Consider the following 72,089-nt stretch of genomic DNA (forward strand, 5'->3'; position numbering starts at 1 on the left):
GGCACTGTCCAACTTCTGGTGCTTTACAGGGGGTGGACTGGCAGTTCTTTGGCTCCGTATCACACTGGCTGCCCTGGTGGCCGGTGCACTCCACATACCTCTAACACGCACCACTGGTACCAGACTTTTTTTGGCTGAGGTGCTAGTGCGGGACCTATGAATTGGAGGGGTGGGGGTGGTGGAACAGAGGTCAAGGTTGCTCAGGAAAAGTTTCTGACGAACACTGGGACGGGTAGCTGGAGGGGGCCTAGGAGTGGAGGAAGAGGAGGTGGTTGTAGGAGGTGTAACTTTAGATGATTTGGGTGCAGGTTCTGGAGGCTGTCGTGAGGTGGATGGATGTTGGGTGTGTGGGTGTCCGCGTTTGTGTACTTTGGGAGGGGGCGTCACAGACACACTGGGAGAGGACACAGGGGACGTGTAAATGGTAGTGGGGGTGGTGAGTGCAGGTGAGCGGGGTGTGGTGCTGGGTGTTCTGGTGCAAGTCCTAGTGGCTGTAGTGGTAGTGCATGCACGTGAGAGTGTAGACGACACTGGGAGGGAGGAGGGAGACGATGAGGAGGGGGACACAGTGGAGGCAGTGGATGCTGCTGTGTCTGTATGTGGGTGATGCTTGTGTGAGTGCCTGTGGGATGTGTGGTGCCTATGTTTGCCTGAGCTGCCCTGTGTGTTGAGGTGTGTGCAGGCTAGTCTGATGGTGTGCTTGGGATAGGCTGGGGTACAGGGGATTTGGTCTGGGTGGAGGAAGTTGGAGGGGGGAGGCTAGACACAAGGACAATGGCTGCCATCAGTGCTGAGGCCAGAGATTGCAGGGTTTGATGATGGGCAGCCTGACCAGAATGAATGCCCTCCAGGAATGCATTAGTGTGTTGCAACTCCCTTTCTACACCCTGGATGGCATTCACAATGGTAGACTGCCCAACAGTGAGTGACCTGAGGCGGTCAATGGCCTCCTCACTGAGGGCAGCAGGGGTGAGAGGGGCAGGGGCTGAGGAGCCTGGGGCGAAGGTGATGCCCACCCTCCTGGATGAACGGGTACGGAGCGAACGCTGAGGGGCTGCTGGGAGGGCAGTGCTGGTAGGGGGGGTGGCTGTTATACCTGTAGATGTGGGGGGCACAGATGGTGCCGCCACCACAAGGGAGCTCCCATTGGAGGACGAGTCCGTGTCGCTGTTTGCTGATCCGGTGACCGACGTGAAGCTCCCCTCGCCCTCTGTCCCACTGGTGTATTCTGTGTCAGTGGTGTGGCCCTCCATGGCCATGTGGGATGCAGCCCCCTCGTGCTCCGGTGCCACTGTACCTCCGCCTGATGATGCTGATGCACAAAAGAACAGGGAGACCACAAAAAGGGGTGGGGAAACAGAAGAAAGACAGGTTGAGTGCATGGCTTACGGCTACCATTGGCGGACACAGCAGCCCACTGCAGTACGCTGTGCTCTTGGCCTCTACAGATGCAGTTCCTGGGATATGGCCTACATGGCTATGAGTGTCATCTACCCACAGAGATGACACATGGGCATGTATACCTGTACTTGGCACTCTACAGAGGTGGGGTGGAGTGGCCCATGACCTGGATTACGGAGGGGCCTAGCCTACGGAACTCGCCCTGGCCTAGGGAAACCCACAGCCCTCCTCCCCCACCCAGATCCCTCCTCTGCGCGCAAAGTCATGAGAATGTGAGTGTACTCACCCCCTTGTGTCTGCTGTGATGCCCTCAAGCGCCCATCCAACTCAGGGTAGGCCACCACCATGCTCCGGAACATCAGGGGGGTCATGGTTCGACGGGCACCCCTCCCACGTTGGGAGGCCATCCCCAGCTGACCCTCCGCCGTCTTCTTGCTCCAGCGGCGAATGTCCTCCCATCTTTTACGGCAGTGGGTGCTCCGTCTCTGGTGGACCCCCAGGGTCCGGACATCCTTGGCGACGGCACGCCAAATATCCTTCTTCTGGTGGGCGCTGACCTACATGACATGTACAGGGGAAGAAGAGAAGTCATAAGCAACAGCACAGTCGAAGTGAGTGGTCCACATCCCTGCCCACATCCCTGCCCTTGCCATGTGGCACACTTCACACTTCTACATGCTCGCAGGACTCTGCCCCGTTCCTACTGACATCCAGTCCTCTCCACGCAGGCATAGCCCATACAACGTGATCCCTGTGTACTTACCTGTTGGTCTGGAGGACCGTAGAGTAGCGTGTACTGGGGGAGGACCCCGTCCACGAGCCTCTCCAACTCTTGTGCAGTGAAGGCAGGGGCCCTTTCCCCAGATGCACCAGTCATTGTCTCTTCCAGACCGAGGTCACAGCAGCACTTGCAGTGTAGGTCCTCTCCTGTCGAAGATCAGGTATCGAGTGATTGAACCGCTAGAAAATGGCGGTCACGTCCGCGGTGGTCACGTCCGCGCAGTGCACATCATCACCGCCGGTGCACTTCGTCATTGGCTCCTGGGACCCATAGGGTCCAATGTTAACCAATGCAGCATTGCGCCGCGGTCTTTGACCGCCTACCGCGACGGTGTACGCCAGCGCAGTTACCTCACATCCCATTGTCCCACTTTAGAGGTCAGGCAGCCGCCATTTAAGGGGCCCACATGGCTTAATTTACAACTGCGTCACACATACCTAGGCTTACACGCAACACACATACAGGAAGGACATTGTATTTAGTGTTGTGTTCTGTGTAGCTGTGGGTACATACCTCAGAATTTGTTGACTCTGTGGTGGCTGTTGTCCTTCCTAGGCACCGTAAGCTGGGGCATGTGAGGAGATGGAGGAATCCTCCGGTGTACCGACCGCTGGTGGACCGGTTGACCATGGAGGAGTGACATTTAATCATCACCTACAGGTTTGACCGTGCCACAATCCAGGAACTGTGTACCCAGATGGAGCCTGACCTGATCTCACCAATCCGCCATCCCACAGGAATCCCCCCTCAAGTGCAGGTGCTGTCAGTGCTCCATTTCCTAGCAAGTGGGTCATTTCAGACAACAGTGGCCATGGCATCAGGGATGTCCCAGCATATGTTTTCCAACGTGTTGTCCAGAGTGTTGTCTGCCCTGCTGAAACACGTGAGGAGCTACATCGTTTTCCCTCAGGTGGAGGATTTGGCTACAGAGAAAGGTGACTTCTATGCCCTGGGACATATCCCTAACATCATAGGTGCCATTGATGGGACCCATGTGGCTTTGGTCCCCCCCCCACAGGAGTGAACAGGTGTACAGGAACCGGAAGAGTTATCATTCGATGAATGTACAGATGGTATGTTTGGCAGACCAGTACATCTCGCAGGTAAATGCTATGTTCCCTGGCTCAGTGCATGACACCTACATCCTGCGGAATAGCAGCATCCCGTATGTGATGGGTCAACTCCAGAGGCACTGTGTGTGGCTATTAGTGGACTCTGGTTACCCCAACCTGTAGTGTGGTTAGTTTTACGTATCCTTTGCGCATTAGCTTCAGGCTTTAGGCCTTTGTGCACTTTGCCCTGAATGTATTTTATTCATTTGCTGACAGGTCAGAGCCTCTGTGCACTTTGCTCTAAATGCTTTTTATTAGGCTTCGTACTGTTATTTTTCAAATAGCCAGTTCTACGGTGTTGTTTTTTATTCATATCACACTGTTTTGCCTACTTCAGCACTGGAGTTCTCCATAACATATTCACTCTGTGCTTCAGTCAAGGATACAGTCTGGTACATTGCCGATAGATGTGATAGGAGTTTAGATTTGGCATTCCTGCGTAGGGACATTTTGTGATCACGATGACATGTTAGTTATAAAATCACTTCCTTGTCCCAATACACGCAAGAGGGAGATTCCGACCAGGGAACCACAACTAGACGCTGACTGCCTACTTGCAGATGCTGAACCAGATCACAGGCCTTTGCTCAGGTATGAGGGCTGATGTCTCCCCAGTGATTCGGAAAGGCAAGCTAGAAGCTTAACATGCTGTGCTCTAAATAGAACAAGCAGAGGGAGAGTAGAAACTGTTAGGCACTATGATAGCTTTGTTCTTATGTTTTACTCTCCTGGTGACTATTTCAATCCTACTGTGTTGTATTGTTCTGGTTATTGCGGCTCACGCATTATTATCTAAAATACAGTCGTTTTATTAAAACATTATATAAAACTTATACTGTCTTTGTCATTTGTATATAAGATCATATTGTAAATGAGAGAGTTGGTTTGGATCTGAGTGACCACGACTTCCCTGAGAAGTTCCAAAGATGTCATGCGCTCGGCTGCCCAATCATTTCTTCCCCGTGGGAGAAATGAGGCACTGCTAGTTAGCCGGAGCAAAAAACGGATTTAGGGTGACAGAGTTCTTTACACGTGGGTCAGACTCAGTCCCCCACACCGTTATCGATCCTGCTGCCTAGAAATCCAGTAGTCTCATTTAGGATAATGAGAGCCCACGCGACATGGCGCCGGCAACGATTGGTCTGGCTCTGATGTTTAGGTCCGACTGACTCTCTCGGTCTCATATATATTTTGACTCCTCGGTTCCGTAAGCGGAGACGTCCGTGGGGCTGAGGGTTTCCGCCACCACGGGATAGGTACATCCTATTACTTAGTGGTTGGTTGTTCAAGCTTGAACTTTGAAAGGAAAAAAACCCATTATTGGTGTGCCTTCTCTACCCAGGTGCTGTTCTTCTCTAGATGGCGAATCCGGTAGTGGTGCAAGTAGCGCTTAATATGCGACACCCGCTCACAGGACATCTGATAGCACATGGACTGACAGTCCAGGGGGGTCCGGTCACTTTTGTGGTGGACGCCCATGCAGCCTATAGAACAGAACTTTTTTATTCTTGGGTCGTATTTCCGGCAGTTGATGGGGGTACAAATACTTTTCACAAATACACTGTTGCGAATGTCCCTGGACAGTACAGGGCTTACGCATACTTAGAGATACCTTTATCTTATCAAGAACACCATAATTGGCTAGATGGCGCCCTCCCACACACAGTAGCACAAGTGAGGTTAGGTCCACTGAGTAATGATGGTCCGACCTGGCCTTTATTGGCTACTTACACACCATATCCTGCGGTTGCAAATTTGGCAGTGGCTGACGTGCGTCGTTTATATATAGACTTAGCGACTACATACAGATGACTGGTTCAGTTTGTAATGCAAGCATTAAATACTAATGCAGCGCGTGCTGCTCCGGCGCACCCACAAGCAGTGGTTCCGGGTATCAATCCGGCCACTGTACACTCAGTTATGGGTAAGATACCGGCTGAACGTGAGGAGACTCCATTTTGGCTGGCGCAAAAAATGAATACGCTGGAAGCAGTATTTCCCCATACGGGACCTCAGGATAAACATAGAATATTGACGATGTGTTTGCCGTATGGGATGGTTCCTCCGGTGGACCTTTGTAATACCTGGGGCACGGTGTTTGCCGCACTCTACACTACGGCACACGGTACACCGACATTAGCAAATTTACCGGAAGTGCTTAAACAAATTCAAGATGAATATGGGGCTGCCCCTGCCTTAGATTTGGGCATGCAGTTGATGGGCAATTTTGCCGCGGTTTCTTCTATTATTTTGAGTAATCTCAAGGGAGAGGCTGTAGCACTAGCAGTGCGAATGCGTCTTCGGGACGTTCCGCAGATTAATCAGTAGCGGGAACTTCCAAGAATAATAGCAGAAACATATTCCAGTATTGGTCGCGATAGCCTAGGGGCTAGACCACAAAAACCCCAATTACAGGGTAAAAATAATAAAGATAATGCTAAACAGCAGCAACCTGAGGGTACTAAAAAGCGCTGGGAAAAGAAACAGCAAACACCTAAGAAAGATGGGGGACAGTCTCCGCATCCGGAGACCCCACAGAATAGGTATAATCTCAGGAATAGGGATAATTTGAAGACGCCTGATAGATATCAGTATACTGGTACACGCCAATCTCGTTCCTTTCAGGACTCCTCAGAGAAGAGAAGGGAGAGAGGTGGGCGGTCAGAGCGGAGGACGGAGTATGTGAAACCGAGACAGGATTCACAACGCTCAACGGAGGTTTCTATTAAACAAGAAGAGAAACCGCTGAAACAAAAACAGCAATTTAAAAAGAAGAAGGTGGCAGCAGTCTCAGTTAGACATGCCGCTCAAGAAGAGAGTTCTCTTGACGAACAAGACATGGGCGTTAGCACTGTTAGACAGTGCGGCAGAGGTCACAATAGTTCGCCGGAGTCTTCTAGAGCATCTGGAGGTGAACTGATGACTTCATACAAGTCGAAACGGCGGATATGCGAGTCTCTGATCCTGATAGGGTTTATCAAGTGACTCTACGATTAGAAGGGGACATTGACCGCATTGTACACGCCATCTTTTGGGACCATGTGGTAAAATCATATGATGTTCTGCAGGCCAAACAAGATTGTTGAGGTTATTACACCTTCCTTCTCACCACTTGTTCCGAGAGAACTAGCGGAGTCCTATAATAAAACATGGGCTCTAGCACAGGCTCCCGCCCTATATAGAAATAACGTGGGGTGGGGTAGACAATCACCTTATCATGTAATTCCAATAAAGGGCGGACCTCAGCCACAGCCGCAGTATCCTATCAAATTTGAGGCAAGGGCATCGGTTAGGAAAATTCTTACACAATTGGAGTACCAGGGTGTAATTGAGCCCTGTGTCTCGCCGATGAATAATCCCTTATTTCCGGTTGCTAAACCGGACCATTCATATAGGATAGTGGTGGATCACAGACATTTGAATAGTCATACACGCACATATGCAATACAGAATTCCCATAGCGCAGCGCTTATGAATAATATAGTGCGTAAGAAATACAAAACAACATTAGATATCTCGAATGGATTTTTCTGCCAAAATATAGCGCCCGAAAGTCGGGACTATACCAGTTTCAGTGCGTTTGGCTCTCACATTTTTTTTGTCGTTTGCCTCAGGGGTATAAGAATAGCCCAGGACTGTTTTCGGCTCGTGTGACTGAAATGCTGCACGAGTTGGACCCTGAAGCATTATCATATGTTGATGACATATATCTGACAGACGATGAGATTCTGCAACATCTAAGGCGCGTATCGCGCATTGTTGTGGGGTTTGCTGATATTGGCTATAAGTTTAATTTTAAGAAATCAAAGATTGCCTTCCTCAGCGTCATCTTCCTGGGATATGAGCTGTCGAGTGAGGGCAAGAGCTTAGTGCCACATTTTTGGGAGAAATGTGCTTTATTGCAGCCTCCTAATACGGTTCGGAAGCTCCAGTCATTGTTGGGGTTTCTGAATTTTGGCAGAACTTACATTCCTGATTATGCTACGCGTATAAAACCCTTATACGAATTGATTCGCCAGAATTTTTCGAGTAGATTTTGGACGATTGAGCATACACACATACTACGAGAGTTACAGACTGATCTCTTAGCAGTTAAACACTTACACACACGGGACAATAAGACACATTTAGTCATCAGGATGATACCTGGGGCTGTTGGGTTTACGTATGTCACCTTTAATGAGGGTGAGACAGTCCCGATTGCATACAAGTCCCACTTGTATTCTGCTGCAGAACAAAGATTTGCACAGACTGAGAAAATACTCACTGCAGTACAGATGGCTGTGATTAAAGAAAGACCGCTTGCCCAGGGCCAACGCATCATTGTCGTTTCCCCGTTTCCGGCCTTAGAGGCAGTTACAAAGGCGAGTGTTCCAAATTCAAAAGCTTTACACCCGCAATGGATACAATGGGCTACGTCTTTGACGGCCACTGATGTAGATTACATATTTGACCCTAAACTGCAGACTCAAGAATTTCTTCAATATGAAATGGAGTACCCAGTCCCTGCTGGCACATTGCCTATTGACCAATATCAGGTGGTCATGTATATCGATGGCTCTGCGCAACCAGCGGTTGGGACTAAACAACAGTATTCTGCTGCATGTGCGGTGGTGAGCGGCACGATGGAGGGGGAAGTGTTCTGCCCCCGACATACTTTTACTAAAACCTTGGGAGATTGCACGGCACAGCTGGCTGAGCTCAAAGCTCTTTTGTTAGCGTTGGAGCACGCGGATCCGGCGATTTTAACCTTGCTGGTCTGTGACTCCTACTACTGTGTACAGTCTTTCAATGAATATCTACACTATTGGAAGTTGAATGGGTTCAGAGATTCTAAAGGCAACACCATCAAACACAAATTGTTGTGGGGTAAGGTTGCGGATCTGAAAGAGACGCTTCCTAAGGTCCATGTTGTGCATACACTTGGACACCAGCGCGTTGGAATACATGTTGCTGGGAATACTTTGGCTGATGAAGCCGCAAAGTCGGCAGTGGCTGTAGCCACTGTGGCCGCAGTGACTTGTTCGAGTTCCAAACCAGACACAGAGATTTCGGCTGCCATAAAAGCTACGGCTGATGGCACGCCATTTCCTAAAGGATTACCTTCTAAATATAGTTACTGCTTGAGTAGTGCGCTAAATGCTGTTGTTAATATTCCAGGCATTGGTGTACGTGAACTACCCAATAAAATTGAGAGACCTCGATTAATTTCTGCAGCACATGAGGGGGCGGCATCTGCACATGCTGGTGTGACTGCCACAATTTCACTTTTACAGGCTCGTTACCGGTGGCCTGGTCTCTATAAAGAGACAAAGCAGTATGTCCTTTGTTGTGACATTTGTCAACAAATTAAACCTTCGTCGGCTAGACGCCCGCAGCAGACGCCCCTTCTGATTTCAAATAAACCTTTACAGTGTGTGTACTTGGATTATTGTGGTCTGCTGACACCAGATAGTGCATACAAATATATATTGGTTGCTGTAGATTCGTGCTCCAGATTTGTGTGGGTATGGCCACAACGCTCGGCTGACGCTCGAATTGTTATTAAAGATTTGCGCATCTTTGTCGATACATTTGCAGTTGTGGCTTTTCATTCGGACCAGGGCCCTGCTTTTGCCTCTAAGGCATTCAGGGACACCATAGTTTTGTTGGGGGTCCAACTCCAATTCTCGTCTCCATTTCATCCCGAGGGAAATTCTGTCATGGAGCGTTTAAATCGTGATTTAAAGCAATACTTAACGGCCAGAGTTATAGGTACGGGTCGTGGTTGGCTAGCCCACCTGTATGGAGTACAGAGAGCACTTAATAACTTGCCTAGAAGGTCACTGGGGGGTCGTACTTCATATGAGTGCCTGTTTGGAACACAAATGTATGTTCCTGATCTAGATGGTCCTGGTGTGGAGGCGGCAGATACGCCCTTTGACATAAATGATCGTGTCACTGTTTTGCAGGATTTACAACAATTCCGTGAAGATAACTCTTCTGCAAGTGCTGCCTCCTCAGGAATTAAGGATGAGCCAGTAACACCTACTGGTTGGATACCCAGGATTGGGGATCTAGTGCGTGAAAAGGTCACAGTAAAGAAAGAATTTGGTCCTTCTTTTTGAGCACCTGTCCCGGTGTTAGGGGTAAGCGGCACGAGAACTGTGATTTTACCGCCGCTGCAAGGGGCCAAAGGAAATCGCTTTGTTTCCATTGATAATGTCAAGTTACAACATGTGGCCGATTCTGCACAGCAGACCAAGGGGGTCACCCAGTAGTTCCGGAATCCCTCTCACTACTGGGGAAGAAGTCCCGCTGCAGGTGATTTACACCGACGCTGTTTCCTCTCTGAGCTTGGGGAGGGTGGATGATGATCTTGCGATTGTTCCACAGACGACGATTAATATGGAATCTTTTGATCAAGTTGCTGTACGTTCTACTGATGTTTCTGAACATGTGATTTATAGCGTGCCTAGGCGAGAGCCTCCATCTGCTTCTTTGTTCACAATTGCACCTTTTGCAAGAACTGCCTCTGGCTGCTTCAACGACGCTGATAATGCAGTGTCCAGCTCCTCGTCCTCGATGTCTTCAGTCCGAGGTCCACGTAAGCTGCTGGGTTGGCTTAAACGCACATATTTTGTTTTTCATGGAACTATTTGGGGCTTTTTATGGCTGTAATGACTCTTTTTTTTATGGTTGGGATTTGTGGTTACTTTTTTTCTAGTAATACATGGTCATTTTCTTCCTGATCGATCTGACATTGAGCACGTGGAGACTGTGTTAAAACCACATTTTTCGTCTCATATGGTTCGAAGAGACTTGTCCAATGTAAACATTTCTGCAATACCGATTCCGGATGGGATTGTGTGGGATGAAGTAATGCTTGATATATATGGTCCCACTGAATTGATTCAAATACCGTATGTCCTCAAGTTATCAATGAATGATATTGTTATACCAGGCATTGTTTCTGATGATTGGGATGTGAAGACAGTAGATTCTATGCTAACAGATTTGCAATATTATACTGTCTATAACGATGAAGATGCTTACCAATTTAGAGATAATCATGGTGACATGTTTTGCTACAACTATTATGGACACAACTTTATTCATAAAGCTAGTAGCCCTAAGTCCATATTTAATTGTGTGCAATGGGAACATTGCTCGACTCCTCCACAAGGGAGTTCGAAAACGTATTATGATAAATTTGCATATTTTTCTGGGCATGATCAGCGAAATGCTAAGTCTTACTATTTTAAAGTTTCACCGTATTCTAATAAGCAAATGTTATTGACCGATACTAAATTACTATATTCAAATTTGTTTGTATCTCAACTTTCGGTCGAGGGGTATGAATACCGGTTTAAGACTGTTGACTTGAAAAGTGTTTGGGGTACGAAAAATTGGCAGATGCAAGGCAGGGATACATTATTTAGAGCATGTCTTATCCCTGTGCAGAAGATTTTCCTCAATGACACAGTACAACAGACTAGCTGTTTGGGCTTGGCGACAATTAGAGAGTTGAATTTGCCTAGTATACCTGTCCCTTCCAAATTAAACGACTGGCAGCACTATGTGAATGCTACTTTTGGTGAATTTACACATTGGGTCCAGAATGGTACGCTTAACACTTCATTGTTACATCCGGGCGGGTGGTTATTATGGCCTGTAGACACTAATAAGTGTCATCAACATTTTGTCACCTCTTCAGGGGGGTTCAGGACTAGTAGGGCAGACCCTCGTTACATTTCGCCAGAACATGCTGATATTATAACTACATACAGCGTGGGGAAGCTTTGTCAGCAATGGTTGAAGTCATCCACGCTGGATGCAGTTAAGTCACATCTCACGTTACTGTATAATGATACTGATTTACAAGATTTTTTGTCAGGTCCCAGGGTACCACGGAAGAAAAGATTTTTGTACAAAGTTTATAATGAGATTTGGAAGCTTTCACAACAGGAGGCTGCAGCCCGGTTGAGGCAGATTGATCAGGAAAATCTGCTGCAGACTTTGGGGGTTATTACAACTTTGGAGGAGGTGTTAATCCGTCCCAAAAGTGACTGTAAATTGACGGATATACCACTAGCCATATTACGAGTTCCATAGGATATAATGGACTCGTAATACGGCTGGTGGTATATCCGTCACTTTACCGTCACTTTTGGGACGGATTAACACCTCCTCCAAAGTTGCAATAACCCCCTTTGTCTGTTGTTGATAATAGCATGCATACCCTTTCTGACCGTGTTTACACGATTGACAGCATTGTTTCCTCTGCTTTTGACATTATTAAATCTGACATTTCTTCTTTATATCATGGGCAGAGTCAGACGTGGTTCATCATGCAGCTGGGTTGGACTCTTCAGACCTTGAAGGCAGGTCGCATTCCATGGCAGCACATTCGTGCCAGAGAGATCTTTGTCTCCTTTAATTTGACTCGTCAACAACAGCTGATGGCTAAAAAGGAAGCGACATATGTTATGTTGAATATTGAGAAATTGGAGAAACTGCCTTTCACAATGGCTGAGATTCCGTCAGCTGAGTGGTTGATTCATGGGGTTATTAATTTGCCTATCTCCACTCTGCAATTTACTTCTTGTTTGAAGCACATTCCGGTGGGTAGATATGAACTATTGGGAGACAGTTACATACACGAGGTGTGGGAGCTTCCCTTTCAATACAGATGTGTTAATGGTTTGAGGGAGGTTTTTCTTAGCGGTAGTGAATGCGAAGCTTCTGTCAGCCATTCCATGGTTTGTAAACAGCTGTCCTTGCATGGAGCGTGTAACGCTTTGATTGCTAACTTAGCTTGTTATCTGAAGGGAGTTCCAGTCCCGGTTATTAAAAACACTTTCCAGGTGCTTTCTAACGGCAGTTACATTGTTCTTAACAGCAAACGCTGCTGTGGCATGCGTGCCGGAATAGTTTACGTTGTCGTTGTCAACAAGGCCGTTACGTGCTGCGGGAATGTGTTGTTTCCCCCCACTCAAATTAGGGAGGTAGCAGACATCTGGCCTCATATTGCTACTTCCAAGGTTAATTTCGACAAGTTGAGTCGGCTAAAAGCTTTATTGTTTCAAAAGCATGTGGCCCTTACATCTGCTAGCGAGACCTACACACTTCAGGTGGCAAGGTCATCGGCGGAGATACAGTCCCTTTTGAATACTAACTTTCCAAGTCACTTCGGTGAACTTGTGGGACGTATATTTAATGTATCCAGCACTGCTGGTATTGCTAATTTTTTCAAAGCCGTTGGTGTTGGTTTTGCTCACACCTTCTCTTCCATATTCGGTTTGATACCTTCAGCTATACACTCTATTTTCGGAAGCATTTTTGGGGGTTTCCCGATTACTTTGGCTTTGTTGGCTGGAGTCTTGCTATTGTTGCTATTTTTTCGCAATGGCTGTCCCGCCACGACGAATTACTGTATTGCTGCTCCCGTCAGCGGAGCTGTGTCGTGAACGCATGATGCAGCATTTTGGAGCTACACTCCTGGGCCATTTGGAGTGTGACTGGTCTCTGTCATTCAGACCGGTTTTGGATTGTGTGCAACCCGTGTTTCAGTGCCTTTGGTGCTCGTTTGAACATGCACTGGCTTTCTGTCTCTCACTGCAGCGCCCTCCAGTGGTCGATCCTGATCTGTTGATGTTCCCGATTAGGGCTCATTCCCAGACTTGTGCACTACGATTGCGTTTGCTTCGTGAGGCTGTTTATGAGATTCCCTTCCTGGAGGAAGATGGTGTTGTCTCTTTCATAGGCCCTGCACGGGGTGCCGCCCTGAATGGTTTTGGGGCTTTGGAACACACCTGCTCCATGGCACTTTGTGGCGTGGATCTTCCGATATTTACATATATCGAAGTGGAGGAGCTCCTACGTTCAATTGCTTCTGTCTGACGATTGGATTTTTTTTCTCTCTCCTGCAAAATTGACACTATATTGAATTTGGCTTTATTGTCACATGTTTCCTAAATTTATGACTTTGTTGTCTTCTGACCTTGTCGAAATGTATGGTTTTACATATTGTTTATATTTGGGGCATACTTTTATATTATTGGAACCACTTGCTACCGACAAGGGGAGGGTGTAGTGTGGTTAGTTTTACGTATCCTTTGCGCATTAGCTTCAGGCTTTAGGCCTTTGTGCACTTTGCCCTGAATGTATTTTATTCATTTGCTGACAGCTTAGAGCCTCTGTGCACTTTTCTCTAAATGCTTTTTATTAGGCTTCGTACTGTTATTTTTCCAATAGCCAGTTCTACGGTGTTGTTTTTTATTCATATCACACTGTTTTGCCTACTTCCGCACTGGAGTTCTCCATAACATATTCACTCTGTGCTTCAGTCAAGGATACAGTCTGGTACATTGCCGATAGACGTGGTAGGAGTTTAGATTTGGCATTCCTGCGTAGGGACATTTTGTGATCACGATGACATGTTAGTTATAAAATCACTTCCTTGTCCCAATACATGCAAGAGGGAGATTCCAACCAGGGAACCACAACTAGACGCTGACTGCCTCGTTGCAGATGCTGAACCAGATCACAGGCCTTTGCTCAGGTATGAGGGCTGATGTCTCCCCAGTGATTCGGAAAGGCAAGCTAGAAGCTTAACATGCTGTGCTCTAAATAGAACAAGCAGAGGGAGAGTAGTAACTGTTAGGCACTATGATAGCTTTGTTCTTATGTTTTACTCTCCTGGTGACTATTTCAATCCTACTGTGTTGTATTGTTCTGGTTATTGCGGCTCACGCCTTATTATCTAAAATACAGTCGTTTTATTAAAACATTATATAAAACTTATACTGTCTTTGTCATTTGTATATGAGATCATATTGTAAATGAGAGAGTTGGTTTGGATCTGAGTGACCACGACTTCCCTGAGAAGTTCCAAAGATGTCATGCGCTCGGCTGCCCAATCATTTCTTCCCCGTGGGAGAAATGAGGCACTGCTAGTTAGCCGGAGCAAAAAACGGATTTAGGGTGACAGAGTTCCTTACACGTGGGTCAGACTCAGTCCCCCACACCTTTATCGATCCTGCTGCCTAGAAATCCAGTAGTCTCATTTAGGATAATGAGAGCCCACGCGACAAACCTATCATGGCTATTGACCCCAGTGAGGAATCCCAGGACCAGGGCAGGGGAACGCTACAATGAGGCCCATGGGCGGACTAGGAGGGTGATAGAACGCACCTTCGGCCTCCTTAAGGCCAGGTTCAGGTGCCTCCATATGACAGGTGGTTCCCTATTCTACTCACCAAGGAAGGTGTGCCAGATCATCATCGCCTGCTCAATGCTTCACAATCTTGCTTTGCGACGCCAGGTGCTTTTTATGCAGGAGGATGGTCCAGGTGACGGTGTTGTGGCAGCTGTGGAGCCTGTGGACAGTGATGAGGAGGAAGCAGAGGAAGAAGACATTGATAACAGGGACTCTGTCATACAGCAATATTTCCAGTGACACAAAGGTGAGAACAATTGTTTTACTATTACACTCACTTTCACACATCTACCTCTATCCTGTCTGTCAATTTGAAGTAGTATCTGCTAACTGAGTGATACATTTCCATTTACGGTTTCACAGGTGTGGTTACCAACGTGTGTCATCTGCTTTCATCCTTCATGGACTTGTGATGTGTGACATGGGTATGTTGACATTACTATTGAGAACGGATTTTGTCACTGTCATAGCTAATACACATTTTCAAAATCACAGGTTGACTCCAGATTGTATTGTGGTTCAAGGGTGTTTATTGAAGTGCTAATTATTGGAGGGGGTGGCAAAATGGTGATGGCTGATGGTGGAGGAATGTCCATGGCAGAGTCCAGTCTATTAGTCTCACAGGTGCATTGCTCATATGGGCATAGGAAGTGGAGCTTGGGCAGTTCCAATATGGACAGGGTTACAAAGTGGGACAGTGGGAGGACCATCAGGATGGTCTCATTTCCTGGCGGGGGTCTTGCCATCTTGCTCTGTCCTGTTCCTGGATCTCAGGGACCACTTGCGGGGTGGTTCTCCGTCTGCAGGGGATGGGGTGCTGGTGTGGTGGTCCTGTGGCGGGGCGTCCTGTCCACTAGCGCCGGCAGAGGTGGTGGGCAGTTCATCATCCATGCTAGTGTCAGGGGCCCCTTGGTGTGCCACGGTGTCCCTCATGGTCTTTTGTATGTCCTTCAGCACCCCTACGATGGTGCCCAGGACGGAGCTGATGGTTCTGAGCTCCTCCCTGAACCCCAAATACTGTTCATCCTGCATGCACTGGGTCTCCTGAAACTTGGCCAGGACCGTTGCCATCGTCTCCTGGGAGTGGTGGTATGCTCCCATGATGGAGGAGAGGGCCTCGTGGAGAGTGGGTTCCCTTGGCCTGTCCGCCCCCTGTCGCATGGCAGCCCTCCCAGTTCCCCTGTGTTCCTGTGCCTCCGTCCCCTGGACCGTGTGCCCACTACCATTGCCTCCAGGTCCCTGTTGTTGTTGGGGTGGTGGGTTATCCTGGGTTCCCTGTAGTGGTGGACACACAGCTGACTGACGTGACCTGGGTACGGAGGTATGGGCCTCCTGGGTGGGTGCTGTGCTGGTGTTACCAGAGGGTGGAAGGTCAGTGTTGGGCTGTGCCTGTGTGAGGGGAACCGACTGTCCCGAGGCCCACAATGGTCCGGGCTGGTCATCTGGATCCAGTTGGCCAGAGCTGCTGTCATCACTGTGGGCCTCTTCTGGGGGTGGAGTGGAGATGTCTGGACCCTCCTGTCTGGTGACGTTAGGTAGTGGTCCTGCAGGGGTATAAAAGCATGATTATTGCATCTGTGTGTGTCATGGTGTGCAATGGGTGGGTGTGCATGTACCCCAGTGCAAGCATTCCTGTGTGGGGGCTTGTGTGATGATGGTTCGGGGGTGTTATGGGTATGTGCAGTGGGCATGCTTTAGTGATGGATGTGCATGCTTAGTTGTGTCATGCAGGGCTTGGTGTTGGGATGGGTGGTTTGTGTTATAAGTACATTAGTGAAGAGATGGAGTGATAGGGGAGGGAGTGAGGGTGGGTGTGTGTGATAGCATGAAGGTAGGGTGGGGGATATGATAGTTAAGATTTGACTTACCAGTGTCCATTCCTCCACCGACTCCTCCGAGGCCCTCAGGATGCATAATGGTCAAGACCTGCTCCTCCCATGTTGTTAGTTGTGGGGGAGGAGGTGGGGGTCCGCCGCCAGTCCTCTGAATCGCGATGTTGTGCCTGGAGACCACTGAACGCACCTTCCCCCGTAGGTCGTTCCACCTCTTCCTGATGTCCTCCCGATTTTGTGGGTGCTGTCCCACTGCGTTTACCCTGTCTATGATTCTTCTCCATAGCTCCATCTTCCTGGCTATAGAGGTGTGCTGCACCTGTGATCCAAATAGCTGTGGCTCTACCCGTACGATTTCCTCCACCATGACCCTGAGCTCCTCCTCGGAAAACCTGGGGTGTCTTTGGCATTCCATGGGGTGGTGTAGGTGATGTGTGGGGTAGAGTATGTGGTGATGAGTGTGGTGATGTGTAGTGGTGTGTGGAATTTTGTGCGTGGATGTTGTGTGGGTGATGGTGTTTTGTGCCTCTGTGTGGTGTAGTTCTCTATTGCTGTGCTCTCTCTCTGTCGCCTTCGTCTCTGATTTTGGGTCGTAGGGGTTTGTGGGTGATGTGGGTGTGTGTTTTATATTGTGTTGGGTGTGTGGGAGTGTTGTTTGTATGTGTATCAGGTGTGTGTATTTCGAATAGTCCAATGTGGCGGTGTTTTGGAGATGTGTGTGTATTTTGAGCTCTGTGGTGTGTACCGCCAATGGAATACCGCGGTTGAAAGACCGCTGCATGGATTTGTGGGTTGTAATAGCATGGGCGTGTTTCTGTTGGCGTGACGGTGGAGGTTTTATTTTCGCCAGTTTATCACTGACCTTTGGTGAGGTGGACTTGTGTGGGTGTCTGAATTTCGGCGGATTCCGAGATGTGGGTCATAATAGCTGTGGCGGAATTCCGCGGCGGTGTATTGGCGGTCTTCTGCACGGCGGTAAGCGGCTTTTACCGCCAATGTTGTAATGACCCCCTTAGTGTGGGCCTTGACCCACACCAAGTTGCCAGGCTGTAGTCCGTGCTCTGGTGGTGTTCCTTTTTCAGGCAGGGCCTGCAGCACCTGACGGTGGAGATAACGCAATGTCTCTGTTATTTTTCTGCAATATTGGAGTAAAAGATCATCTGTTATTGCTAATGGGGCAACTGACATGTGGCCTGGTATATTCATGGGGTGCCCAAATATCACCTCATGGGGACTCAATTTTGTGACTCTGTCAGGGGTACTCCTCATAGCAAGTAGTGACAGCGGGAATGCATCAATCCAAGATAGTTCAGTTACTGCGCATATTTTCCCTATTTTGTTCTTTAGCACCCCATTTTTCCTTTCCACTACTCCCGCTGCGGGTGGACGGTATGCAAAATGCAACTTTTGTGTTATTCGTAACCCTTCGCAAAGGCCCTGAATAACCTGTGAAATGAATCCTGGTCCATTGTCTGAACTTAAAAGAATCGGCACCCCAAACCGCGGTATCAGCTCTTTGCCAACTATTTGTGCATCACAATTCTTGGTGAGGTATGCCTCATTCCATTTGCTGAACATGCAAACTATCACCAAAACATTTCTTATTTTGTATACTTGGGGCATCCATTTGAAGACTTTCAAAGGGTCCATGTGGTGGTGGGAAGTGGCCTGAAGCAGTTGGTGTACCCTTTCCTGTGTTGTATTATGCACAAACGGTGCATCTTTTACATCAATGTTCTGCACATTGCCGAAATTTGGTATTAAACCAACACTGTGGAAACAGTCGTATCATTCCATCCCTGCCCACATGTGAGGGGCTATGGAAAAGGCGTGCCATAGAGGAAAGTACCGTGGATGGTAGACATATTTTACCGTTGGGTCCCACACAGACACCCTTCACATTTTTCTGGCAACCACCCCTTTCCCAGTCTGCGAGTTTCAATTATTCAGCCTGCTGTTGAACACTTTTTGGATCAAAATGTGTGCTATCTTTCTTAGCTATTGTGGTAGGGGTGACTTGGACCATTTCGTATTCACACCCACTTAGTGCTATTCTCCGTGCTGCTTTGTCAACTAATACGTTTCCCATGGAAATGTAATCTTTCACAGAGGTGTGAGCTGTACATTTTACAATTGCAACTTTCTTGGGCAAGAATAGAGCTTGCATCAAGGCAACAATCAATGAGGCATGTTGTATGTGTTGGCCTGCTGAGGTGAGGAACCCCCTCATTGCCCACAGCTGACCAAAGTCATGTGTGACCCAAATGCATATTGGCTGTCAGTGTAAATATTTGTTGTCCTTCCTGCTGCCAGTTTGCATGCTCTGATAAGTGCTATCAATTCTGCTGCCTGGGCACTTTTAATTGCGGGTAGCCTTCCTCCTTCTAGTAAGCTCTTGGCTGTTCCCACTGCATAGTTGGCTTGGAGTGTCCCTGTGTGGTCCCTAACGCATGACCCATCAACAAACAAATCACCTTCGGCCTCTGGGATTGGGGTGTCTCTGAGGTCTGGCCTTACTTTGGTGTGTTTGTCGACTGCCATAATACAATCATGGAAGGAATTGTCTATGGAGGGCTCATCGTGATCATGTTCCGTAGGCAAAAGGCAGGAGGGATTCAATGTGGTGCATCTCTTAATCTTTATGTGCGGTGCCAGCAGTGTCAGCTCGTATCGTGAGAGGTAAGCGTTTGTCAAGTGCTGAGTCTTGGTTGTTGTTAGTAATGTGTCAACTGCATGTGGGACATGTAACACTAGGGTGTGGGCCAGAACAATATTCTCTGATTGTTTTACTGCTAAGGCGGCTGCTGCTACCACCCTGAGACATGGGGGAAGACCTGCTGCTACTGGGTCTAAGGTGGCCGAATAGTAAGCCACTGGGCGGTAGAAGGTGCCGTGTTTTTGTGCCAGAACCCTTAGGGAGCAGCCTCCTTTTTCATGGCAGAATAAGTGAAAGTCCTTGGTGTAGTCTAGGAGGCCTAATGCTGGTGCAGCGCACAACTCCCTTTTCAATTTCTGGAAAGCCTCCTCACAATTCTCGGGCTATGGTACTTTGTCTGGCACATCCTTGTGTGTTAAGTTCAAAAGTGCTCATGCAATCAGGGAGTAATTCGGTATCCAGTGTCTACAATAACCTGCCACCCCAAGGAAAGCCCTCACCTCCTTTTGTGTTTTTGGTCTTGGGTGCTGAGTTATTGTTGCTATCCTATCGGGCAGCAATCACCTGGATCCTGGGGACAACTCGTGTCCCAGGTATCTAACTGTAGATTGACAAAACTGCAACTTCTTTGGGGAGACCTTATGTCCTTTCCTCGCCGAGTGACATAGGAGGGCCACTGTGTCCTGGACACACGCTTCTTGTGATGGTGAGGCTAACAACAAATCATCAATGTAGTGTACCATGGTTGACCCCCCTGGGAGGTGCAACGATGCCAGATCTGTTCTTAGGGTGTCAGAGAATACTGAGGGGCTGTCACAGAATCCGTGAGGAAGATGTGTGAATGTGAGACGTTTCTGTTTGAATGTAAAAGAGAATAACCCCTGAGATTCACTATGAAGGGGCACTGAGAAAAAAGCATTACTGAGATCCAGGACGGTGAAGTGAGTGGCGGTACTGGGAGTGTTAGATAGAATGGTGGCTGGTTTGGGAACTACAGGGAATGATGGTATAACTGCTTTATTAAGCTCCCTAAGATCCTGAGTAAATCTAAACACTGGGGCCCCATTTGGCCCCTTCGTTGCCTTTTTCACAGGGAGAATAGGAGTATTGCAGGGACTGTTTCGTATCTCCCACAGTATTTCTTTTTCAGCAGGTCTTCTATTACTGGGGCTATACCCTCCTCTCCTTCTTTCGCTATTTTGTATTGTGGCACCTATGGTAGTTGGGCTCCAGGGCGCAGTGTCACTCGCACTGGGGGGTAATCTAATATTATTCCCACATCATTGGGCCCCTTTGCCCAATCTTCACTGGGAACTGAGTCTTTTAGTTCCTTTGGGAGACCCTGCTCTTGCGCCTTTCCTTCTGGATCACATCTCATGAATGCCTGTAGTGTTATACCATTCTCCTTGCTCTCCAAGAATATCCCTTCAGGTGAGCAACTGATGGTACATTGTAATTTGCATAGGGGTCCCTACCTAGCAAATTGACTGGGCAGTGTCTATCAAAGATAAATTGGTGGTTTACAGTGATAGGGCCTACCTTGAATTTCAGTGGTTGTGTGAGATATTAATTCACAGGTTGGCCTGTCAACCCTACAGCTGTTATCTGTGTTCTTGATAATGGTGCATTCGGTACATCAGATGCTTTCAGTATTGATCTTGTAGCTCTTGTGTCAACTAGGAATGGCACTGTTTTGCTTAATACTGTCCCATCCACATATGGGCCTTCTTGGTCAACTGACAGTACCGGGCCTGTGTAGTGCATCTCAGGGGGAGGCAGATATGGGAACCCGTGCCCCCCCTGGGGTGCCTGTGGTATATCTTGATATGTACCCCATCCCGCACAAGCCGGGTCATTGGCAGGGGCATCATATGCGTTATTGGTGTAAGGCAGGGGTGGTTGTTATGTCCCTTGTTGTCTCTGTTGACCCCTAGCCTTATGTCCTCTGGCTAAGAGGGGGCAATCTGCTTTCCAGTGTCCTTGTTGGTTACAGTGGAAATAGGTGGAACCTGGCGGGGCCGTAGGGGATGCTCGTTCACCTTGTCCCCTACCCCTGCCCCTTCCTCTCCCCCTGCCCTGGCTATTGCTGTAGAACCGTTCCTGAGACACCATTAACTTAACCTTATCCTTTTTAAACTTATCCTCATCTGCTTTTCGTATGTTTGTTTGATAGTCCGCGCAGTACCTTGCTGCTGCTAACACTTTGTCAATGGGTTCCTGTTGCCAGCATACAAAGGACGTCTGTAAATGAGTTTGGATGGATTGCTGTAGTCCATACACAAAATTTGTCGCAAACGCCGTCATCGCCTCCCCCAACGGGTTCTTCATTCCACTACTCTGCTGGCATACCTGGAGGAGGCTGTCATAATAACCTGTTTTGTGTGTATTATTTTCGACCAATCTACCTTTTCTTCTGGTACCTTATCTTGTATATACTTGATCACCTTTTGTCTTGCTGTCTCTACCTCACCTCCCGGTGCTCTTCTCTTTCCCCTTTCCGGTTCCTCTGTTGGCCACTCTACCACCTTCTTGCAATCTTCCCCTAAGTCTCTTGGTATTATTATACTAAATAACATGTTCAGATCCTTCCAAAGCATCCCTCCCATTGCTACTATCCTATTAATTTCTGTGTACCACTTGTGTGGTTCATCTCGTAATTTAGGGAAGTCTTTGGTAAAGGAAAACATATCAGTCCTATTCCAGGGTACATATACATATGTCGGTGAATGGCCTTCCTCCCCTATAGAGGGCGATGGTACTCCCCTCAGGGGTAGTATGTTTATGGGTTCTAAGTTTGTTTCTTTTTCTAAGTCCCTGAGGACCCTGGCTGAATTTAACCCTTCTAGCAACTCTTTCCATCTTTGTAGTCTCAGTATTGCGTACTCCAACTTTTTAGACAATTTATCGTTATCCCACGCTTGCAATTCTGCATCTGTAAAACTCAATTGGGAAGTATCCCAACTGTAATCTGGTGGCAGGGAACCCGTGCTGTTGGTGTGGTGTGCATATCTTTTGTGTACCTCTGGGGCTATGACCATCAGCTCAGCACGTGCTAAGGTCAGTAGTTCCTAACTGTGTGCCCCCGTGTTATCCTTTTCTACGTCTGAAAGATTTTTTCTTTTATCAATGAGATCTGCTAGGATAGCACAACACTGTTTACTGTCTGATCTCAGGAACTTCTTTTTCTGTGTGCCGGGGGAATTGGACAGCGTATTGGACAGCGTATTGTCCTTAGACTGTTTCTAAAAACATTGTCAGGATATTGATGTTGTGTTGCGCGTGGTGTGTAAAGACGCATATTTAACATATGACTTTGTGCAACTCCTGTATCCCTTGACTACTGTCCCAGGATGAATCTTTGAAATGCTGCCTCCAATGTGTTTTCAGCAAGGATGGCCCTTTGCCTTTCTTTGCCGCTCGTGTGAGTAATCCTTCACTATCCGTGCTCATTTTCCGAGCAATGTGGGCTGCTTCCTCTTTTATCTCTTGCAGCACTTGATAGTCTGTCACTGCTTCAAAGTCTATTTTAGCTACTTCCTCTTTTGCCAAACCCTATGCCAGCCCACAGGCTGCTGCCTTCTGAGCCGAGGATAGCTCAGGAGGTTGTGTCCCTGTTACTGAGTGCGCACTTTGCACTGTTCCCTCTGACCCCACTTTGTTATTTGCATACCCTAACCTTCCCATTAGTATGTCCTCCATAAGTGGGTTCTCTGTCTCTTCCTCTTTCATGCCCTGTACACTGTGTTCCTGTAATGGTGCACTTAACACAGGAAGACATGGGAGTGTTCCTACCACTTCAAGTGTTTTATCTCTCCACTCCACCCTTCTGTCTTTCAGCCTTTTCTGCGAATAAAATCCATCTTTCAAGTCCACCAACTCCTTATGCACTTGGTCTTTTACATCATTTGTTACTCTGAGTTCCCTTAGATTTAAGTCCCACGCGTAGAAGGTGTCCCATTCCAAATTTCTAATCTTTTAAAATCAACAGCTGCCTCAAGTATGACAACGTATTCAGGTCATATGTGCCATTCTTAGGAAACTGTAAGTCTGGTCTCTTGGTGGTCAGTCTGTGCCATTTGTCAAGGAACGTTAATGTGTGAAGGCCTTGTTTAACAGCTACTTGATATGCAGGTGAGTCCCTTGAGGGTGTTCGTTGGTGTGTATCCAGGTGGTCCTTACTAAGGGGGTTCCCCATGGCCAAATCGGCCCTGTCCCTTACAAGGCAACACAGACAATTCGGTCACACCAGGAAACACAAGGGTGTCGGCTGGCTATCCGTACCGCTCATACCCAAGGCATATAGGGAACAACAATGGGTTTCCTCACGCACTCAGATCACCACTGTCAACCGCGTTTGTTATTAGTGAAGCAGGTAGCTTGTCCTCAATCATACTACAATATAATCTGTCTTGTTCACAGTAAGCATGCACAAGCTGAAAAAAGATAGTGCCAAAGGTGCTGAGTGATGGCATCCACAGGCGTCTTTTTGTCTAGTAGAAGGTGACAGAAAAGTCAGGAGAGAAAGGTAAGAATCCCACACCCTTGCTATCCTGCCCAAAGGCAGGGGGCGGCTGTATGGGATTAGAACCCGTACCGTATCCACGGCGGGTAACACACAGGTGAGGCACAGGCAGTGAACAGTGCACGGAAACACACATAGGACAACATAACACAAAACAGGTACTTGCCCTGAGAGATGGCAGTGCCTCCTGATCCTTGCGCTGGTGCGTGTTAACTGCAGAATATGATGTACAGGAGGTCCCTAAGGCAGTTGTGGTCATTAGTCACTGTGGTGAGATTGTCACGTACTCCGTCTGGGTCCTGTATAATAACAGCTTATTTGTCAGTTTATACATATGTCAATACACCCTATATTGTATTTTATGTCACTCAAGTGAACCAGGAACCTACCCACCTATCTCGTTGTATCAGTGCATTCATCCTTCTTGATATAATAAAATTTATGAAATCAGCCAATTCAAACAACACTCTCCTGCACGCATCATTCACAACCAGCACACAACGTTCTGTCACATGTGATATGCAGAGAAACAATAACCCTATAAACAGCACACATCAAACATAGAGCCTCAATGTAACAAGGAACAGAGAAACATGGAAGAGCCTGGCACCACCTGCTGCTCTGCTAGAGTGGAGAACTACCACTCAACAACACCCGGGCACCACCTGCCCATAAAACTGGGGCGGACAACTACCACCCCCTCTGGCCAGAGTATTCCTCCCCAGCCCCTCCGGCTGGAGATGCCACCACCTTGCGCACCAACTCTTTCCCGTTGAAAGCAGTGACTACACAGCACCTCCCACTGCGTACCGAGACAACTCTACCAGCTGTCTAACACACGTAGCCGCACATGGTAACATAAACCTCAGCAGACATTTATAGCAAATACTGAAACATGAAAAAAGGTATGCACTTAGAACAAAAGGGGGAAGGAAGTGGTGCAGAAATGATAGTATTAACACAAAATTCCAGCAGGTGGCAAATAGCTGTAGGCCACCAACGGAGAGTCCGAACGAGGTACTGCAGAGGTGCCAGGAAGATGTGGGGAGGAACATCAGGATGACCCCGCAAACAAAGAAAAAAACTTACAAAGAAAGCAGGCTAAGAGGAATAGCATATAGTAAAAAGAATCCACAACTCCATGGATAAGCGAAGACTCCATCACATCCCCCCTGTTTTTCAAAAAAACCCTCTACCCCAAAACAAAAGAAACAAAGCAGACCGAGAGAGACCACCGAAGTGACAGATACTCACGACAGCCCCAGCTCCCCCATCCAAGAGGGGCCCGTCTAGCTCACAGAGTGCGTCACCCCCCCACATGAAGGCAGGAGCGGGGCCGTGGAGATCGCCAATCCTAACCGCTAATCCTCCACCAAGATGTTGAAGCCAAATCAGATATAGATCAGATCCAGACAATTCAGGATACAAACCAAAGACCAGCCCGCTCTTCTGTTAGATAAAGTTTGATAAGAAATACTTGTACACGGAGACTGAGTAGCCTAAGTCAAGCTCAAACAGTCTAAAAGAGGAAGTAATACATGATCTTTTATACAATTAAACTGAAAGCACAATAATATATTTCATTGGTTCTTGATACTAACACATGATCAAATTTGAAATAGAGCACACGTGATTTATCATTTATTCTTCATAACGCTCCATATAAGGGTTAAGATCATAGACAAGGAACTTGCACAATATGTCCTATGAATCTAATAGTGCGTGATACATCTATATTAAGAGAAATAGGAACAATAAGTGCATAAGTTAGTACTTTTTAGAGAGAGGATTGCTCAAGCTAGCATGCAGTTGTGTCTCATGATGGCTGTCAATTTAGCATGCCTTACAGTATAATGCGTTCCAAGAGAGATAAACACATCTCAAAGGCCTAGCTAATCTAGTATTGTACGGTGTTCAACAGAAGCAGGCCCAATTGTAATTGTGTATCACAGGGCCCACTAGGCCCAAGTTGGCACCAAGGGGAAATGTGATTCCACAATATCATTCCATCCACTGACTGCGGTAATGAAATATGTGACTCTGCTACCTATGGCTTGAGGCATTCATAGCCACTAGCCATTGCTGAATGATTTGAGGATTAAGGGTTATACATGAAAGATGGCAGCTACAGTGATTCATGATGAATAGTCTGTGAGTGGTATTGTATGGGTAATCTCTTGGGGGCCCTGGTTGGGAGGTATTCTACACTGGGAAGGGCCTCTATGTGCTGCATATGTGATTTGTGTGGCTCCATCCCTTCTATCCTGATGGTAGTCTCTGTCATTGTCTTTTTGCAGGTTGGAACACTCACTAGACTCTAGTGTGGGCCAGGATTTTGGACTGTCTGACATGTGTCCTGGGACATATCTGTTGTACTGTGTCTACCGCTGAGTATGCCTCCGTCTGCTGTCTATTACACTGCCTGATGGATGTAGGGGTTCATAGCCATATAACATTTGGCAATCATGATTTTTGTTGATCTTGTAATGAATACACATATACAGTAGCATACATTGTCCAAGAGGTGATGAGTTGGGTAATGGGTGTAGGAAAGTATCCTTTTTTTGGCATGTTACCCCCATTTTCTGCCTGATGTCAGTGTGCTTGACTTTTTTCACTGGGATCCTGCTAACCAGGACCCCAGTGATTATGCTCTCTCTCCTCTAAATATTGTCACTGCATACTGGTAACCCAGTATTTCACCCACAATTTGGCATAATGCTGCCCCCCTATAGGTCCCTAGTAAATGGTACCTAGGTACCCAGGGCATTAAGGTTCTAGGGGATCCCTATGCGCGGCAGCATTTCCTTTGCCACCTATAGGGAGCCCATGCAAAGGCTTCTACAGGACTGCCATTGAAGCCTGTGTGAAAAGGTGCATGCACCCTTCCACTGCCATTTACACTGCACGAGGTCACTTATAAGCCACTCCTATTGCAGCCCTCCCAGTCCTGAAGGCTGGGTGCAGAGTAACTGTGTGTGAGGTGCCCCCACGACCTCCAGGACGATTTTCCAAGACATTGTGAGTGCAGGGACACAATTTTACGTGTGCACTGGACATAGGTCACCACCTATGTCCAGCTTCACAATGGTAACTCAGAATATGTTTGGTATCAAACATGTTGGAATTATACCCCAAGGCTTTTGCAAGCATCGGTTCATTGATTCCACGCACTCTGGGGGCTCCTTAGAGGCCCCCCAGTATTGCCATTACAGCCTTCTGAGGTTTTCCAGGCAGCCCCAGCTGCTGCCACCTCACAGACCGGTTTCTACCCTCCTGTTTCTTGAGCAGCTCAAGCCCAGGAAGGCAGAACAAAGGATTTCCTTTGGGATAGGGGTGTTACACCCTCTCCCCTTGGAAATAGGTATTACAGACATAGGAGGGGTAGCCTCCCAGAGCCTCTGGAAATGCTTTGAAGGGCACAGATGGTGCCCTCCATGCATAATCCAGTCTACACTGGCTCAGGGACCCCCAGACCCTGCTCTGGTGTGAAACTGGACAAAGGAAAGGGGAGTGATCACCCCCCTATCCATCACCACCCCAGGGGTGGTGCTCAGAGCTCCTCCAGAGGGTCCCTGGGTTTTGCCATCTTGGATTCCAAGGTGGCAGGGAACTCTGGGAGCATCCGAGTGGCCAGTGCCAGCAGGTGAAATCAGAGCCCTCCCCTGATAGGTGCTTACCTGTGTAGATGACCAATCCCCCTTCAGGGCTATTTAGGGTCTCTCTCTTGGGTGGTTCTTCAGATTTGGATGCAAAATTCCAGCAGGAATCCTCTGCATCCTTTACTTCGCCTTTTTACAGAAGAAACTGCATTTGGACCCTCCAGGAGCTCTACAACTGAAACGAAAAAGCAAAGACGACTTCTGCAAGATTGTATCTTCAGCTCCTGCCAGCAACTGCAACTGTTTCCTATTCCTGCATCCTCAGAGTAGAGCCTGTCTTCAATCTGCACCAAAAGAATGAAGGAATCTCCCTTGAATTGAAGGAGTCACGTCCCTGATTCAGCAGGCACCCCTCTGCAGTGACGACCGATGGCTTGGGTCCCCTCTTCTGACAAAGTGTGTGGACCCAGCCTCATGGGTGGTAGACTGAAGTGGTCCTGATGGTCCTGACGTCCAACTGTCCAACTTTGGTGGAGGTAAGAGCCTACCTCCCCATGCAAGACAATACTCCCATGCACCACGTGTTTTGAAATTTCTACAGCTTGTTGACATCTTTCCACAAACTTCTTTGTGCCCTATGGAGCTCCGGCCCCCAGCATTCCTTTCTGCTACGCACAGCCTCCTGTGTGGTTCTCCGGCAGCGTGGGATCCCTTTGTGTAGTGCTGTGTGGGCCTCCTTTTGCACCTTGTTTGTCCCCATGCTGTGGGATTCCTGTGCATGCTGCCTGGTCTTCTGAGGGTTCTCTGAGTTGCCGAGAGGCCCCCTTGACTCCCCCTCCTAGGTAGAGCCCACCAGGTTCCTCCTGGTCCTGGGCAGCACCATTTTCCGCTAACCGGAATCTTTGCATGTGCCAAGGTTTGTTGGCGGAATCTAGCGACGCAAACCAGACTGCAATCATCCATCCAGCATGGGATATCTTCTGCACCAACCAGGTGCATGTGTCTTCTTGGGTGCAGTACTGACTGTTGTTCTTCACTGGTGGTTCTTCTTTTGCACCTTCATCCAGGTTAGAAGGGGCTCCTGTTCTCCCTGGACTCTTCAGTGCTTCTTGGACTTGGTCCCCTTCTTCCACATGTCTTCAGGTCCAGGAATCCATAGTTAGTATCTTGCAGACTCTTCTGGTTCGTGCATAATCTTCTTTCTCGTGTTCTTGTGTGCTCTAGGAAAGTTACTGTGATTTACTCCTGATTTCCTGGGCTCTGTGGTGGGTTCTATTACTTACCTTTAGTGTTTTTGAATACTCCCAGGGCCCCTCTACACACTACACTTGCCTAGGTGGAAAGCCAACTTTCGCATTCCTTTCTTAGTATATGGTTTGTGTTCCCCCTAGGCCCATCTCTAACTATTGTGATTTTCACTATATGCACTGTTTTCTAACTGTTTTACAACTATTTCTGCATCCTAGTGTATATAATTTGTGTATTACTTGCCTCCTAAGGGAGTATAGTCTCTATGGTATTTTTGACATTTGTGTCACCAAAATAAAGTACCTTTATATTTGTAACACTGAGTATTTTCTTTCATGTGTATGAGTACTGTGTGACTACATTGGAATTGCATGAGCTTTGCATGTCTCCTAGTTAGGCCTTGGTTGCTCATCCACTCTACCCCTAGAGAACCTAGCCTCTAGACAATGACTACATTTGACTTATAAGGGATAACTGGACCTTGTATAAAGTGTAAGTACCTTAGGTACCCACTACAAACCAGGCCAGCCTCCTACAATGGTACATGGCATCATCAGAGTAGGTGGTACAGCTGTAGATAGCTCAGGTACAGTGTCCAGTTGCCAATGGGGAGATGAAGTCATGTCATTGAACAGTCAACAGGGTGTCTCAGTGGCAAACAAGGGAGACAAATCAGGTGAGACTCACTTCCTGGCAGTGGCTGTGGTGTTGGCATCTGCTCCAGCTGGATGTCTGGGTGGACGTCCACGTTTGTGGGGGGGTTCTCAGCTACAGAGGTAGGGGTGTCTGAGGGCTGTGGTTCCCCTGGCTGGGTCCCATTCCACTAGCTACCACTGATGTGGATGGGTCTGATGTTATGTTGCTAGCGGAAGGGGCCTCTTGATGGGTGGAGGAAGTCTGCAGGGTGGTGTTGATATCCCTCAGCACCACTGCAACGGTGGTCATGGTGACACTGTGTGCCTGTCACTGCTGCATGACCTCCTGGTGGTATTGCCACTGCAGCTTTTGGTTTTCCCCCAACATGGTTATGATCTGGTCCATCCTGTCCTGGAAACTTTGGTATGATTCCAGGATTTGGTAGAAGGTTTCGTGGTCAGTCGAGTCCCTTGGGGGCCCCATCCTGTTGGCCCACAGCTTCCCTCCCAAGCCTCCTGCCCCCAGGTGCCTTTGCCCCTGGAACGGTGTGCCCACTCCCATTGTTAGAAGGACCTTCATTGTCTAGGGTATGAGGGGTCGACTCAGGTCCCTGTACTGTGGGGCACCCAATAGTTTTATCTGTCCATGGGCCACAGGTAGGAGGACTAAGGGTTGTCTGTGTTGTTGAAGCTAAAGGGTTGGGGGGATTGATGTGGGCAGGGTGAGTCAGGGAGTCGAAAACTGACCAGGTGTCCCATATGGGCCAGGAAGGTCGTCAGTGTCCATACATCCAGGCGTGTTGTTCTCACTGGGGCCTTCGGCCTGAGGTGGGCTGGCAGTCAATGATATCTGCTCCAGGGTGGCACTGGCAGGGGTAACAGTAGATGGAGTAAGAGAGTGAGTTACGTATTGAAGATGTGCCTGGTCAACTCTTTATCAAATGCATTCAGTGGCTTGGCATGATTCCCAGCAATGACAATGACAGATGGTGCACAGCATACCATTGGTGGTAGATAGTGGTCTGTGGCATGTGTACCATACTCCATTTAGGTTGGTGTCATTCAAGTTTAGTATCTCTAGCTGTGTGGATGGGTGATGGTACTGACTGATAGTTCACATGACTGCTCTGCACTGTTAGCCAGTGAATATTCAGGCTTGGTAGTTGTGAGTGGAAGATGGCTGGACATATCAGCATGGTGTCTGTGAGAAAGTAGCCTCTTTCAAGCCTTGTTACCCCCACCTGTGGCCTGTTTGTGAGTATATGTCAGGGTGTTTTCACTGTCTCACTGGGATCCTGCTAGCCAGGGCCCAGTGCTCATAGTGAAAACCCTATGTAGTCAGTACAGGGGTGTGGAATTTATTAAAATATCTACTTGTCCAGGGGACAGGTTGCTTCTCAAATCTACTTGTCCTGTAAAAAGATCTACTTGTCCCTTTGGTGCCATGTAGTGTGGCGACAAATTATGGCAGCAATTAATAGCCTCTCTGATTATGCCAGGGCTACTACCATAGTAGGGCTTGAATACTTGGAGTTTCAATCCCTACTGTAGCAATTTCCTTATTTTGCCACCTTTCTGCAGATCTGCATACTGGGGCTGGAGGAAGCAGTAAGCAATAGTTCCAGGGCTGGAATGCCTTTGAGTCTGCAAACCTACTAACCTGCATGTTTTAAGGATTTTTACCAGCTTCTCTCTAATATTTTCCCATAATAAGAAAGGTTGGACATTTACTCCTGACCATGGCAGAATTAGAACTTCTTCCAGGTTTAGGAAGAAAGTGGCTGGAGGGAAAATGAACTTGCAAATGCTCAATAGATTTTCACATGAGCAAATCTACACATCGTATTTACCCACGCTAAAATACAGTTCACAAATATTTTATAGGGGTACGACATATACCATGGGTGCACTTTTGTGACTTTCTTTAAGAATTTGGGGCCACAAGTAGGTAGGTTCAGATTTGTGACCTGCAAATTGTGAGTCGCAAATCCGAATGTAGGATGGTGTCCTTGACACCATCTGTGATTCGCAAGGGCTTCGCAAATGCCCACATCATGAATAATCATGAGGTGGGTCGCAATTTGCGACCCCCTCACGAATGGTGGCCTGCTGGAGACAGCAGACCACCATGTCTGTGACTGCTTTTCAATAAAGCAGTTTTTTTTTGTTTTTTTTTGTAATGCAGCCCGTTTTCCTTAAAGGAAAACGAGATGCATAACAAAAACGAAAAATGAAACGTTTTCGTTTAATTTTTTCAGAGCAGGCAATTTTTTACAATGACATTCACAATAGGAAAGGGGTCCCATGGGGATCCCTTCCCTTTTGCGAAAGTGTTAGCACCCATTTGAAATGGGTGCAAACTGCGATTGGTTTGCGCCCGCGTTCTCGGTCACAAAACAATCCTACATTGCACTGCGAGTTGCAATTAGGAAGGGAACACCCCTTACTAATTGCGAGTCGCAAACCCGTTTTGTGATTCGGTAACCAGGTTACTGAATCGCAAAACTGGGTTTGTGCATCGCAATGTGCTTTTTGCACGTCGCAAACAGCGAAAGTCGCTGTTTGCAACATGCAAAAAGCTACCTACATGTGGGTCTTGGTCCCAAATTAGGTCTGGTGTTAACGAAGACATTTTGTTTTTATTAAACTTCTATTTCTCTCTCTTTCGGCTGGCTTTACTGTGAGTGATCGCATTCTGCTCTTCCACAAGGCGCATATTGCCACACAAAGTAGTTTTGTTCAGTGTCAGGAACTACAGTGGCAATCAGTGACGTAACGAAACTGGAGGGTGCCCCTTTGCAAAGAACATGGAGGAGCCCCCTCTCCAGACTCACTCAGGGCAGGTGCTGTGCTGACGGGGCCCCCTGGAGGGCGGCTACGGGGCCTTTGTTATGCCGCTGGTGGCAACGTGTGCTTTAAGAGTTCAAAAACTTTTTGGGGGGGTTTTGCCAATGTTTGTTATAATGTTGAGGTTCCTGGTAGCTCCCACAACAATAAAGTGTTACAAAAGCCATGTCAAAACAAGACACGCATTGATGAAACTAAAAGACTTATAAAAATATGTCAGATCAGTTGGCTTTGTCAGTGTTTGTTTATTTTCATGCTTCCCATAATCGTGTTGAAAATGGTTACATTGATTTTCCATTAGAAATATTTTTGGGAAATACTAGCATGCATCAACACATTTTACTAAATGACACTTCATTTGCATATAATCAGAGAGCATTCTGGGAGCCTTATACTTAGCCTCTTAGCCTAAACTTTTCAAACATGTGTGTACACGTTTTTTTTTTTTTGTACTGGAACCAACGTCAGTAGTGAAGTGTGACCTTAAAACATTTATTTACAGCACGCACCCTAATAATGAAGGCTTTCAAATAATGAACCATAAATACAAGTTCGAACAGCATTATCTTTTGGAAACACATTACCTCAACTGCAGAGAGTTCAACTCTCTGTAAATAGGCAGCCAAAGGGTTTGTGCTGCAGGGGGTTGGGCCTACTTGTCCCAAGGACAAAGTAAACATAAAAACTTGTTGCCCTTGACCCCAAACAAGATGTCCCGGGCGTGGGCGATAGGAATTCCACATCCCTGCAGTATGTTTGTTATGTGTCACTGGGACCCTGCTAGCGAGCACCCCAGTGCTCATAAGTTTGTGGTCCCTGTGTGATGCCTAACTGTCTCACTGAGGCTCTGCTAACCAGAACCTCAGTGGTTATCCTCTCTCTGCTTTCCAAATTGTCACTACCAGGCTAGTGACCAATTTCACCAATTCACATTGGCATACTGGTACACCCATATAATTCCCTAGTATATGGTACTGAGGTACCCAGGGTATTGGGGTTCCAGGAGATCCCTATGGGCTGCAGCATTTCTTTTGCCACCCATAGGGAGGCCTGACAATTCTTGCACAGGCCTGCCAGTGCAGCCTGAGTGAAATAACGTCCACGTTATTTCACAGCCATTTACCACTGCACTTAAGTAACTTATAAGTCACCTATATGTCTAACCTTCACCTGGTGAAGGTTGGGTGCAAAGTTACTTAGTGTGAGGGCACCCTGGCACAAGCCAAGGTGCCCCCACATCGTTAAGGGCAAATTCCAAAGACTTTGTGAGTGCGGGGACACCATTACACGCGTGCACTATACATAGGTCACTACCTATGTATAGCATCACAATGGTAACTCCGAACATAGCCATGTAACATGTCTAAGATCATGGAATTGTCACCCCAATGCCATTTTGGCATTGGGGTGACAATTCCATCATCCCCCGGGTCTCTAGCACAGAACCCGGGTACTGCCAAACTGCCTTTCTGGGGTCTCCACTGCAGCTGCTGCTGCTGCCAACCCCTCAGACAGGTTTGTGCCCTCCTGGGGTCCAGGCAGCCCTGGCCCAGGAAGGCAGGACAAATGATTTCCTCTGAGAGAGGGTGTAACACCCTCTCCCTTTGGAAACAGGTGTGATGGCTGGGGAGAAGTAGCCTTCCCCAGCCTCTGAAAAATGCTTTGATGGGCACAGATGCTGCCCATCTCTGCATAAGCCAGTCTTCACCGGTTCAGGGATCCCCCAGCCCTGCTCTGGCGTGAAACTGGACAAAGGAAAGGGGAGTGACCACTCCCCTGACCTGCACCTCCCAGGGGAGGTGCCCAGAGCTCCTCCAGTGTGCCCCAGACCTCTGCCATCTTGGAAACAGAGGTGTTGCTGGCACACTGGACTGCTCTGAGTGGCCAGTGCCAGCAGGTGACGTCAGAGACTCCTTCTGATAGGCTCTTACCTCTCTTAGTAGCCAATCCTCCTTCCTAGGTAGCCAAACCTCCTTTTCTGGCTATTTGGGTCTCTGCTTTGGGGAATTCTTCAGATACCGAATGCAAGAGCTCACCAGAGTTCCTCTGCATCTCCCTCTTCACCTTCTGCCAAAGGATCGACCGCTGACTGCTCAGGAAGCCTGCAAAACCGCAACAAAGTAGCAAAGACGACTACTAGCAACCTTGTATCGCTCATCCTGCTGGCTTTCTCGACTGTTTCCAGGTCGTGCATGCTCTGGGGGTAGCCTGCCTCCTTTCTGCACCAGGAGCTCTGAAGAAATCTCCCGTGGGTCGACGGAATCTTCCCCCTGCAACCGCAGGCAACAAAAGACTGCATCACCGGTCCTATGGGTCCCCTCTCAGCACGACGAGCATGGTCCCTGGAACTCAGCAACTCTGTCCAAGTGACTCCCACAGTCCAGTGACACTTCAGTCCAAGTTTGGTGGAGGTAAGTCCTTGCTTCCCCACGCTAGACTGCATTGCTGGGTACCGCGTGATTTGCAGCTGCTCCGGCTCCTGTGCACTCTTCCAGGATTTCCTTCGTGCACAGCCAAGCCTGGGTCCCGACACTCTAACCTGCAGTGCACAACCTTCTGAGTTGTCTTCCGGCGTCGTGGGACTCCCTTTTGTGACTTCACGTGGACTCCGGTTCACTCCTCTTCTAAGTGCCTGTTCCGGTACTTCTGCAGGTGCTGCCTGCTTTTGTGAGGGCTCCCTGACTTGCTGAGCACCCCCTCTGTCTCCTCAACCAAGTGGCGACATCCTGGTCCCTCCTGGGCCACAGCAGAATCCAAAAACCCTAACTGCAACCCTTGCAGCTAGCAAGTCTTGTTTGCGGTCTTTCTGCGTGGGAACACCTCTGCAAGCTTCTTCACGATGTGGGACATCCATCCTCCAAAGGGGAAGATCCTAGTCCTCTTCGTTCTTGCAAAACACCAAGCTTCTTCCATCCGGTGGCAGCTTCCTTGCACCCTCAGCTGGCATTTCCTGGGCTCCTGCCCACTCTCGACACTGTCACGACTCTTGGACTTGGTCCCCTTGTCTTACAGGTACTCAGGTCCGGAAATCCACTGTTGTTGCATTGCTGGTGTTGGGTTTCCTTGCAGAATCCCCCTATCACGACTTCTGTGCTCTCTGGGGGTTGTAGGTGCACTTTACACCTACCTTACAGGGTCTTGGGGTGGGCTATGTTTCTAACCCTCACTGTTTTCTTACAGTCCCAGCGACCCTCTACAAGCTCACATATGTTTGGGGTCCATTCGTGGTTCGCATTCCACTTTTGGAGTATATGGTTTGTGTTGCCCCCATACCTATGTGCTCCTATTGCAATCTATTGTAACTTTACACTGCTTGCATTACTTCCTTTTGCTATTACTGCATAATTTTGGCATTGTGTACATATATCTTGTGTATATTTGGCATCCTCATACTGAGGGTACTCACTGAGATACGTTTGGCATATTGTCATAAAAATAAAGTATCTTTATTTTTAGTATATCTGTGTAATGTGTTTTCTTATGATATTGTGCATATGACACCAGTGGTATAGTAGGAGCTTTACATGTCTCCTAGTTCAGCCTAAGCTGCTTTGCCATAGCTACCTTCTATCAGCCTAAGCTGCTAGAAACACCTCTTCTACACTAATAAGGGGTAACTGGACCTGGCACAAGGTGTAAGTACCTCTGGTACCCACTACAAGCCAGGCCAGCCTCCTACAGTGTCCCAGTGGGAGGAGGGAATGGGTAGCATGGAAGGTTAATTTTCCTGTCTGTGCATGCTGTGTATGTGCATGAAGTCTGCCATCTTACATTCCATACCTTGGTGGCTCACTTTCAGGGTTGTGTGTCCTGATTAGTGGCCATTTGGATTAGTTTCAGTGATGTGGCTGTGTTTAGCCTAGTATGGCATTGTGTTGTGTCATTGCATTGCTGTCATAGCCATGAAGTGGTCCTCAATCGTACAATCTAGTTGGTATAGTTTGTATAATAGTCATACATGCAAGGGATGTGATGTGCACATTCCAGGTATTCATGTAGATGGGCTTGTACATTGTGGGAGTCGTAATGTCAGTATTTGCCAATGCTAACCACGCCTTTTCCATTAGCTGTGTGGGCAGTTGGGCTGGGTGGAGGTGTGGCATGCTGGAGAGGTGCATCAGGTGGAAAAGGGAGATATGGAGTGAGACATGCAGGACATTGGGGGGTATTTAGATGGGGAGGATGCATGCAGTACTCAACAATTGTGTGACATGGAAGTTGTGGTTACTTACCGGAGTCCAGTCTGCCAGGTATTCCAGTCAGGCCCTCAGGATGCAGTAGGTCCAAGACCTTCTCCTCCCAAGATGTGAACTGTGGGGAAGGAGGTGGAGGCCCATTGCCAGTCTTGCGCACAGCTATCTGGTGTGGTGAAGACAAGAAATGCACCTTCCCCATGAGGTCTTTCCACCTCTTCCTGATGTCCTCCCTTGTGGGTGGATGGCTGCCTACTGAGTTGATCCTGTCGACTATTCGCTGCCACCGCTCCATTTTCCTGGCAATCTAGGTTTGCTAGACCTGTGCTCCAAACAGTTGTGGCTCTAACCTGATGATTTCATTTACCATGAACCTCAACTCCTCATCTGTGAACCGTAGGTGCTTTGCGAGGACATGTTAGTGGTTGTGTTGGGGCGGGGCTTGTTGTGTGCATAAGGGTGCAGTGTAGTGTTGTGTGCTGGGTGAGATGTGTATCTGTGCCTATGGTGTAATGGTGCTATACGAGTGTATTTGCCTGCTCTCTCTGTATGTGTGAAGCAAATTTGTTGCAAAGGATTGTGGGTTGCGTGGGGGGTGTTCTATAGACAGTGAGTGTGTCTGGTGTGTGTATGTGTGTCAGGTGTGGGATATTCAAACTGTTCAATGTGCTGTTGTGTTCTGACAGTGGGGGTTTCTGAGCGCCAATGGTTTTCCACCATGAAAGAATCGCTGCAGTGATTTGTGGGTTGTAATCTGGTGGTTGGAATTGTGCTGGCGTGGCGGTGCTGGTGATGGAACCACCTCTTTCTCAACCTCCTCGGATGGTGGTTGTTTTCTAGCAGTCTTCAGAGTTTGACTCTCAATACGGCGGTCGGTTTACAGCCATCATGGTCGTCTTTTGGGAGCCGCCACGGCGGCGGTCTTCCAAAAAGACCACCAAAATAGTAATGAGGTCCTGTGTGTGTAATTTGAAACTGTCATTTCGGCCTGGCAAAATAAACCTTTAGCCAGGCCTAGATCTTCCTTTCTAAAACATGTATGTCACTTTAGTGTAGGCCCCACGTGGCCCAGAGGGCACGGTGCAGGATATTTAACCCCTCGGCTACTAAGCCTTTCTGTCTTTAATGCTAAGCCCTTGTTTGGCTATTTGGAGTAGTTTGTGCTTAACCATCCGTAACTTTTTTCTACTTAAGTATGCAAGCAAACTTTGCATCCTTTTTATCGAACATCATGGGGATTTCAAAACTGCCCAGAGTTTGTGGATTTACATGGAGGGGACATATAAAATAGCAGACAAAATAGCTACATTTTGGGTTTTTTATGAAAAAAGAGCTCTGCAAATAGTATATTTTTTCTAAAAACTGACATCAACAAATGGTTTGATAACTAAAGTCACCTTTTCCAAGTTTTCAAGAACATGCAGAGCTGAATAAAAACCCCACAGTTTTGGCATTTTTCGAAGAGGTAGCCAATTGTTCCTAATTTTTGTGCACTGAACATTCTTCCAGTTTGTGATGGAAACCACTAAAAACCCACAGGTGATTGCAGAGAGCTATAGATTTCTGAAAAAGTAGACAAAGTTCTGAATTCAGCAGGAGGTCATTTGTGTAGATCCCTCAATGGTTTTCCAAGGGGACTAACTTAAATAAAAAATATTGAAAATTAGTAGGTAAAAACGTCCATTTGTGACAATGTTTTCATTTGTAACGGCTGATTTACAAAAACTATATACCATTTGTCCACTAGGCCCTTGTGCTTTAGGGGATATATAAGGTTTGTGGGTTTTTAAGAAATCGAGGTATGCAGAGCCAATAACTAAGCTGCACTTGATTATAGGTTATTATTGTGCACTGGGGATTGAACAATTCATATGGTGAAATACAAAGAGCGAAAAATAGGTATTAGGGAAACCTATATATTTCCTAAATGGCTAACAGATATGGAGTTTAAGAGCAATGGTTATTTGCACATTTCTGAATTTGTGGGTACCCATACTAGCATGCAATTTAGAAGGCATTTCTCAAAAGGTTTCCATTCTTACACGTAGACTTAGCATTTGGAAGGCCCAAATGCAGGGAAATACAATTGGTAATAACAATTGTTCTATTATTCTGTGTCCCTCTAAGTCTCCTGATACAAATGGTACCACATTTGTGTGGGTAGGCCTAGTGCCCATAGTAAGAAAGGGCCTAAAACACAACAAGGAAACATCACATTGTTCAACTGAAAACTGACCCTTTTTTTGCAATGTGTGTAACTATAAATTTAGGGACCTAGCTCAGCAACTAGGGAAACCTAGCAAACCTGCACACTTTTTAAAACTAGACTCCGTGGGAATCTAGGGGGAGGTAACGTGCATTGCTCTCACTAGATTTTATTACCCAGAAGGCTTTGCAAATTTCAAACTTTGGCTAAAATCACCTTTTCCTCACATTTCTGTGAGGAAAAGTTCTGGAATCTGCAGGGAGCAACACAATTCCTACAATCTACTATTTCCAAAATCTCCCAATAAAAATGGTACATCACTTGTGTGCTTAGGGACAGAGATCATGACAGGAAAGGTGCCAAAACATAACATGGACACATCACAATTTCCCACTGGAAACTGACCTCTATTTTACAATGTTGCTAGCTGTGGATCTTTTGCTGTATCTCAACAGGTCCCTAGGGAAACCTAGTAAACCGTTATATTTTTGAAAACTAAGCACCCAGGGGAATCCAGGGAGGGGTGACTTGCATGCCTCTCACCAGATCTTCTTATCCAGAAGCCTTTGAAAACCTCAAACTGTGACTGAAAACAAATTTCCTCATACTTTTGTGGGGGAAACTTCTGGAATATCCGGTGAGCCACAAATTTCCTACCACACATCTATCCCCCAAGTCTCCTAATAAAAATTGTATCTCACTTGTGTGGTTAGGACTAGTGCTCGCAACTGACATGGATCAAATAAGGATCAACAAGTTCAATGAGATCCGCTCCTGTTGAGGGCCCTAACCCCATCCACACAAGTGGGGCAGCATTTTCATTAGGAGAAGTGGGAAAGTGGATTCCTGCTGATACTGGAAGTTTTTGATACAGAAATACAAGGAATATGCACAATTTCAGGCAAAGTTAGACATTTGCAGGGCACTGTGGGTAAAAACAACTTGTGGTGTCCAAGCATGTCACACCACCCTGGACTCCACTCAGTGTCTAGATTTCGGAAATGTTTGGGTTTGGTAGGTTTCCCTGGATGGCCACGGATGCTGCGCCCAAACCTGCAACTACCTCTTTTGTTGATGTTGCCACATTGCTTTTTGGACCCTTTCTTGTCTTGAGCCCTATGCTCACCCACACAGTTGAGGTACTATTTTTATTGTGAGATATGCAGGAATGCTGGGTGGTAGGAAATTTGTGTCTCAACTAAGATTGGCATACTTTCAGTCTCAGAAATATAAAGAAAATATGCTTCTCTGTAAGAAAACCTAGAGTGATCCACGTGAGACACGCCACCCTGGAGACCCCTAGTGTCTAGTTTACACAAATATATAGATTTGGTAGGTTTTCTCTAGAGACGATGTACTCTTGAGGTGGTCAAATCACAGATATGAGGTTTATCTAAAAACAAGGCCACTGCCTTCGATGGCATTCCCCCTGATTTGTAAATTTTCAATACTGAGGTTTGGGCTTCTACCCTTCTCTCAGTTATTAAAGCAGCTGTTTTTGAGTGACCTCTCCAGCCTTGGGCTTCCCGATATTTAACAAAGTTGATTGGGATAATCCCCAATGCTATTGGCCCATCTCTCTCAATTCAATGGTAAAAGTATTGGGGTGAGTCTTACTGAACTGATTAGTTCCCTGGCCGAGGAGCATAATATTTTGGCTGCTGTTCAGTATGGCTTTCGTGCAGGGCGTTCTACTGTTGATGAGTGTTTAAACCTGTGCATGGTCTTGGGAAAATATACCATTGTGTGACCAGGGTCTATGCATCTCGTGTTAATGGACCTAACCTCGGCGTTTGACCAGGTGTCAAGAGATACAATGTGGAACATTATGTCACCTATAGGGGTGGTTCAGGATATTGTCTTGTTTCTCAGCGGCTTATATCAGAATACTACGGCATTGGTGCAATATACCAAGGACATTCAATGTACCCTGGATTTTAGTATCTGTAGAGGAGTAAGGGAGGGCTGTATTACGGCCCTTTTCTTTTTAACCTTTATGTGAACCATCTAGAGCAGGTTCTGACTACCTTCAATGCATATTGTCCTCAGATGGGGCATCAGTGGTTACCAGTGCTCCTGTGTGCCCATGATGCCACTATTATGGCTAGGACTGCAAAAGGCTGCAGTCCCTGTTGAACACCTTTGCCTCCTGAATGGAAGACTTGGATCTTGTGATTAACGTCAAGAAGTCCCTCGTTATGGTGGTCGGTCCACGTTCCACTAAAAGGAATACGTTTTATGTTTTTTTCCTACTTAGGAATAATGTTTGATTCTAATTTGCCTCGGATGGCATCCCCCCTGATTTGTAAATCATCAATACTAAGGCTTGGGCTTCTACCCTTCCCTCAATTATTTATGCAGCTGTTGTTGAGTGACCTCTCCAGTCTTGGGCTTCCCGATATTTAACAAAGTTGATAGGGATAATCCCTAATGCTATTGGCCCATCTCTCTCCTCGATTCAATGGTAAAAGTAGTGGGGTGAGTCTTACTGAACAGGTTAAGGCCCTGGCCGAGGAGCATAATATTTTGGCTGCTGTTCAGTATGGCTTTCGTGCAGAGCATTCTACTGTTGACGAGTGTTTAAACCTGTACATGGTCTTGGGAAAATATACCATTGTGTGACGAGGGTCTATGCATCTCGTGTTCATGGACCTAACCTTGGCGTTTGACCGGGTGTCAATAGATAAAATGTGGAACATTATGTCACCTATGGGGTGGCTCAGGATATTGTCTTGTTTCTCAGGGGCTTACATCAGAAAACTACGGCATTGGTGCGATATACCAAAGACCTTCAATGTACACGGGATTTTAGTATCTGTAGAGAAGTAAGGCAGGGCTGCATTATGGCCCTTTTCTTTTTAACCTTTATGTAAACCATCTAGAGCAGGTTCTGACTACCTCCAATGCATATTGTCCTCGGATGGGACATCAATGGTTACCAGTGCTCCTGTATGCCCATGATGCCACTATCATGGCTAGGACTGCAAAGGGGCTGTAATCCATGTTGAACACCTTTGCCTCCTGTATGGAAGACTTGGATCTTGCGAATAACGTCAAGAAGTCCTTTGTTATGGTGGTTGGTCCACGTTCCACTAAAACAAATAAGTTTTATGTTTTTTTTCCTACCTAGGAATAATGTTTGATTCTAATTTGAATTGGTACCCTTTAGTCAACAAGAAACGAGAAGATTTTGTAATGCTGCGGTCTCCAACTCTGCTGCATGATTGGCTAAAAAAACAGTGAGGGCCCTGTTACAGGTGTCTAGGGGCAAATGTGTCTCCAGGGTGGTATATGGGAACGAGGTATGGGGCAATGTTAAACAGGATGTTACAAACGGTGGAAAATGTTCTTTCAATGCCTTTTATGTGTCCCCAATGTGCCCCTACATTTTTAGTGCATGAAGAGCTGGGAACTGGTTATGTATCAGATTAAGCAAAAGGAACCACTGCACATCCAAATATTTTGAAAATGTCCTTTTATTCTTCCATATAGTTTGTCCGTTGTAACATCCGCCAAAGTGTTCAAGGTGATAACGACTTTCTCAAGACTGTGGAACAATGTTTGAATACAATAGTGAGCTAACTCATAGTTCCAATCGTCTTGGTGTGATGTTGTTATCTAACACCCGAAGTGTGATAAGTCAAAGTATTTGGCTGGATAGATTGCCCAAAAAGAAAAAAATAAATTTTATATGCATACCATTGCACTCACCACAGTGTATGGCAAACACACAAAGAAAACTAATTGGTGCTCCCCATAGGATAAGATACACTAGGTGAGAGGACACATACAAATGAGTGTGTATTTAGAATTAAATTGATCATCATAAGAAGTGCAAGCCTATATGTTGACGTGACCGCCATGAGAGTAGTGCATAGAAAATAGGAGTTTATCTATAAGCACATACCTTACTGATATAACGTGTGATATTCAACATATGTCATTTATATCTGCGATCCATTAATCACAGAGAGAAATCCTTTCATCTGTTGAGGTACTTCATGTTTAATTTATAGATCCAGTTTTGAATTAAATCAATAGTTGTATCCGGACCACAATAAGTCTAAGCGTGAGAGAAAAGGAGGACGGGAAGAAGAGTTAGAACTAGCCCTGGTCACTACTTTGGAGTAAATGAGAAAAGTCAAATTCAGGCATATTGAATGTGAGTAGCGTTCTACAAAAAGAAAGACCCTTGTTTGAAAAACCTGTTGTGATGAGCTGGAATGGAGAAAATATACTCATCCGTGGCTACACCCCTTGTTTTTATACACTGGCAAGTTCCAAGAATGTTCCGCCCGTTGCCAGCTAATGTACACCACATTCAGCCGAAATATGTAGTGTTATCAGTATGTGCATGTGCGCACTGATCTGTAACAAGACCAAGTGAACCCAGACCATGTACGTCCGGCATGATTGCTATTTAAAAAGAGCGGATAACGTGCTCGGGCGATATGCAGAGACCGCGCAAATATTATTCTAAGATGAACGACTCCGAGCATTCATGCTCTGTGAACTCGCCCGTACTATTTGTAAAAGATCTCTTCATAAAGGACGCTGCCAGTATGTATACTGCATGTACAAACGCTAGCATGAGAGACGAACGGTACGCATGAGAATATTATTAGGTGTGTCTTACCCACCCACCCATCCGTCCGTGTATGCGTATTTGCTTCAAAACATTTATTTCCTCTATGCTAGTACTGTGTGACCGCGCATTTTCTAATGAGAAAGTGTGCTGGAAACAAAAAGAGGACTAAAGTCTGAGTACCCTCTTTTTTCTTTTTGGTGGCTGCCATCTTGTAGTGGTAAAACGTAACAGAAGATAAAACTGTTTAGATCTAAAATTCTCAGTAAGGTTTGTCAGTTGGAAAGATAGTGACGGAGGAAAGCCCAAATATTACACCCTTGGTGTCCTATGATAGTCAATAATTCCTAAGAATGTAATAGTAACTTAATATTGACAAACATATTTATACAACTAGGTAATTATTAAGTTTTTGGGTAGGTCATCAAAACGTTCATTGTAGACATAGACCAATACATAATACACACATCTGTTATCTTGATTGTCAAAACCACATCAATTTATACATAAGGTAAATTTTATAACCACAAGTAGTGATGTCGCCAGTATCCATAGTGCCATGTTCCACAGTTAGCTGGCAGATATAAATACACTAATGTCACTTAGTTTTTGATATAACATATATAAGAACTTCACACACCATCCACATCCCGTTCCAATAATGACAAACAGAAATCAATAGCCGTTGCCCACATAGAGTAAAAGCCTACACAGTGTGATCACAGGAAGACATGTAAATCCTTTTCTTTGTTCAGACCCTCCTCAACTGCGCGTAACTTAATTATCCACCTGCTTTCGAGTTGTCTAAGTGATAATGTCCTATTACCACCCCTGGGACATCCGCCCAGAGTGGCAAAACCATGTGTTCTGATGTTGTGTATGTCTTGCTGTGTGTGCATCGTGTTAAAGTGTATGGCAAATGGAAATTCTTTGTTGTTGTTTTTGATTGCTCGAACATGCTCTTGTAATCTCTCTTTATAAGGTCTGATAGTACTGCCTATATAGATAAGCTTGCAGATACATATGAGGCAGTACACCACAAATCTGGTATTGCAATTTATTAAATGTTTGATGTGATGCGTAACACCGGTGTTGTAGCAAAAAGACTTGGTTTTGTCGATGGTGTAGTCACAAATGTTACATTGACCACATTTATAGAACCCAGGTGGTGGTTGTGGGATCCAGTTACTTTTTGTGAGATTAGGTAAGAAACTGTGGCATAGTACATCTCTCAGAGTGCGACCCCTGCTATAAATAACATTAGGTCTATCCTGGAGACCACTATTCAAGGTGTCATCAGACAACAGGATGGTCCAGTTTTTCTTTAAGATTTTGAAGACATCTGAGCTTACAGTACTGTAAGGGGTTATTAGGCATATTCCCCTTTTTCCCTTAGTAGTCTTCCCCGGTGTGGTGTTGGTTAGTAATGTTGTTCTATCAATCGTGCAGATTTTCCTATGTGCCTTGTTCCACAATTGACTTGCGTACCCCCTATTGAGGAATCTTTGTTCCAGTACTCCAAGTTGGTTGGTAAATTCTTGTTCCTCACAACAGTTACATCTCACCCTTATTGCCTCCCCATAGGGGATTGCTCTAATCTGTGAAGCGGGATGAGCACTGGTGGCGTGTAAAATGGAATTAGTTGCTGTGGGTTTTCTATACAGCTTTGTATAGATTTTGTCGTTCTTTGTGTAAATAGTTAGGTCTAGCAAGTCTATATTGTCTGTACTAGTACAACTAGTGAATTGGATATTATAGTCATTGATGTTGAGATGACTGATGAAGAGATCCAATGTTGTGTGATCTCCAGACCAGAACAAGAGAACGTCATTGATGTATCGTCCCCAATACGTGATATGTTGCGTGAGGTCCGATGCACAGTTACGCCAAATATGCTGTTGCTCATAGTATCCCATGTATAGGTTAGCGAATGAAGATGAGAACTTAGCTCCCATTGCCACTCCCTGTGTCTGTTGGTACCATGTGCCCTCATGTAAAAAAACATTATTGTTCATGACCAAGTGAACGAGATCAAGTAACATGTCTGAGTGTCGGAGACATGTGGCATACCTCTTATCTAGAAAGTGTCTAATGGCCACCAGGCCCATCTTTTTGGGTATGCATGTGTATAATGATGTAACATCCAGGGTAGCTAGGATGTGTCCCTCTGTCCACTGGTAGTCCGATATTAGGCAAAGAAGATGTTTAGTGTCCTTAATGTATGATGGAAGATTCTGTACAATTGGTTGTAAGTACAGATCAATATATTTCGAGAGTCTCTCGGTGGGGGTATTAATTCCCGAGATGATTGGCCTTCCAGGAGGGAAGTTAGCTGTCTTGTGTATCTTTGGTAGTGTGTAGATACATGGGAAGCTAGGTGTTGGGTTGAACAGATATTTAAAATCTAGGTCGGTGAGGAGACAAGTCTCTCCATGTGGTAAATTTAATCTCTATGTCCCTGGTAATTCTAGCTATGGGATTATTAGTTAATTTACAGTAGGCTGTTTCATCCTGTAATTGTCTATTAATCTCTGTAACGTAATCTTCCCGGTTCATTACCACAATGTTGCCACCTTTATCTGCTTCCTTTATTACAATCTCTTTGTCTTGTGCAAGGGTTTTAAGTGCCGCTCGCTCATTAGCAGTAATGTTCTGTGGAATACTTCTAAATCTGTTATTGTGTCGTGATTCCAACTGATACAGATCTTTTGTTACCCTTTTGTAAAAGAGATCTATGATGTTATCCATCGGTAAAGTAGGAACAAAACGTGATGTGGGTTTCAGTCCGCTGTCACAAGTATCTGTGGTCCCCCCCAACCAAGGTCTGATAAGATCTCATCATATGTCGGTACATCATTAGTATCCGTTATGTCTGCTAAGGACAGTAGTGTGTGTATGTCCTTAATGTCCTTAATGAGTAATGGACAAGATGCGGAGTCAGTGGCTGCTGGATTAGTGATGCCTTGTTTGTCACTAAAGTACTTGAAAAGTTTGCATTTTCGTACAAATTTGAATAAGTAAATGTGTAATTCCGTGTAGTCAGGTGTAGATGTTGGTACGAAACCCAGTCCCTTGTTAAGAATACTCAATTGATGTATGTCCAAGATTTTATTAGATAAATTTGTCACACAAAAATTATTTGTAACAGATATCGCTTCCTGAGTAATGTGATCTAGTTCTTGATGTCACGAGTGGTTGATCTCGTAGTTACTCCTGCTCTTGCTTTGTCTGATTCTAGTGCATTCCCCCACCGAGAGACTCTCGAATATATTGATCTGTACTTACAACCAAATGTACAGAATCTTCCATCATACATTAAGGACACTAAACCTCTTCTTTGCCTAATATCTGACTACCAGTGGACAGAGGGACACATCCTAGCTACCCTGGATGTTACGTCATTATACACATGCATACCCAAAAAGATGGGCCTGGTGGCCATTAGACACTTTCTAGATAAGAGGTATGCCACATGTCTCCGACACTCAGACATGTTACTTGATCTCGTTCACTTGGTCATGAACAATAATGTTTTTTTACATGAGGGCACATGGCACCAACAGACACAGGGAGTGGCAATGGGGGCTAAGTTCTCACCTTCATTCGCTTACCTATACATGGGATACTATGAGCAACAGCATATTTGGCGTAACTGTGCATCGGATCACACGCAACATATCATGTATTGGGGATGATACATCAATGCCGTTCTCTTGTTCTGGTCTGGAGATCAAACAACATTGGATCTCTTCATCAGTAATCTCAACATCAATGACTATAATATCCAATTCACTAGTTGTACTAGTGCAGACAATATAGACTTCCTAGACCTAACTATTTACACAAAGAAGGACAAAATCTATACAAAGCTGTATAGAAAACCCACAGCAACTAATTCCATTTTACATGCCACCAGTGCTCACCCCGCTTCACAGATTAGAGCAATCCCCTATGGGGAGGCAATAAGGGTGAGACGTAACTGTTGTGAGGAACAAGAATTTACCAACCAACTTGGAGTACTGGAACAACTATTCCTTAATAGGGGGTACGCAAGTCAAATGTGGAACAAGGCACATAGGAAAATCCGCACGATTGATAGAACAACATTACTAACCAACACCACACCGGGGAAGAATACTAAGGGAAAAAGGGGAATAAGCCTAATAACCCCTTACAGTACTGTAAGCTCAGATGTCTTCAAAATCTTAAAGAAAAACTGGCCCATCCTGTTGTCTGATGACACCTTGAAAAGTGGTCTCCAGGATAGACCTAATGTTATTTATAGCAGGGGTCGCACTCTGAGAGATGTACTATGCCACAGTTTCTTACCTAATCTCACAAAAAGTAACTGGATCCCAAGACCACCACCTGGGTTCTAATCATGTCTTCCTGTGATCACACTGCGTAGGCTTTTATTCTATGTGGGCAACGGCTATTGATTTCTGTTTGTCATTATTGGAACGTGATGTGGATGGTGTGTGAAGTTCTTATATATGTTATATTAAAAACTAAGTGACATTAGTGTATTTATATCTGCCAGCTAACTGTGGAACATGGCACTATGGATACTGGCGACATCACTACTTGTGGTTATAAAATGTACCTTATGTATACATTGATGTGGTTTTGACAATCAAGGTAACAGATATATGTATTATGTATTGGTCTATGTCTACAATGAACGTTTTGATGACCTACCCAAAAACTTAATAATTACCTAGTTGTATAAATATGTTTGTCAATATTAAGTTACTATTACATTCTTAGGAATTATTGACTATCATAGGACACCAAGGGTGTAATATTTGGGCTTTCCTCCGTCACTCTATCTTTCCAACTGACAAACCTTACTGAGAATTTTAGATCTAAACAGTTTTATCTTCTGATACGTTTTACCACTACAAGATGGCAGCCACCAAAAAGAAAAAAGAGGGTGCTCAGACTTTAGTCCTCTTTTTGTTTCCAGCACACTTTCTCATTAGAAAATGTGCGGTCACACAGTACTAGCATAGAGGAAATACATGCTTTGAAGCAAATACGCATACACGGATGGATGGACGGGTAAGACACGCCTAATAATATTCTCACGCGTACTGTTTGTCTCTTATGCTAGCGTTTGGACATGCAGTATACATACTGGCAGCGTCCTTTATGAAGAGATATTTTACAAATAGTACGGGTGAGTTCACAGAGCATGAATGCTCGGAGTCGTTCATCTTAGAATAATATTTGCGCGGTCTCTGCATATCGCCCGAGCACGTTATCCGCTCTTTTTAAATAGCAATCATGCCGGACGTACATGGTCTGGGTTCACTTGGTCTTGTTACAGATCAGTGCGCGCGTGCACATACTGATAACACTACATATTTTGGCTGAATACGGCGTACATTAGCTGGCAACGGGCGGAACATTCTCGGAACTTGCCAGTGTATAAAAACAAGGGGTATAGCCACGGATGATTATATTTTCTCCATTCCGGCTCATCACAACAGGTTTTTCAAACAAGGGTCTTTCTTTTTGTAGAACGCTACTCACATTCAGTTTGCCTGAATTTGACTTTTCTTATTTAATCCAAACTAGTGACCAGGGCTAGTTCTAACTCTTCTTCCCGTTCTTCTTTTCTCTCATACATAGACTTATTATGGTCCGGATAAAACTATTGATTTAATTCGAAACTGTATCTATGAATTAAACATGAAGTACCTTCACAGATGAAAGGATTTCTCTCTGTGATTAATGGATCGCAGATATAAATGACATATGTTGAATATCACACGTTATATCAGTAAGGTATGTCCTTATAGATAAACTCCTATTTTCTATGCACTACTCTCATGGGGGTCACATCAACATATAGGCTTGCACTTCTTATGATGATCAATTTAATTCTAAATACACACTCATTTGTATGTGTCCTCTCACCTAGTGTATCTTATCTTATGGGGAGCACCAATTAGTTTTCTTTGTGTGTTTGCCATACACTGTGGTGAGTGCAATGGTATGCATGTAAATTTGTCTTTTTTCTTTTTGGGCAATCTATGCAGCCAAATACTTTGACTTATCACACTTCGGGTGTTAGATAACAACATCACACCAAGACGATTGGAACTATGAGTTAGCTCACTATTGTATTCAAACATTGTTCCACAGCCTTGAGAAAGTCGTTATCACGACGAAACACGTGTCGGCTGTCTTCACCTTGAACACTTTGGCGGATGTTACAACGGAAAAACTATATAAAAGAATAAAAGGACATTTTTGAAATATTTGGATGTGCAGTGGTTCCTTTTGCTTAATTTACCTACTGTGGACCAGCTGGCTCACAGCCTACACACCCTGTGGCTGGGTGTGGAACTACTTTGGCACTCTGGAAGTTTTTACGTCTTAAGTTTCAACATAAATGACTGTTTTTCAATATAAGCAAAAAAATTGTGGAAGTGCGCACCAGTTTCTACACAGCCACACTTCAATTTATAAATGGTCATGTATCAGACTTTATGGCTTTCTGCCCTCTTTCTCCCTGGTTAGGTTAATGGGTTAGACTAGAGGCTAAGTTAAATGGAGAGATTTTAAACGATTGTCTCTCTCTTGACCATATCCATCATTTTCTTTTAATCATGTATATCAAGGACATCTTGCATGTATTAGGAAGGAGTGAGCTATTTGTTCTCCCAGCACGTATCGTGAATGCTGACGGGATATATCTTAAAGCTCAATTCTTGCAGCATGGGCTACATCAAGAGAATAGGCTGCATTAACCAAGCAACACACGCAATCACTTTTTGTTGATAACAATGCCTAATATGATGCGTTATCTTACGTTGGGCCTTAGCTCGCATGACCATTTTTTACTTACCAGATACAGAATTGATTTGTTGCACTTTTTGTTAGCTGTTCCAAAGGGCTGCTCGAGGAGGTCATAGTTTTGGGGCCCTTCGGTTGCGACAACTTGCCTCCACAGGATAACCTACAGTTTACAACATTCTGTAGTTGCTATGTGATTCCTAGAAAAATATTTATCCTTCCAATCAAGTCTGCCCAGCTCTTAGGTACATCCAAACGCTCACAGTTGATATTATCCTGAACGTGGTTAGCTTTTTAAAAGCTAGCCTGAGATTGAGGAATAACTGTGAATATGTATGTACTATTTTTATGCTTTATATATATTTTATGGTTGTTATATATATTTTAACATGACTTGCATTTTGTTTAAATATTTTGTATTCATGATTGCACTAATATATTGCTGCTAATTTGTGCATTTACTGTGTTTTTGTGTTGTGCTTTTAGGGCTTGTTTACAAATCGAATAAAGTTTATTTGATGATGATGACTTTTCAAAGTGGTGGGGCATGAAAGTTGTGGTTGAATTTGACAGAAGTGATCCTGACTGACATTCATACTGAAGGTAAAGGTCAAATAATGTGACTTGGGCTTTGGAATTTGTGACATTACTACTGAACTGCAGAACTATGATGTAATAGGAAACATATGAAATACTACCCTGACTTTTAGCAAGATTTATTTTGATTCTTGGTGCACAAATACTCAACAGACACTCTACTTGTATTATGTTAGGTGTTCAAATATGTTTATTCTTTTTGTTGTACATTTATGAGTCCATGATATTTGATTGGACACAACATTGCAAATACCATAAAATGGAGCAGAAACATCAGGGGTGCGTTAACACTGCCATCCGCAACTTGAATACAAAAACTAAAATCTCTTGCCATAAAACTTCTCATCCAGGATTGATCAAGGTGCTAGGCAATTTAATATCTGTGCTAATACGTCAGTGATATAAACCATGAAGTGCCTTCAGGCTGTCAGAAAAAATCTAATAGACCAGTTCTGCTGAAAGGGCTGTGGAACTGGAGAAGAGTTAGTCATGCAGCAGGTGGTTGCTTGATATGTGGCTGTGTTCCCCACCTACTGAACTTTTAGAGACTCCAAGCAGGAGGTTTAGCAGAAGTCCTGGACAGTTGAGTGAGCGTTCTGCAGATTTTGTTCAAGCCCAGCGGTTGAAATACAGAAAAAGTATGGTATTCCTGAGTACAATGTAAGCGAGGTTAGAGATGTGGCTAATAACATTACAGTGTTTTCTTGACCTTTCACATGAAAGGTAAATCCATATAAATTATAAGTGCACGCTTTAAATGAAAAAAATGCAAATTAATCAATTGGAATAGCACTCATTTAGATGCATTTGATTAATCCAATCACTGCCGATGCCATAACCAGAGAGTCGTTGAGCTGGTTAGCGCAGTGGGGAATAGTGATATGAGACAGTACTGCAATTATCTAAGATATTATTTTAAAACATTTATTACAATGATCCCAAGATGTTGTTAGCAAAGCAGACAGCTTTGGTGTCTGGCATATTTCGACCAAAAATGGCTGATCCTCAGTAAGGGAGTTTTTCTTTGTGTGCCACAGTACTTTATAAGGGCATTTGAGAGTACCACTTGGCGGTGCTAGTTGTATCAGCCTCCGCAGAATGAAAGGCTAAATAAATCAGATTGAGATTGGAACAAGTGACCTACTTGTTGGTCTCAATGATCTGTGTCCTTGGAGCAGATACTGTAACCCTCTGCGCTACTTTGGCGACTGCATCTAGAGAGCACCAGAGCACTGTAAATATATTATAGTCAAATATTTTGCAAGTAGGAGACACAAGCAGGTAAGAAGGCAGAAGACAAGATGCTAGAGAACAGTGACTTATACACCACCAAGAATGAACATGCAATTAGCAGCACTTACAAACAGGTTCATCTGTGCTTTTGGGGACTGAGCCTCAAATCCAATCCTGGCTCCTTAGTGTATGTGCCCCGTGCCCTTCCTGCTAGAACCTCACTCTGCTGCCAAAGCAACCAGGAAACACCCGGCTGCACAATGGGGCAGGGTGCTGCTGGAGGAGGAGAATTAAATACAGGGATGACACAAGTTAGCAATCACCGACATCAAGAGCTGAGAGAGAAATCAAGAAAGTGGGAGACAAGGGCAGATCGGACTGACAGCTCTCCACCCATTCCTGTCATTGCTCGAACTCCGACCAACTCCCAACACAGAAGACAGAGGCTTCAATGCTTATCCAGAAAGCAACCAATATCATGTACTTATTTCCACTTTACAGAGAAAGATTTGCCTCACACTGAACTCACAGTAACGTATATTGCAATGATAGCTGAAGACTGTGAAGACTGGCTTTGCCACTTTCTTTTCTCACCTGCTCGTTGTGGCTCCACCGGGAGAGGCACATAGGGGGAGGATTATATGGGCAAAAAAGCAACAAGGCCGCTTTGGTGAGATGATCACCCACTGCAGTGCGATCGAGACTCCAATAAAATCTCCAGTCAGAAGTCCGCTTCAGCAGTGATGCATGTGATGTCTCTTACGAAAAACAGTGAAGAAAGCAGATACTTCGAGTCTACGCAGTCTGTCTTTAAAATGAGTAATCTGCTCGGTTACTCTGCTTCCTGACAATGGCCTCTACTCAACCTCTTCCTAACTCATCAGAGGGGTTAGGGTCAGCGACGATTTATTGACTCTAGACAACCCTGTGATGAATTGGGAAAGGGTGGAGTCTCAGTATGCTCCGCTCCCTGATCCAGCACTATGGAGCGTGAACTTGAAGGTCCCGGGTTTATGCTATCTGAATGTCATTAGGGGGTGGAGATTGCTCGTCAAGGCTATGTCTATGCTGAGCTGATGACTTCACATGCCTCAGGGCTGGGAGATTGTCAGCCTGGCAGATGTTTTTGCAGGCAGATACCAAGTGACGGTCTGTGCATGAGCCGGCTTGCACAAGGGTTATGGTTTAAAATTAAATAATGCTGCATTTAATGACATCTCAGGGGACAGGGAATCAAAGGGGATGGAGCCCCAGCACCCATGATGCCACACCGACTTTGAAGCAAATACCAATCTCTACTCATGGTTGCTGGAAATATATTTAACTTGCCATCAAGGGTGTAGTAGAGCAACATAAAAACAGTGATGGCTTCCTTATGAACCCCGTCAACAAAGTGAAACCCCAGAAATTCTTAATCTCATGAAGATTTGTGGGAGTCTACTGGGTAGTTTAAGACTGGGACTTCAGTGTGACACTGTTGTCCCTCAAAAACTGTTCTGTATACAAAGTAGTTCGCTTAACAATATTGTACAAAGACACGTCATCAATAAACAGTTGGAAGAAATTGAAAGGCAAAATGTTCTCTGTATTGACTCTCCAGCCTGCAACATCAGTAAAAGCAGGCAAAACAGACTGCACCATATTAGGGGCAATCAAGGTTCAGCATATCCAATGGGAAGCCTTCCAGCCCCTGGCTGCAATACAGATGACTCCTCCTGCACTACCCTCATAATCTAAAAGAATATATTCAACACAACAGTGGTTCTTATCTCTAAAATACTTGTATATATAATGCAATTTAACACAATGGTAATCATACGATCAGCAGCAAAACATACAAACAGGAGGACAGTTATACTCTTGTAAAGAGAATAATGAGACACACTACTAGAAGTGTTTCACCACAAAAATTCTATTTGTGTTAAATACATGTGAAACATATTATGTAACATATCGCGCTATGCCTAAAAACACCAATTATTGGTATATAGTGTTCATCAATATTGCATAATGTCCCAAAATTAACATGGAACCTATTCCAAATAATGAAATACATATAATGTATACATCCTGTTTTAAAGATTCGCAACGTGAAATCAAACCCAGTGACTTCGAACTTAAGTTCTGACACCTTAAGTGGTGGGGATGTCAATTGCGATGTAGAGAACACCTCCCGACAATCTGAGATGACGTTATGTCTTGAGTTTTCTGTTTTATTTGATTTGAATTTAATTCTGAACCGTTCTCTTTTAATTTCCTGCTTTAGAGATATACCCAAATTAATTGATAGTAGTGATATCTCCCATGTGTTCTTAGCGCAAGGTCTCGGCTCAGCAAAGACAAAAGCCTGGTTTTATTCTAATATGATTGTAAATTTGATTTTAGAAAATTGTGAACAATTTCAGCGTAGAGGCAGAGACGTGGTTCCAGTTAGGGGAAAGGAATTCCATTTGTTTGGACTGCAGTCCCCCACTGTTCCATGTGTGAATGGAAGTAAACTTTTCATGGGCGAGAGCCTTCTGCTTCCTCCCTGGAAAACATTAAGGTCTCTCTTTTCCATGGAGAAAGAGTGGTGAAGCTCATTGAAGATGTCCCTTTTTCACATTGGGGTCTTAAGCAGGATAATTGGAGTTGGTAGGCGGGGGCCTTAAACAGTACTCGGGTGAAGGGGAAATTATTACAACCTGGCCTTTAACCATAAACTTTATGTGGTCTCTTGGAATGCTGCGGGAATAGGGAATCATATGGGAAAATTAGATTACATCTGCTCCCTTCAGGCAGATCTAATCTGTATCCAAGAGACCTGGAGTGTAATTGATCTCTCTTGCCCCAGGAACATGGACCTTTGTCAAAAGGCACAGCCGTCCAGGAAGGGGCATGCAAAAGGTGGTACCTCTATGCTTTTAAGTGATAAGTATAAATGGGAGCATGAAAATATTGGAGGTGGTAGGAGAATGCATTTAACAGTAAATGCTTATATTCCCCCTGATAAGGAGCACGATTTGCTGTTAATGCATATGCTTAATTGTATTTCCTCCTTTTGCTTAAATTCACATGAAAGTGTATATGAAGTATTGATATCAGGGGACTTAAATTACAAAATTTCAAATTTGTCTCTTTCCATTTTCTGTGATATAGAGAGAAAGCCTGTGGCCAATTTTCCTCCTATTCTACTTCCCCCAAGAATTAAGACAGATAAAAGGGGGTATATTCTATTAAAAGGTTTGAGGGAAATTAGTTGAATAATTTTAAATGGTCTATTTCACCCGGACTCTCCAGCAGCCTTTACCCACAAATCTCGTTTGAGTAGTTCCATCATTGACTATTTTTTGGCCTCTTACTCCCTAGCCCAATTAGTGGAGGACATGACAAGCGTCGATACCCCGTTTAGTGACCACAGAATTCTGAGCCTTACGCTAAGACTCCAATCCTCCTCAATAGAGACATAGAATTGTAAGGGCCAGAATATTAACTTTAATGGGAAAACAGGTGGAATCCAATGGTCTCCTTTGAAAACTTTATTTGTGAAAGAAATGCTTGAAATGACCATGAGAAATATTGATGACTGGAATGAAGATGCGCTAAACTGTTTTTCTGTCTTTATGGGAAACTTAATTCAGAGAGGTCAGTTAAAATGTATCCTCCACAAAAGAAATGAAGGCTTTCTCTTCTTCTGTTGAACAGGAAAATTAATAGATTGGTTAGGTTACAGTACGGGTGGGAATCTGAGTTGAGGAATAGAAGAATTTTCCTATTTAAGAGGAGAAGAGTGCGGATGAAGACTGGAATAAGGAAGGAGGAAGCCGACCAGAGATGGATAGCCTTGCGGGAAGCGGCAATAGCTAAAAATACTCGTAAATTTTGGTCACTCATTTCCAAAGGCTGTGGATCACGTAAATCACCCTCATCCCCTCTGATAGCAGAGGTAGAATGGAGGGGTTATATCCTCTCTCTGTATGCGGAAAACTAGGAAATCGAGTCAGGTGAAATGGACCTTAAGATTGGTAGTTGGGTGGAGCCTGATGTTTTGGTGCTCCCTCAGTGACTGAGATTGAGGGGTTTATAAGGTCAATGAGGGCCTCTGGAGCAATGGGCCCAGACGAGGTTCCCATGGCAGTAATTAAACAAGAGCCCTCTTCTCTGGGCAAGGATTCTCAACCCGGTATTCTACCCCTGTTACTCAAAAGGCATAACTCCGGCATCTTGGACTGGGAGTATTATAGTCAGATGGTATATAAAGGGTGATAGATCCTCACCCATAAATTATCGGCAAAGAGCACTGTTGGATGCTTTAGGTAAGATCTTTGCTAAAAGCATACTTAAGCATTTAACATCTTGGGTTGAGGCAAATTTGATCCGTTAGCAACACAAAAGGATGATGGATGGAGTGCTGAACAATGCAAACACTCACCCCCAGTCACAGATCTGGGTTTAATCCATCGTTCTTTTGCTCACCATGCCACCCCAGTTTGGACCCAGCCATATGCAAATCAGTCTTGACCCTGTTCCCTCATGGGAACAGTCCAGGCCGAACTGCCAAGCCAGGTCCTCAGTGGACCGGAAACAAGCATCCTGGGACCGGTTTCAGGGTTTCACCCTTCATCAGCCAGGCTAGCTTGAATCCAGTGGCACAGTGAGCAAGGGACCCACTTCTGGGCATACCCTTCCCACTTAGGGCAACTTTAGCAACACAAAAGGATGATGGATGGAGTGCTGAACAATGCAAACACTCACCGCCAGTCACAGATCTGGGTTTAATCCATTGTTCTTTTGCTCAAAAGAATTTGATCCTCCCTTTGTAACAGGCTGGCTTTAGTAAGGAGCACAACACTTTAGATAACATCTAACCATAAATGAAAAGTATGTTCTGGTTAGGGGTGGTGTGGTAAATGCCACTTTTATAGAATTTTCAACATCTTTTGATACGGGGGATTGTAAGGCTCTATGGAAGAAATTATTTAAATTGTGTGATCCTGTAAATTTGTTACGCTTAGTTATAGCCCTGCTCTCTTCTACATGGTGTAAAGTGCTCTTAGGTGGAGAGCAGGGTCTGTCTGCTTTATTCATTACAAAAAATTATTTAAAACAGGGCTGTCTGTTGATGCCCCTTCTACTTTCCTTATATATCCATGATCTGCCTTCTACATTATGGAATACTCGAGGCTTTGCGCCTAAAATTGGAGGTTGTTCGATTCCTTTCCTCCTTTATGCTGATGAGATAGTTGTGCTTGATCTTACCCCAAAAGGTCTAAATAGGCATCTGGCTGCCCTAAATGAATATTCTGAGCAGCACCATTTAAAAATCAATGCGTTAAAATCTCAAGTGGTATGCTTTTTAGGTAATAAATCTCGTAAACAAAAATAATTTCTCCTGGTCTGTGGGTCAGCAGAGGCTGGAGCGGGTGAAATCCTATTGCTCCTGGGAAAAACCTTATCTTATTCACTTAGTGATCGAGACCATATACGTAATAATGTTAGCAAGGCTCTGTCTCAGGCACACGGTATACTGGCCTTTTATAATGTAGTTGGCCTGCGGCATTTCTCTCATCTATTATCGGTTTTTCAAGCAAAGATTCCATCCACCCTTCTGTATGCCATAGAAGGAATTGAAATTTCTAAATGGGAGTTTTTAAATAAGATAGAAGGACAGATCATAAGAAGCTTGGTTTCTTGTAATAATTTGGTGTCTGTGGCAGCCTTAAGGCTTGAATTTGACAATAAGAGTGCTTATACACAGGGCCTAGCTGAGGTAATCCGGAGGGCCTTCTGCTTAGCTCATAGTGCAGAATCTACCCTAAGACATTTAGCATACAAAGAAATATATCCGGTATGCTAAGAGAAACATCGCAGTTGAAAAAAAATTATGACCTTGCGTGCAATTGTTTGAGTTAGATGTTGATCTTACATTATCTCAACCGCCCTTGTCATTTAAAAAGAGCCTAAAAGAGGCTATAAGGATAAAAGTTTCCTGTTGGATATTAAGTCTTGTTGCCAAAAGAGGAGGCTTAGGCCGTTAACCAACTCAGTGATGTTTAAATATCCTCAACCATATCTATTTTGGAATTTACCACATGGAGTATGGCACTTTTTCTTCTTGTTGAGATTTGATAGATTACCTCTGAACGATTTAAGTTCCAAGTGGGATGGATCCTCGAACATTTGTGATCTCTGTCAGGTGGGGGTACAGAATTTTAAGCATGTGCTATTCGTTTGTTCCTCCTTAGTTAATTTAAGGTAAAAAATGGCTGAAACCGCTTTTCTTGAATTTTAATATGCGTTCAGCAGGAAAGGTTTTGAAATGTATGTACAAACCTACGAATGAAATATTTAGTTTTAGGACTTTTAATTTTTTTGAGTACTTTTTAAATCTTTATAGATTTTATTATCTATTGGTGGACCTAATGGAATGTACTTTCATAATTAATTATTTTTAAGCTTATTTTACCTCATAGGCTGGGACATGATGTGCAGGCCCCTACCAGAAGCTATTATCCTAGGATTAATGCACTATATTCACTGCAAATTGGTACAGAATTGTTATTTTGTATAATGTTGCTGGGCTATTACCTATCTTTTATATATCCTAAAGCTTTGCATTGGATAATATTTGTGTAATTGGCTAGAGGGTTTGAGAACTAAAGTGATCATACAGAAGTGTTCTTTGTGATTGTTGTTCTATATACGTAAATATTGAACAGTATTTTAAGACATAAGTGATGGGTAGACACCTGATTGTATTTTAAAGATAACCTTGTTTATATCCTCTATTGATCCTATTCTTATTTTATGTATTGTTTTGATGATGTGTGTACATGTGGACCTCTTTGGTGTTCCAAGTCATGAAATAAAATAAATTTATATTGTATACATCAAGGTAAGTTTCCTATATATAGCCATCCACAATTCAAACCATATATCATGTATGCCTTAAATAACTCTGGCAACGTACTTGACTTCATAAAGGCCTAGTGGATGACATTTCGACCTTCTACACCATATGAGGTCTCATCAGGACAACATATATAAAGGGACACCAAGAAAAAAACAAAACCTGTTAAAACCTGAATAAATTTAAAATCAAAAGATAAACGGAATCTCTACAGTAAAGTGCACTAACCTCCAAACTCAGAACCATCACCTTCAAATTAAAACCAAAGGGCATCACCCAGTGTGCGCACCATTGTGTACATAAAACCTTTTTACTTACAAGGGGGAAAGTTGTGTTGTATCTAGTCAAAAGAGATATCCATAAATTAAAAAGAGAAACAGGTTTCAGTCCATATTACACCACCCACATGTTTGTATGAAGCAACATGACTTACACCCTTGTAGAGCAAATCTGTTCAGACACGATATTGGTGGCTGATTGGTAGGGGCAGACTGCTTTTAAACACCACAACAGATCATAGGCCCCAATTATCCAAAAATGATATCAATACAAGGATTCAAATTGTACGGGTGAAAAGAAGCGCAAGAGAAAGTCAACTGACCTGTATGATAGGGGAATCTATCATGCCCTCCACAAAGCATGTGGGTGGTATGTTAGAGATAAGAACACTGTTGTGTTGAATACATTGATCTAGCCCAGGTTCTTATGTGGTGGGGCTGTCCTTGTCCGATTGTGCACTCCTCTAAAAGAGGCAGTTCATCAACAATAACAGTGGATTTATTGTGAGATGGTTCCTTAAAGACAGAAAATTCACTGCTAGAAATTTCAAACTGGTCCTCTGCCTCAGATGCAGAGTCAGTCCAGGAGCTATGTTCAGAGGCAGATTCAAAAAGCAAATCAACAACCTGCTGGGCAGTCACCCTGCGGGAAACCATAATGATTACTAATGAAATTAACACAACAAACATAACAATAAACAACATTGTGTCAAACTAGAACTCAACAAACTGTGGCTGTATCAAACAGTAAATATAGGGCTGGCCGGGTACAGAGGTCAAAGATGAGCAATTTTAACATGGGCTCTTACGGGGGCAGGGGTACTTGGAATCAGATCTGCCTGCAGGTAAGAACCCGTGACTCGGAAAACAGACCAGGGAGATTAGAGGAGCACTGGAGGTGCCACAAGTAGGCCCTAAACACACACACTCAGCAGCACAGGAGCGGCCGGGGCAGAGTGCAAACAGGACATTGGGCTTCCAATGCTGGTCTGTGATGGGGCCCTTGTGTTCACTCAGAGGCTGCAGGTGAGGTCCAGGTGTGTGTCTCGGGCACACCACCGGGTGGACAGGGAGGAGGACCATCTGCTGAACATTGCTGCACTGGAGGTCGGGTTCTCCAAGGCCGGGGAGCTGTGGATGCAGTGTGTCTTTAGACATCGGAAATCTTTGTTCGGAGCTTCGCGATCAAGGGGGTCCTCAGGATTCCCTCTCCAAGCATCGTCATGGAGGGGTGAAGAGGTTAACCCAGAATGGGCACTTGCTTGCAATCACATGGGGACCCTCTCTAGCTGGGTGGACCACCTGGACACGGGCCGTGTGCATAGGGGTGCAGAGTGGTCAGGACTCACGCATCTGGAGTGAGGTGGGAGTCCTTAGTTGTTGTTTTTTCTTGGACAGGCCCGCAGTCCTCTGGAGTTCTTAGTCCTTTTGGGTGAAATGCAGTCCTCTGGAGCTGAGCAGAGGTTGCTGGGCCCGCTGGACATGATGCTGTTCTTTTGCAGGTTCTTTGAAGCAGGAGACATACTGGTAGGGCTGCGGCCAAAGCAGTTGTCATTTTCCTTCTTCTCTACTGGGGGTTTCAGCTAAGCAGTCCTTCTTCTTCTTATAGGTCACAAGGAATCTGGTGAGCTGAATTTAGGGAAGCCCTTAAATACAGGGGCCAGAGGGCAGTAGTCAATGGCTACTTTCCCTGAGGGTGTCTACACCCTCCTTGTGTCCACTCCCTTTGGTTAGGGGGAACATTCTTATCCCCATTGGTCCCTGTCCTCCAAACCAAGATGGAGGATTCTGCAGGGAGGGGGGGTCACTTCAGTTCTAGATACCTTAGGGGTCGTCCCAGCTGAAGGGGTCACTCCTCCTTGTTTTTCCTAGGTTTCCTGCCAAACTTGCCACCAAAATTGAGACTTTGTCCGGGGGTCGGGCATCTCCACTACCTGGAGTGCCCTGGGGCACTGTAACATGAGGCTTGAGCCCTTAAGGCTCACCGCCAGCTGTTACAGTTCCTGCAGGGGGGGGAGGTGTGAAGCACCTCCACCAAGAGCAGGCTTTGTTTCTGGCCTCAGAGAGCACAAATGCCCTCACCCTATGGGGTCAGAAACGTGTCTGCTAGTGGCAGACTGGCACAGTCCAGTCAGACCTACACTAGAGGACTGGGTAGAATACAGGGGGCATCTCTAAGATGCTCTCTGGGTGCCTTTTGTAATAACTCCCACACTGGCATCAGTAGGGGTTCATTGGACTGAGAAGTTTGATACCAAACTTCCCAGTATTCAGTGAAACCGTTATAGAGCTGTGGTGTTCGAAATGTCAAACTCCCAGACCATATTCTTAGTATGGCCATGCTGCACTTACAATGTTTAAGAATCGATTTAGACACTGTAGGGGCATTTTGCTCATGCAGCTATGCCCTCACTTGTGGTTTAGTGCACCCTGCCGTACGGCTGTAAGGCCTGCTAGAGGGGTGACTTACCTATGCCACAGGCAGTGTTTTGTGAGCATGGCACCCTGAGGGGGATGCCATGTCGGCTTTGCCTTTTTCTCCCCACCAACACACACATCTGCAATGGCAGTGTGCATGTGTCTGGTGAGGCGTCCTTTAGGGTGGCACAACACATGCTGCAGCCCTTAGGGACCCTCACTGGTCACAGGGCCCTTGGTACTACTGGTACCTTTTACACAGGACTTTTCTGTGCACCAAAGGTGTGCCAATTGTGGAAACAATGGTACATTTTCAGGGAAAGAACACTGGTGCTGGGGCCTGGTTAGCAGGATCCCAGCACAGTCTCAGTCAAGTTAGCATCAATATCAGGCAAAAAGTGGGGGTTGTGGGGATAACAGCAACAAGTGCCAGTTTCCTACGGACATGACATCTAACAAACAGTTAGGCCAACACAGTGGAGAAGTAACATGTGGATATGACCATTTCAAGGCCTGGCAGTGTACCAGGACAACTTCAAGCTAGGTAGGCAGACACATCGCTGAGATAAGCATGATATGTAGATTGCTCATTCTATGATGAGTGAACAATAGTTGTGACAAGCCAAACAAGTGAATATAGGCAGGAGCATAGTGGCCTCTGGTTTTGAGTTACAAAAACAGGGCCTCATGGTAGTTGTAGTCATGTCACTTTCTAATTCCCAACACTAGATAAATGGTAGACTCCATGATGAGTGAACATCAGTTGTGACATTGGAAACAAGTGAATATGGCAAGAGCACAATGGTGTCTTGTTTTGAGTTACAGAAACAAGGCCTCATGGTAGTTGTAGTCATGTCACTCTCTCTACTTCCCAACAGTTGACAAACGGTTAGTCCACCAGTTGCCACAATGCAGTCAGGTTGGACCACAGATTTATATATTGACACATACCATGGGTCCTGTGATGACATTTTACTAGTAACAAACTTACAGATCCCATTCCAACATACAGCATGTAATGGAGATTGATACATGTGATGTTATGAACGACAATACACATTGACAATCTAATGTCTCTGATTCTTTGGGTATTGCATGTTAGGAACGTAGATGGCCAACACAATGACAAAAGCTGAGATGTGAGCATACAGGACATTGATGTTTTGTATCAGTAATTGGGGAGTAACTTACCAGACTCTGCTCCCCCTGCTATTACTGTCAAGCCCTCAGGATGCAGGATAGCCAAGGGTTGTAATTGGGCACTGGGAGGACCACCACTAGTCTTCTGGGACTCCATGTGTTGTCTGGAGGCCAGGGAATTCACCTTCCCCCTCAGGTCGTTCCACCTCTTTGTGCACAAGGTGGTGCCTACAGTATTCACTCCGTCTACTATCCTTTGCCACATTTCCATTTTCCTACTGAGAGGGGTTTGCAGGACTTGGGCTCCAAACAACTGTGGATCTACTCTTATGATTTCCACCACCTTGACTGTCAACTCATCCTCAGAAAAACGTGGATTTTTAGAACTTAACATGTCTGTACATTAAAGTGGGTGAAAAGGACTAAAAATACAAGACAAATTATATTGGGGAAAAAATGTGAAGTGTGTGGGAAGTGTTAAATGCAATAGGGGGAAAAGGGCTGCCTTATCTCACAAAAATAAAACAATGATGTGTGGTCTCTTTCTTGCTGTGCTGCAGTGGAGAGGCAGAGGATAATGGCCCGGGATGGGGTGTGTTTATGGTGTTATTTGCAGGTGTGTCCACTTGGCCAATGAGTGTCAGCTGTGTTGTTTTTTTAATCCGTCCAATGGGCACTGTTCGGGTGCTTTGCTGACAGTGTACAGCGACGGCCTACTGCTGTCAGGTAACTGCTGCAAGGGGTCCACCAGTACAACTGTGTTTTTGTAGTCGGCTCAGCAGTTAGCGGCACCCATGTCAGCTACGAAGTACACACTTACAACATTGCAGCCTGCCTCGCCACTGGCAGGTAGCACTCCATCAATGCAGTCTGTGGTTTAGCCTGCACACATCTTAATAAGGCAGGCAGGAGACTGGTGGCGCAGCGGACTTCTTGGACCGCTGCGCCGCGGACTGGTGGTCCGACCACCAAACTCCTAATTGGGCTCTTCATTTTTGGGCATTTAAGATTCCTGCAATCTTTTCACTGTGGTTTGAAGCAGCGACAAATGTCAACATAGTGTAAAGCCAGGCAATACTAATGTAAAGTGATGTACTATGGACCTGTGGCAACGCAAAGCTGGTGCTTCAACAAGTTCATAACATCCGCAAGGCCAGCTGGTTTACCATCCCCTGGGCACCGGATGAGCAATATACTTCACATTCACCACTGCCAATAGTCACTGGATAGGACTTCCTGATGCCTGAAATGGAAGTTTGCATCTCACTGGGTGACAGTTATTGTATATTCTGGCTCTCAGTCAGCACTACCAGCCATGAGTGAAAGCAGAGAAAACAAATTCTGGCAGCATGAACTGCTTCAAGACCTTAGGATGCAGGGACTGCCCGGTTACTTACCTGTGGTTTTTATTAAGCTGAATCCATGTCTTCTTCGTCACAGTCATTATGTATGAGTTTATCCCTACACATGAAGAACATAATCACCAAACTTGCTTTTCCTTCCCAATCCAATATGGCCCCATCCAGTGAAGTACAAATACATCACTTCCTGGGAAGGACTTACTGAAATAGTTAAGCCTAGAAAGAAATCAGTTAAACAACATGGAGAGGTGGGCAGTAACTCAGGACTGTGACAAGGAAGACATGGACTCAAGTACTGGTAAATAACCAGGCATTAACTTCTCATCTGTCTTTCTCCCACAGTCCTTACATATGCGTATGTACCCAAGCCCAAAAACTAGTTTCGAAAAAAGAACACACGCTAGTATAGTGAAAACAAGTGTGTTTAATGCAATGATCCAAATACGTTCCACTGCAGGAGAACCCAAAACAGCAGAACCAAAATCAGAGGATGCATCCCCACACAATTACAAACAGTAATGGGTCATAAAAGTGTGCAGCAAAGCCAGCAAATGTCACGATTAGAATCCCCCTTAAACGCTGCCCAGGAAGCAGAAACACCCCTAGTAGACCTCCCAGGACAGGTGGGCCAGAAAATAATATGAATGAGAAATGGCTAACTTGATCCAACGTGACAAGGTAGAGAGATAAGGCTTCAAACCCTCTTCGCCAGACCAAGGAAGACAAACAGAGCATCAAACCTGTGAAATAAAGCAGTGTGTTGCAAATATACAGAAAGTGCACAATGGACATCAAGAAAAAGCAAACACACCTCTTCGTCAAACACAGGAGCTGAACAACAGGCAGGCAAAACAATATCAGAATCCAAATGAAAATAGGACACCCTAGGGAGTAACGCCAGACTAGGATGCAGTACCACCTTGTCTGGAAAGAAATGAATGAATGGAGGGGAGGACAACAAAGCCCCAATCTCCCCACTAGTTTCCCAAAAGATTTGGCCACCAGAAACACAACCTTGGCTGAAAGAAACTTAAAGTCAGTGGACTAAAAAAATTTAATCAGGGCACCCTGCAAATCTAGCAGAACTAGAGGGAAGTCCCGAAGAGGCACTAGGGAACTGTCAGAAATGGGGTCTTTGGTTGACAGTCATGTTGCCCCCTGTTCAAGCAAGGACCCTCTATGTAGTCAGGGTAAAACAGAATCACCCTCAGCTAACTCCTGCTTACCCCTTTGGTAGCTTGGCAGAGCAGTTGGCTTAACTTCAGAGTGTTAGGTGTAAAGTATTTGTACCAACACACACAGTAACTTAATGAAAACACTACAAAATGACACAACAAAGGTTTAGAAAAATAGAAAATATTTATCTAAACAAAACAAGACCGAAACAACAAAAATCCACAATACACAAGTCAAGTTATCAATTAAAAAGAAAAATTAGTCTTTATGGAGTTTAGAACACACACTAACACTGTTATTGGAAAATGTACCTTGGGTACACCAAAAATAACCCCGCACAGGCGAGTGCACATTAAAAAGGGCATGCAATGTGTCGATTTCACTCACGAGCGACACATTGCATTGTTTCTCCTTTCATCGGGTCGGGTGCATCGTTTCTTCTCTCCGCAGGAGAGCGATGTGTCGATCCAGTCAGCACTCTCGGGTCTGGGCAGGCCTTGCGTTGTTTTTACACGTCCAATGGTACTTGTGTCGGAAATCCAGCCGTGCGATGATCCAAAAACCATGCAGTGCGGGTTGCGATCTCACCAGCCTCCGTCAGCGAGGGTGCGCATCGTTTTTCCAGCTCTGTGCGTCAATTCTTTGGTCGTGTTTCTGGCAAGTGTAGTTTTTCAGCTGCGGAGCCGGTGGCGCGTCGTTTCTTCAGCCGCAGATCAGAGTTCTTCCTCTTAGGCTGCCAGCTTCTCCTTTCAGGGTCCCATGAACTGGATGGGCACCACAGGGCAGAGTAGGAGTCTCTCCAGAGACTCCAGGTGCTAACAGAGAGAAGTCTTTGCTGTCCCTGAGACTTCAAACAACAGGAGGCAAGCTCTAAATCAAGCCCTTGAAGAGTTCTTCTCAAGATGGAAGGCACACAATGTCCAGTTTTTGCCCTCTTACTCTGGCAGAAGCAACAACTGCAGGATAGCTTCACAAAGCACAGTCACAGGCAGGGCAGCCCTTCTTCCTCAGCTCTTCAGCTCTTCTCCAGGCAGAGGTTTCTCTTGTTTCCAGAAGTGTTCTAACGTCTGTGGTTTTGGGTGCCCTTCTTATACCCAATTTCTCCTTTGAAGTAGGCCTACTTCAAAGTAAAGTCTCTTTTGAATATCCTGCCTTGCCCAGGCCAGGCCCCAGACACTCACCAGGGGGTTGGAGACTGCATTGTGTGAGGGCAGGCACAGCCCTTTCAGGTGTGAGTGACCACTCCTCCCTGTCCTCCTAGCACAGATGGCTCATCAGGATATGCAGACTAAACCCCAGCTCCCTTTGTGTCACTGTCTAGTGCAGTGGTCTCCAAACTTTTTAAATCTGCGCCCCCCAGTTAAAAAATAAAAATCCTTGGCCCCCCCCCTCAGAAATCTTTGCAATTATTTTATAAAGATTGCAATGTTTAAATATGTCTAGACCTAGACATTGCAGTTAAGTACTGTTACCTTTTAATAATGCAATAACATGCTTCCGCTTAAAACAAACCCTGTTATCTGTAAAATGTTTCTTTTGGCCAGAGCCTGACGCCCCCCGGGATCACTTGAGGCACCCCTAGGGGGGCCCGCCCCCCAGTTTGAAGACCTCTGGTCTAGTGTGAGGTGCAACAAGCCTGACTGTCAAACTGACCCAGACGGGGAATCCACAAACAGGCAGAGTCACAGAAATAGTATAAGCAAGAAAATGCTCACTTTCTAAAAGTGCCGTTTTCAAACACACAATCTTAAAACCAACTTTACTAAAAGATGTATTTTTAAATTGTGAGCTCAGAGACCCCAAACTCCACATGTCCATCCACTCCCAAAGGGAATCTACACTTTAATCAGATTTAAAGATATCTCCCATGTTAACCTATGAGAGGGACAGGCCTTGCAACAGTGAAAAACGAATTTAGCAATATCTCACTGTCAGGACATATAAAACACATTAATATATGTCCTACCTTAACTATACACTGCACCCTGCCCTTGGGGCTACCTAGGGCCCACCTTAGGGGTGTCTGACATGTAAGAAAGGGGAAAGTTTAAGTGGGTACACTTGCCAAGTCGAATTTACAGTTAAAACTGCACACACACACACAGCAGTGGCAAGTCTGAGACATGATTATAGAGCTACTTATGTGGGTGGCACAAACAGTAGGTTGCCCTCTGTGGTTTATATCATACTCTGAGAGCAGGCGCCGGCCAGCATAGATTATTTCTTTTGAATTATTAATTCATTTAGATTTTGAGTCAATAAATATTAGGCAAGTATGACTTTTGAAACAATTTCCTATAGTGAGGACTGTATTAATAAATTGATACAGGGCCAAACAGGGACAGAATTCCTGGACGTGGGATCATCTGTAATTGATCTGTCATTGAGTGAGAGGGTCAATAAATTGGAGCGACTGGCGAAGAAATTAGTACGCACAAGATTACATGGCCATCTATTAACAAAACCTTTACAGTCTAACACCATTCCATTAGGCCTCCAAGTTAGGAATGAACCAGCGATCTTTGTAGATAACCCTAAATTCAAAGAGAGTTTTAGCTTTGTAGCAAATAACTGTTCAAGCCATTGGATGGTCCTAGGAGTGGAAACAGCATTAGAGGAGGTTCAAAAACTAGTAAAGGAAATTGCGGATCTCAAAAAACTAATTTTATATAATAAAGCATTGGTAAATGCGAAAGAGGCACTTGAACGTCTAGATAGATCTATGAAAGATTTTGTTAACAATACGCAGACTTATAAATTGGACAAATTGGCTAGAGATATCAGTCTCTATGATAAGAAAGTGACTTACCCATATTTATCAGAAGAGTATTACAAACAAGATTCTAGAGGTAGATTTTTGACAAGAGGACGGGGTGCACCAAGACGATATACTTCTTTTTCTGAATCTTCGGGTTCAACTGGTGGAGGGGAGAGTGATAATGAACAACCCTCTACTAGTACTTCTGCTTAGAATGATTTACAACAGTTGGATTTGACCTCGGGTCCTTTTTTAGGACCAACTCAATTGACTCCACAGGCTGGGGGTGGATGCCCATGGAACAGGGGTTTTCCCAGGGACCGTGGATGGGGCAGGGGATGATACAGAGGCAGGAAATCATTACGATTTCAGCAGGAAGATCATGGAGAAATCCAGACCCGGAGACAACGTTACAGATGGTGAATCTATTCAATCCAGTGGTGAATTTATCAGTCAACCACTTATTACCGGAGGAAGAGCAAGTTTTATTTAAAGGATTAACCTTTGTCCCTACGAATTTACCCAATTCTTTTAATCTCAAAATGGAGTTACACAAGTTCTTTCGGAAAGTTAGGTTAAGATACTATTTTAATAAGAATAAGCCTGGTTTTTTTACCTCCGTGACTGGCCTGCGAACACCCTCTATTTTCCCTTCCCTGTCCCATTTGATGTCAAACAAAATCTTGACCTTTGAACAGGTAGTTATGAGAGGTGTGATGAACATGATCTCTAAGGGCAGATATGTTAAGTATAACATCACTAGAGATGAGAAGGACGCGTTATTTAAGCTAAAAGCAAATAGAGAGATAGTGATTAAACAGGCTGACAAGGGAGGGGCCATTGTTGTACAAAATACTAATGACTATAAAGATGAAATCCTTATGCAATTGGCAGATACAGGGAGTTATGTGAATCTACGACAAGATCTGACGAATGAATTGAGAGACTTGATAAAAAGAGTTACTGATGAAGGCCTTATGATGGTTTTTTATCAGATTTGGAACATGAATTTTTTGAATAAAAAGAATCCTTGTACCCTACAATTTACACACTTCCTAAAATTCATAAAAATCTCTCTAAACCCCTGGGTCGCCCGATTATATCAGGTTGTGGCTCTATCCTTGAACCAATTTGCAAATATGTAGATTTATTTTTGAAACCTTTAGTATCCATGACTGAAGCCTATCATAGAGATACAATGGAAACTATTAAAATGATTGATAATTTACATTTAGACAGTGGAAAGCATATTTTAGTGACAATGGATATTGTTTCACTATATACGAATATCCCTCAGGGACATGCCTTAAGTGTGATTAAGACAGCATTTGATGGGAGGACACAGACATCCCAAGTACCTACTGAGTTTATTTCTGAGCTATTACAGATAGCGATGACTAAAAATTTATTTTACTTCCAGGTGATTTCTTTATGCAAACAAAAGGTGTCGCTATGGGAGCAACCTTTGCACCTGATGTAGCAATTTTATAAATGGATGATTTTGAACAACAAGTCATAATAGGACTTTACCATATTCCACCAAGATAACCTTATGGAAACGTTATATAGATGATGTGATAATGATTTGGACAGTGACCCAAGATGATCTATCTGGGTTCCATAAATGGATTAATGAAAGGTCCTGTGATATTCAATTTACCATGCATTAGAGTCCATCTGAGATTGATTTTTTGGATATAGCAATCAAGGTGGAAGATAACATACTTTATACTTCTCTGTACAGGAAGCCCAGTGAGAGGAATTCCCTTTTACAATATACAAGTCATCATCCCCGTAATTTGAGGGATAACTTACCATATGGACAATTCCTTTGTCTGCGAAGGAATTGTTCTCGTAAACAAGATTACTTTGAAGAGTCTGCAAACTTATCTAATTGTTTAATAACACGTGGGTGTTCTAAAAGTATAGTGAGGAAGTTACGCAAGAGAGCATGGTTTTCTCATATTGATATCCTACTTGAACTGAAGGTACACACAGCTAAGGACACCAATCGGTTGATGTGTTACAACAAATTGTACCAGAAGTAATGAAGTTAAAAAGATTATCAATATACATTGGAATTTGATTACAGATGATCTTGAAATACAAAATCCTCCCATGTTTGCATTTAAAAGAGGCAAGAACATCAAAGATTGGGTGGTGAATTATTTGCTGGCAGACCCCCCGAAACCCTGTTTATTAGAAGTTGTGAAGTTCTACTGAAGAGGATTTTGTCCCTAAGAATGGAAGCATAATTGTAAGTAGGATTTTATATAGGTGCTCAGCAGCATTATAATTTTGGTGTTATTGGTATTTTTAGATTAATTAATTTTTTGTTTGGATTATTTCTAGTGGTCCCCTATCCCCTCTTTTTAGTCCTGATGAAGACCCGTGGGTGAGCCCGGAATTAGTCCGAGAACCAGAGTGGGTCGAGACGTCGACGATGTTTTTTGAGCCTGGATGGGATTTTGTTTTGGTTTTAGGATGAAAGAAGGACTTTTTTGGGGATTTAATATTCTTTGAACTATATTGGAAGATGCAATATGCTAAAAGTAGAACCAACAGGCTGCCTTAAACATTTAGATTTTAAAGATTAGGGGCCCGATAACAACTTTGGAGGAGGTGTTAATCCGTCCCAAAAGTGACGGATATACCACCAGCCGTATTACGAGTTCCATAGGATATAATGGACTCGTAATACGGGTGGTGGTATATCCGACGGATTAACACCTCCTCCAAAGTTGTAATCAGGCCCTAGTTGTTGAATTGATTTCTTTCCTTTTTTCTAACACGAGCACTTATTCTTTTGACACTTCTTTTTTCTGTCCTTCTTGTATAATGTGTGATAGGGGTATTTATATGTGGACATATTAATTTCATTTTGTATGTAAATAATAAAAGTTTTTTAAATAGTATTTGATAATGCTGCATGTATATGTTATGTTATAGTTGGTCCAAGAGTGGGCATTGTAGTTTATTGATATTAATTTATACCCAGCCCCTCTTGGGTTTGTAGGGTTACCCTCTGTGGTTTATATCATACGCAGGCCCACTAGTAGCATTTGCTTTACAGGCCATGGCACTTCCAGTGCACTTTACTAGGGACTCACTAGTAAATCAAATATGCCAATCATGGATAAGCCAATTACATACACATTTTGTAGAGGAGCACTTGCATTTTAGCACTGGTTAGCAGTGGTAAAGTGCCCAGAGTAACAAAAAACAGTAAAATCAGAGTCCAGCACACATCAACAACCTGGGGAACAGAGGCAAAAAGTTAAGGGAGACCACGCCAAGGATGAAAAGTCTAACAGGAACTAACAACAAGATGCCTGAGAAAACAACTCTGCAACGAGAGAGCCTCAGAGGAGATAGACAGATATCCTGCCTCCCCCCAAAAAAGCTTGACCAACCAGCCACTGACTCTCGAGGGTAGGCACAGCCAAACCCAGTTAAAAAACATCCCAAATGAACTCCACACTGCCAGAGGATCAAAAATCAAAAGTGGAAGATGAGAAACCCTTATCATGACACCAGATGGAAAGATCCTGGCAATGAGGGCAATTAGCCCTAAGGGTAGACGGCTGCCAGGACTGCTGGATCAGTGCTGCAATATCAAAAGGACACTTGTTCTCAGAAGGGCTGCCACTCAAGTGCAAGACCGCAAACCTAATCCTGCGAAGCATGTCCAGAGGAAGAAGTGGCTGATGCAGCAGGGATAGATGAGTTGGCAAAACCCAACAATGTTGTGCTGAAAGCTGGAGAAGACAAGTGAACCAAGAGCACTTAATCCAAGTCAAACAACAGAATCTCCACCTGATCCTGCACCACCTTCTGAACCATCAGAGGGAGAAAAGGGATGGGTTGAAACCAATAAAAGAGACCTATGGGCCAGGGAACATCCAGGGCATCCATAACCCCAGGCTCTTAAGTACAGAACTCGACTGTAGAAGTGGGAAAGGAGGGCATTCTCCTCCATTGCGAACAAAACAAGGTTGACTGAACTGAAGAGAAGACTGAAAAAGCGTCAGATCCAGACACATTGTCACAGAGGATGGCAACCTCTGACTCAGAGCATCAGCAGACCCATCCTCCCTTCCTGGAAGATAGACTGCAGAGAGAGCCAGGAGATGGGATTCAGCCCACAGACAAATCCTCTGCAAAAGGAGAAACAGAGAAGGGCACATGCCGCCCTGCCATTTCAGATAAGAGTGGACAATCTGGTTGTCTTTTTGAACACACAGCGCAGTATGCACCAACAGGGGACAGAAAAAAAAAAAAGGCCTTCAAAACTACTGCCAGGTCTTTCCAATTAGAAGACTGAACAGTCTCCATCCGATTCCACCTCCATTGTACAGTCGAATTCCGCAGAGTGGCACCTCTCCCATCCCACTGGCATTGGTTGTAAGAACCAGCACAGGAATAGGAACTAAAGAAAAATCCCTGTTCAAATGAGTGGGGTTCAACCACCACTAGAGAGTCCTGCGTATCAGAGGAGTCACTTGAACCAGAGACTCATACTCCTGAGACAACAGGTTCTAATGCCTCAGTAGATGGTGAACAAGGCGATACAAGTGCAATCTCCCCCAAGGAATAAGGGTCAACTAAGAGAACA

This window comes from Pleurodeles waltl, chromosome 3_1 (genome assembly GCF_031143425.1).
Source record: "Pleurodeles waltl isolate 20211129_DDA chromosome 3_1, aPleWal1.hap1.20221129, whole genome shotgun sequence".
NCBI lineage: Eukaryota > Metazoa > Chordata > Amphibia > Caudata > Salamandridae > Pleurodeles > Pleurodeles waltl.